Source organism: Hyperolius riggenbachi, chromosome 8 (assembly GCF_040937935.1).
Source record: "Hyperolius riggenbachi isolate aHypRig1 chromosome 8, aHypRig1.pri, whole genome shotgun sequence".
Classification (NCBI taxonomy): domain Eukaryota; kingdom Metazoa; phylum Chordata; class Amphibia; order Anura; family Hyperoliidae; genus Hyperolius; species Hyperolius riggenbachi.
In genome coordinates this window covers 68,270,668-68,331,615 of record NC_090653.1, presented here as the reverse complement: position 1 = coordinate 68,331,615, position 60,948 = coordinate 68,270,668, and the positions used below count along the sequence as shown (strand labels likewise).

General features: G+C 45.5%; 3 protein-coding genes across 4 annotated transcripts in view; 2 read left to right on the top strand and 1 right to left on the bottom strand.

The window, feature by feature from the left end:
- The first annotated feature begins 893 nt into the window (after positions 1 to 893).
- LOC137528887 (galectin-4-like) lies at positions 894 to 30,899 on the top strand. Its single transcript, XM_068250614.1, has 10 exons — positions 894 to 999; positions 7,098 to 7,186; positions 10,855 to 11,062; positions 13,069 to 13,188; positions 18,632 to 18,664; positions 18,754 to 18,777; positions 19,406 to 19,432; positions 23,506 to 23,594; positions 28,316 to 28,481; positions 30,614 to 30,899. Exons 1-10 carry the CDS (start codon positions 955 to 957, stop codon positions 30,758 to 30,760), a joined length of 948 nt encoding a protein of 315 aa, XP_068106715.1. The 5' UTR covers positions 894 to 954; the 3' UTR covers positions 30,761 to 30,899.
- A 12,894-nt stretch (positions 30,900 to 43,793) lies between these two features.
- On the top strand, positions 43,794 to 51,677 carry SYCN (syncollin). 2 transcript variants are annotated; one of them, XM_068249452.1, is made up of 2 exons: positions 43,794 to 44,316; positions 51,151 to 51,677. In XM_068249452.1, the coding sequence occupies exon 2, from the start codon at positions 51,153 to 51,155 to the stop codon at positions 51,546 to 51,548; it is 396 nt and encodes a 131-aa protein (XP_068105553.1). In that variant the 5' UTR covers positions 43,794 to 44,316; positions 51,151 to 51,152; the 3' UTR covers positions 51,549 to 51,677. The 2 variants fall into 2 exon arrangements, with proteins under 2 accessions (XP_068105553.1, XP_068105552.1); XM_068249451.1 differs by lacking the exon at positions 43,794 to 44,316 and adding an exon at positions 50,695 to 50,859.
- Positions 51,678 to 60,900: 9,223 nt separating this feature from the next.
- LOC137528886 (involucrin-like) overlaps positions 60,901 to 60,948 on the bottom strand; it is a 25,196-nt gene continuing 25,148 nt past the window's right edge. Inside the window, exon 6 of the mRNA XM_068250613.1 lies at positions 60,901 to 60,948. This exon is cut by the window's right edge and continues 684 nt beyond it. The gene's annotated coding sequence lies outside the window, so the exon portion shown is untranslated.

The following is a 60,948-nucleotide window of genomic DNA, read 5'->3' as shown; positions in this document are numbered from 1 at the left end:
TTTCAACCCAGCTCAGTGTTCATTTTCTCTTCCTACTGCCACATCTTACTGTCCATCCCACAGAAAATATCACCAAGACTACAGGCTTATATCACTGCGTAAACTCTTGAAAGGGAGGGGAATTTAATTACCTTCTGGTCATGGTGTCCTTACATTATCCGAAATAGGAAGCTACCTGTTATTTGCATGCTAAGATAAGCTTGTTACTCTAGCTAAAAAAAAAATAATAAAAAAAAATAAATAAATAAATAAATGGGGGCTAGATAGGGACCTATTTTTAGAAAAAAAGGGTTTCATATATATCAAACTATTTTTTTTTTCAGGGCGTATGGCTAAAGGTATTAGAGGCAGGTGATCAGCAGGACAGCCAGGCAACTAGTATTGTTGAAAAGGAAATAAATATGGCAGCCTCCATATCCCTCTCGGTTCAGATGTACTTTAACTCCAAACCATCCAATGTTGCCATGGTTCCCAGCAAACTTCCCAAAAAGTCATAAAAACTAGAAAAATATTTTTGGGTGACATTCCGTTCAAGATATTTATTAGAAGATTTTTGTACTAAAGTGGAGAAACCCGATTAGCTCTGTATCCACTATGTATTTAAACATATAATTTGTCTCATCGGCATATCCCAGGTTAGCTAAATATATAGAAGTGTTCCCTATCTTTACTTTTCATTTGCCCGGCTGTGATAGGAGCGCATGGTCCATCCCCATTATAGATATTCAGGGCTTTATATTAAAGTCTAGTCAGAGAAAAAACACATAGTCTTTATATGACATGGACAAAGGTTCTGTAATTGCAGAGATGGAGTAAGTAGGGTACAAAGGTTGCAATATCTCAGTACACCTGACACTCCCATAGCTACGTATGTGTATATAAGTGCCCTGCACTGTGTATCGCGGTCTGTTTCATAGGTGACTTTACCAGGTGGACAAAGACAACTGACCAGCCATGGCGTTTGTTCCAGCAGTCGGATACCAGCCCATGTACAACCCAGTAAGTGGCATAAGTACCATCTCCTTCATCCACTTTGTCTAACAGTTTATATTAAGCTTTGTGCAACTGCAGTGATGATATTGATAATCACGTTTCATGATTTCATTCATTTAGAGCAGCTGAGTCAATGACAGGTGATTGCTGGTTGCTACCTGTGGGTCACCACTGGGTGCATATTCTCACAGACTACAGCATGTTATACTAGCCAATCAGCTGTTACATTTTAAGAGTACACCAGAGACTGTGGAGATTTAGCTGAGCTTCAAATCTGACTTTTTATGCAAATTTCCAGTGGCTTGAAACTTAAAGGGACCTTTAAATTGAGATGAATATGGAGCCTGCCATCTTCATTCCCTTTTTTAAAAAAATGCCAGTTGCCCAGCTGTCAGCTGAGTGAGCTGTCATGCTAAGCTTTTGGTTTTAGTTGTTTTTGAGCAGTGGCGTAGCAATAGGTGATGCAAAGGTTGTGAAAGCACCAGGGCACGTGGACCAGAGGGGCCGTCATTCATCCATCTTATTAGCTTTGCATTGGTGCTATGTTGGTAATGAACACCTTTATATGTGCATTGCATGGTGGCAATATTTAGCAAACTGTTGCCTTACTCTAAATACATCTCTCTGACACTGCAGCTGTCCTTGATAGGAATTGGGGCTCCATATCAATAGAGTGCTTGGGGCCTCATGCAAAATTCGCACCAAGGTCCTTAGTTATGCCACTGTTTTTTAGTCACACACCTGCAACGAGCATGCAGCCAGAAAAGTCAGGCCAGAGTTAGTTAGAGCATCTGATCAGCATTCTCAGGTATTGGTATTGTTAGAGAATGAAGCCTTTAAAGTGGACCTGAGCTTTTGTGTGCGCTGGACAGAAGGAAAACATAGAGAAATGTACCCTGTATGTATTTAGAGAGTTTAGCCTGTCTAATTCCCCCTCATCTGTGACTAACCACAACTGCAATTTGATCTCTCCCGTGTCAGCTGATTGCCACGGCAGATAAGCTCATTTGAAAGCACAGGATGTTAATATATCTGCTACCATGAAAGCACGAAGTAGACACACTGCAGATCTACTGCAGGATTTAGAGGGTGTGGTACCAATGGAGTCCGAGTACCTTCCAAAGGAGACAAAAAAACGAGACAGGGACACCAGCAGCCCCTGACAGTGTAGCACGTCGAGGGTATGGGACACTCAACACTGGTATGTGCAGAATACTCACAAGAATAGGTTGCAAGACCGGCAACCATAGTGTAACGGCTGGTGAGGAAAGCCCCTCCTCACTCGGGTTCTTTAGTCTTAGACAATGTAGGTCGCTTTACAGGAAAAAGAAAAAGGGGTGTAAGGGTTTCAAGGAACCAACATACATGGCCAGCACCCCGAGCTGAGGGGGTTGGTGTGGGATATTACTGGGAGGGAGGAGGTGCCCCAAAATGTGATGTGTGGGATGCATAATGTAAGCTGGATAAAACATACATAAATAGGCTTACCTCTAAAAGAAGAGGGTAGCCCAAAAAAAGTAATAACATTTTTAATAGAAACCAGACACTTGAATTGTAATGCGTTTCGCGGATCGCAGTCCGCTTCCTCAGATCAAATAACAAAATACTGAGGAGAGCCAATGTTTTTTATTGTTTCAGACACAAGATGCAGGGGCGTTATTATAAGTAAGCAGCCCCTGCAATTACAGGGGGGTCCAGACCAGTGAGGGGCCCCCCAATACTAACATTCCCTCCCTCCGATAAAGAGGTCCAAGAGATACACTTGTTATGGGTGTGAAGATCATGATGGCCACACTTGTTTTATGACACTTCCAACATGGGGCCCCCGGCGGTGAGTGTCACTGAGGGGAGGTGAGGGAAGGGTTGTGAAAGCTAAGATGGTTTTGTTAGGTCTCTTTTCCACGGACTGTTGATAGGCAGTGAAATGCCTCTCAAACGCTGACAACTGCTCACTGCTGCCTGGTAACTGCTTGTTGCTGCCTGGTAACTGCTCACTGCTGCCTGGTAACTGCTTGTTGCTGCCTGGTAACTGCTCACTGCTGCCTGGTAACTGCTTGCTGAGGACACAGCTCAACAGTCCGTAGAAAAGAGTCCTTACTGTTATCTAATGCAGTTGTTGCAGTGTAGAAATTGTCAATGACATGCTAATAATTCCACCTTGAATACAAATTGTAAGCAGCTTAGCATGGGGTTAATCAACCGCACATTTGGACATTTTTGCCCCAATTCCAAGCTATATACAATTTAGATAAAATTTGCACACACGTTAGAATTATTTGCATGCCATTGAGTATGGTCCCTTTTCCATGAGCAATTGATAGGCAGTGAAAAGCCTCTCAAACTCTCACAACTGCTCACTGCTGCCTGGCAACTGCTCACTGCTGCTTGGTAACTGCTCACTGCTGCCTGGTAACTGCTCACTGCTGCCTGGTAACTGCTTGATGAGCATACAGTTCAACTGCCTGTAGAAATGAGCCCTATCTCTGTTGTTGTAGTATGCCATAGCTGTTAGCAGCTGCATTGGGTAACATTCATCATTTCACCAGTTTCCTCTGAGGGCCCTTTTCCACAAGCAGTTGATAGGAAGTGAGAAGACTGTCGTCCTCCCACAACTGCTTGCTGCTGCCTGGTAACTGCTTGCTGTTGCTTGGTAACTGCTCACTGAGCGCACAGTTCTGCCGCCTGTGGAAAAGAGCTCTTAGAAAAGATTGCCTTTTTCCTCAAAAGAGGTGGTGTTTCTCTGTACAACTAATGTGCTGCAAAGAGAGAGAGCTCATGAGATTTTGGTTGTGTGGCTGAGGAATTATAAGTCACTTATTTAGCCCAAGCTTTATACTGGGGTAACACAAGCAACTGGATGCTGCTACAGACCACCAGATCACTATTCTTGTTGCCTGCAGGGTTCAGGGTCCGGGTCAAGTGTTGTACAGGCTGGAAAAGCATCTGTTGCTATGGAGGGGGGATGATGGTGAAGCATATGACAGTGTAGTATCCAGCGGGCGGAGTGAGGAGGGGAACAATGTGTGGCCGGGCGTGGTGGATCTTTAGGCGACTTTTGGGACACCTGTACATGTGCTAGATTCCTGACTGAGACGTTCTGAACAGCTGCCTGTCATCTAGTCTGTACATTGCTTAAAGTGTATGTGAGACATTTAATCAAGCAGCATTTATACTTACCTGGGGCTCCCTCCAGCCCCATGCAGGCCATAGCTCCATCTCCTTCTTCCTGGGCTCCTCCGTTCCTCCCATAATATATTTTTCGGACATGGCCAGTTGTGCTTCACCGCATATGTGGACCGCCCACGTGTCCCTGTTGCACTCCCGTGGGTGGGAGCGTTCTGCGCCTGCAAGGCACGGCACGGCTCATGGGAGCGATGCAGAGCAGACTAGCCGCGACTGGAAATGTAACGGGGAAGACATAAGAGGAATGGAGGGACCCAGGAGTATGGCGAAGAGCCCATGGCCTGCATGGGGTGGGAGGAAGTCCTAGGTAAGTATTAAAGCTGCTTCATTAAATGTCTCTGGTTTCCTTTAAAGTGGACCTGAACTCTTGTACAGGACAGAAGGAAAACATAGAGAAATGCACCCTGCATGTATTTAAAGGGAACCAGAGAGGAATGGCAAGCCAAAATAGAAAAAGATTTTATACATACCTGGGGCTTCTTCCAGCCCCATAAGCCTGGATCGCTCCCACGCCGCCGTCCTCAGCTTCCTGGATCCGCCGGTACCGGGCCCGTCACTTCCAGCGGACGCGGCCAATTGTCCGCATCACAGGGGCTCCCTCCATACCCGCAAGCATGCGGCTGCGCAGTAGGCAGCCACATGCGTATCTGTATGGATAGAGCACCCTGTGATGCGGAGAATTGGCCGCGGCTTCCGGCCGACTGGCCGACTCGCGGCAATGACGGGATCCGGTGGCGGCGGATCCAGGAAGCGGAGGATGGCGGCGTGGGAGCGATCCGTGCGTATGGGGCTGGAGGAAGCCCCAGGTATGTATATTTCATCGTCTCTGGTTCCCTTTAAAGAGTTTAGCCTGTCTAATTCCCCCCTCATCTGTGACTAATCACAAGTTGTAATTTGATCTCATTCCTGTGTCAGCTGACTGCCACAGCAGATAAGCTCATTTGAAAGCACAGTATATTAACAATGTGTCTGCTTCCATGAAAGCAGGAAGTAGACTCACTGCAGATTTATTGCAGGATTTGTATCAGCTGTTTCATATCATTTAGAGCAGAGAGGAAGTTCTGCTTTAAGTGATTTTCTGCAGTACATGCTTTTCTACAGGGAACAATGGCCACATGTATATCTCTGGCAATAACCTTTTGAAGCTCATTGATCTGATGACTGTTGCTCCCAAGAGGAAACGTTTTACAGCATAAAATTGCTATTAGCATTCTGACGTTTGCGTAATGTGGAACTTAAGCAGGCCATACAAGCATCCATTTTTCTCAGAAGGTTTGATCACTCTGATCGAATCTGCCAGAAATCTATAGCACGATGAGCCACATTGATCGGAAGTTCGACTGATTTGTGGCAAAAATCTATTGAAATTACGAGACACCTTTATGGAAAATTTTGATCGATCGAACGCAATGGGGAAGTGGCAGAAGACCACCTGCACATAGTTCTGCACTGTATCGAACAGTGCAATGCTGGGGTTTGATAGATTTTCAATAGATTTCATGGTGAAATGTATTGAAAATCTGTGTGCAGTGTATATTGGGGGGAATTCAATCGCTCTGATCAGATTCACATCAGAGGGGGATTGACCTGTTTGTCACATTGGTTGGCAAAGTATGGACACCATAAGTCTCCAAGGGGTGTATCCATGAGTGAGCTGACAGTCTAATCCTTACCACAGTTATGTATCCAGTATATATACCTAGGGCCAATTTTAGGGGGAAGTCCGTGAACTTATTTGTATGTTTGGGGGATATGGGAAGAAACCGGAGTGCCTGGAGGAAACACACATTGACAGGGAGAGAACATACAAAATCTGTGCTGAGAGGCCCTGGCTGGGATTTGAACCGGGGACCCAGCGCTGCAAGGCAAGAGTGATATCCACTATGCCACCGTGCTGAATAACATTGCTGTTTTTTTTTTTTTTTTACAACATGAATTTATAGATTATTTAGTCAGTGTTTGCCCAACTTTACTGCTGACAGGTGATCTCTGCAAAATGTTAATTTACTGAGCGTTCTAGAGCCAGTACAAAATTTACCGGGGGGATTCTGCATATTTAATCAGCTTATATATCTAAAGCCCCATCTACACTATACATTTTTTTGTTGTGATTCGATTTATCGATTTAATCCGACATGTCCAATTGTTTTGCAATAGCAAATTGAATTGAATCGAATCCTGATTGGATATGTCAGATTGAATCGAATCAATGAATCGAATCGAATAAAAAATTGTATGTTGTAGATGGGACTTAATACAGCAATATATATATATTTATATTGCATACTTAGGGAGTGTTTCTGAAACCAGGACAATTACCATAAAAGTCGGCATCTTGAATAATGTTCCGCATTCTACTATATGTCACTACAGTGCCTCTTTTTAATTTTACACAGGCATTATGGAGACACTAAATTGCGATAAGCAGAATAACATGCGTAAAGGCATTTGCATAATGAGTAGTGTGTAATGTATTGTACAACGCTCTACTAATTATGGTGTAAGACTTTACATATGTTTTTCTGTTTACCACAGTTTAGTGAATATGCCCCTTGGTAAGAGCTGGTGCTAGGGTACCCTTTTTCCTCATTCTGTAGGTCAGTAATAGAAAGGCATAACTCGCTGGTTTGTTCACGGTAATGCATGTTTATGTACTGAGGTGATAACCCCTGGTGCCTGCTTATCTCATGGGAACAATGGCGATCTGTAAAATCAATCGTTTTTCCTGGAGACAAGTCAACCAGTGAATGTCTATATGTAGGAAACTGTGCCCCGTAATTCATCTGTAACCAGCAGGATCAGATGATGATCAGCTTGATTCTATAGGTGCCTGTCACTTCCTGCAACTGCCGATTGTTTTTTATTGACACAACCATGAATCTGGTTCACTGACCTCTCTCTTATCATCCATTTACCTCCAGACTACCCCCTTCAGAAACCCAATCTATGGCGGCTTACGTCCCGGGATGTCTGTCTGGATCCAAGGCACAGTTCCCCATCACGTGAGCAAGTAAGTCATATGTTTGTATGAAAAGTTTCACTACAGGAAGCTACCAGAAAGGACTTACGCTTTTTAGCAGGAGTGAGTGCTGAATTTAGAGTATTGTAGGCCAAATCAGTAATGTACCACATGCAGGTAGATGTTGAAGGCCATTGGCAGTCATGTGCAGGTACAACAATGGCGATACCCATAGAGAAAGACTGTAAAGCAATCTTGTGGAGGACTGCAGCAGCAAACTCAGGATTTTCAAAGGGGGATTCCTGAAAGGTCTCTTTAGCCAAGCCACACACTAGTGTGCATTCGCTGGTGCAGACACGCCGACACGTTACCGGTGAGTCACATGTGAGGGGTGCTGGCTGGAGAGAGAGAGGAGCACAGCGGCTGACAGAGATGAAATGAAGATTCACCCTCCAGCCTACAGTGGTGGAAGCAGGAGATTTGGGCGCATGAGACAAGTGGACAAAAAGGGCGCCCCATTCACTCCCATTATAAATATCGTTTAATGGGCGCCGGAGATATTTATCCTATTTAATTAAAACATTATTTAACATTTTAACCCTTACTGTTTGTAAAACGTTATTATTCACAAAATAAAGCGATCAGTACGTAACGTAAATTGCAATATATTTTTTACAATCACTATTTGTAAAACATTTCTAAAACATTATTATCCACCCAAAAAAATTATTCAAATTTTTTTATTTAAATTTTTTATTTATTAATGTTTGTAAAACATTATTATCCATAGGGGGTCTTAGGTTTAGGCACCACCAGGGCGGTCTTAAGTTTAGGCACCACCAGGGGGTCTAGGGGTTAGGGATAGCTACAGGGAGGGCTTTGGGGTGGATAGTTTTAGGCACCCCCAGGGGGGTCTTAGGTTTAGGCACCACCAGGGGGGTCTTAGGTTTAGGCACCACCAGGGGGGGTCTTAGGTTTAGGCACCACCAGGGGGGTCTTAGGTTTAGGCACCACCAGGGGGGTCTTAGGTTTAGGCACCACCAGGGGGGTCTTAGGTTTAGGCACCACCAGGGGGGTCTTAGGTTTAGGCACCACCAGGGGGGTCTTAGGTTTAGGGATAGGTACAGGGAGGGTTCTGTGTGAGAGTAGGGTTAGGTATAGTTTTAATAATACTAATCAACAGTTATTATGAATGTAATTATATTAATATCATTGTTCTAAACAATATTTTCACATTTTATTATAATAATAAACGATAAATCAAGATTATTCATAACAATATATAATTATAATGTTTAAACAAATATTACTGTTTTTTTAACAAACGTAATTATAGGTTTCAGTTTAGAAACAGGGAAGATTAACGTTTTAAGAATTGCCGATTTCATACACGTTATTTAATGATCTATAAATTTTTAAAACACTATTTGTAAACGAAATTGTACACAATATTTTTATATACGATAATACTGCTTATCGCTTACACCACGCGCCCTTTTTTCCCGACGCCCTTTTTTGATGTTCGCGGAACCCATTCTAAAAAAACGACGCCCTTTTTTGATGTACGCGGAACCCATTCTAAAAAAAATGCCCTTAGCCTTACTGTTATGATGATATTTGAGGCTTTATTTCTATACTAGATCATATAGGCCGTGCCATAAACTCTTCATAAAGGGGGAGGTTAAACAATGAATAAGGCTACAATTCCACTATAGCGTGACATTTTCGCCTGCAAAAAATCTTAAAAGATTTTTCTGATTGGTGATAATTCGCATGTAAATTTGTATGTGTTTTTATGTCAATTTTCGTACGCGAAAATTCGCAATAGTTAAATAGGGCCCATTTCCACTATCGTGAATTCGCATGCGTTTGCCGCATGCAAATTCTCATAGCCAATACAAGTGGATGGGACTATTTCCACTTGTCAGGATTTCTGAGCGTTTTCATCCGCGTCAAAAATTTGCATGGCAGAGCCACCAGAATTCGCATACCGCTATGCGGGTGTATGCGAATTTTCATGCGAATTCGCAAGCGTTTTGCGATTGCTGTTAATCGCTAATCGGCGCCAGTCACAACAGTGAGATCACTGCCATGGGGTTAGAATAGCACTAGCGCTTTGGCGATTAGCGGGAATCACCGTAGTGAGAACGGGCCCTAAACCTCTGCACTTCACCAAACACTTAAGAGGAGTAGGGGCTACTGATGAGTCATCCTGGTTTTATTGTTTTAATGAAAACAATAACAGGGACATGCCAGTATTTTAAAGCACAGCTAAAATTACAAATATTTTGCATTATTGATAAGAGCCTCATTTGCAACAACCTTTTGTGATCCTTTCAGCCATTAGTGTGCTGGCAGCCCATCCCTGTCTTGCATTCTGGGCTCAGCTGAGCTGCATGTGCAGCGCTATGGGAATAGTGAGGAGAAGCGGCATTCAGGCACAAAGCAATCTGCTGAAAAATCCACCGCTGTCAGTTGCTAGTCGCCATAATACTGATGGATGCAGTAGACTAAAGGTGCCCATTAATGAAACAATTTTGATTGTACAATCTTACTACATTTATGTACTATGAGAGACTACTTAAAGTACCCACTCAAAGTACAGTATATTCACTAAGTTTACTCACTCAGTTTACCCTTTAACTACATAGATTTGATAAGATTGTACATTCAAGATTGTATCATTAATAGGCACCTTAGTGTGGACTTGAGCTCTTGCACAGGGCAGAAGGAAAACCTAGAGAAATGCACCCTGTATTTATTTAGAGAGTTTAGCCTGTTTAAAGGGGAACTTCAGCCTAAACAAACATACTGTCATCAAGTTACATTAGTTATGTTAATTAGAATAGATAGGTAATATAATCTCTTACCCACCCTGTTTTAAAAGAACAGGCAAATGTTTGTGATTCATGGGGGCTGCCATCTTTGTCATGAGGGCAGCCATCTTTTTGGTTGAAAGGAGGTGACAGGGAGCAGGAGACACAGTTCCAACTGTCCTGTGTCCTGATTACCCCTCCCAGCTCCACACGCCAGGCTTCAAATGTCAAATTCAAAATGTAAAAAAAAAAAAATTGCACCAAAACAGCAGAACAAGAACAACAACATCAGAAATCCCATCATGCTTTGCACAGCATCAGGGGAAAAAAGCCCAGGCAGTTTTCTTCTGTGCAGCTAAAAATGAGGCTTGTATAAGAGAAACAAAGTTCTGATGCTGTGAAACTGTTAGAGAAACACCAAGCCTTTTCAGTGCTGCTGAGTCGATTTTTAGTCCGGAGGTTCACTTTAATTCCCCCTCATCTGTGACTAATCACGACTGTAATTTAATCTCTCAAGTGTCAGCCAGCTGGCTCAATAGATCAGCTAATTTGTAAACACAGAATGTAAACCCTATGGCTGCTTCCATGAAAGCAGGAAGTAGACACACTGCCGATTTATTGCAGGATTTGTATCAGCTGTAACAAATGTTTTTTCTTTAAAGGTTATTATGCTGTTGCTTATCTTTTAGAGCAAAGTGGAAGTTCTGAGTTCAGGTCCGCTTTAAGGATGAATGTAGAGAACTCGAGAGACATCAGAATGCCAACTGAAATTATTTCAAATGATCATTTGGTCCATGAAATGTCTTGTCCAGGGTACATTAGGAGCAGTAGCAGCCCTGATGCTTCAGGCACTGAAATGTGTGTTGCTCATGTTTTTGTGTTTATTTTGCTTCTGCGGAATAGGTTTGCTGTCAATCTTTCATGCGGACAGTTTGATGGATGCGACATCGCCTTCCATTTCAATCCCCGGTTTGATGGGAAGAACAAGGTTGTCTGCAACACTTTTCAGGGTGGCTCCTGGGGAAGTGAGGAGAGGAGGAAAGATAACTTCCCTTTCCACAAAGGAACTCATTTCGATATGGTCATCATGGTCAACCCTGGAAGCTATCAGGTGAGGAAGTCACAGAGCATTTTATCTGCTAAAGGTGGCCACCAACGGTCCAATTTCTAGCAAAAAATCGTTCGAGCGATCAGAAATTCTGATCGGATGAAAAATCGTTCAATACACCATCAACTAACCAATCATTGCTTCCTATCTATCTCGACCAACAAGAAAATCCAAATTTTGGTTCGATGAAAATTCAATCGGACGATTGTTTTTATAATCGTTCATTATCGATTGTGCCCATCAACTGAGATTTACAACCAATCCGATCAGAATTTATGATCGCTCGAATGAATTTTCGCTAGAAATTGGACCGTTAGTGGCCAGCTTAAGTCTACGGAACGTGGTCTCCAACTATTTCCTTTCAAGCAACTTGCAAATTATACCGAGTGATTGCAACTAATCATTTGAAGAACAACTGGATAATCAGGGGATGCCTGTCTGAAGCTAGGCATATAGTGTTAAGCCTCCTCGTACTCACGCATGACTAAAGTCAGCTGAGGTTGCCAATAATGACCATCTCAGCCAATAGTCAGGCATGTGTACAGAGGCTCACGACCACCAACTTGCAAGTGATATGGCAGGCGGATCCACTTGGCTGAGCAACGGCCATCTCCGTTGTGCCTGCTTTTCCCCCACCAGCCGCGTGATGTCTCTCTGCCCCTGCGTAGCAACAAAACGCGGTCAGCTATACAGCTGACTCTGTCTATCCCAGCGATGTCGCTCGAGGGGATCGGGTACCGATCCCTGACGGGTGACATCAGTCAAAGATGTGTACGCACCTTTAGACATGGTCAATGACAATCTCTACCTTTTATTAATTGTTTACCAGCAGATATCAATTGCTCCACTGCTGCACCCCCACTGTCAGAAATGGCACCTTCTATAATTCTTGCATTTCTATCTGTCACCATAGGAGTATGGAGGTTCCTATTGCATACCTTATTCTGAAAAGTTAGTTGTCTGGCCACTATGCCAATCCTCCCAGTATAAAAGTTTCTGAATCACTCCTCCGGAACACGTGTACAGCAATCAGGTGTTCTGATTTTCTTAATCTGTCAAGTAAATGGTTTGGAAAGCATTTTTTTTTTCCAGAGGACAAACTTTACACTGAGTTTCAAAATGTTTGGCTTGTGATGGCAGTCTGCATACTTCTTAAAATGGATCCGAGATGAACTTTTACTCATTGCATAATTGTGTTCCTTTCCTATTGTTTATAGGGCATTCCTCAAGCCAAATACTTTTTTGTTTTTGTTTTAATACGAATTAATCTAATTCCCTATAAACTAAACAAGCCACGCCCACAGGTTTTCAGAGAGCCAAGGCACTTTCAGACAGTAGCAAGGGCTTATGTGAGCTCAGTCTGGGCAGGAGGAGGGGGAGGTATTACTAGCCAGAGATTTCAGAGGCAGAGGGGAGGAGGGGAGGGGGGATTAGGTTTTTTTGCTCAAGATACAGATAAGCCTGCCTCTGTGTAATGTTTACAAACAACATGGCTGCTGTCATTGTATCACAGGAAGAAATAATCATATTCTATTAAAGCTGTTTGCAGCTAGATTTGCTGTGTAAACTATCTAAACTTTAGATAAGATGTATAGACAAGTTACTTGTTATAGTTAGTTTTTCATCTTGGATCCGCTTTAAATATAAATGAACTTCTTTTAGATGATAGCAGCAGCCTTGCATAGGCAGTGTGAAGTGACTAGTAGCCACAGACCACTCAATGAAGTGTAGATTATGATGACAACAAGCACCCAGCCCTGGCAATTCTGTGCCTAGATAAACAGCCACCCAGCTGTCCAGGCCCAGTTTCTGTATACTAAACAAGAAAGGGACCGTGTACAGTTAGGGACACCATATCCCTCATCAAGAATTCATTTTGAGCATTTGTATGACCTTGAGTAAAAATGTTGGCCGATTTTGTAGGCTAGTTTGCAGATTCTGTAAAATTAACCAAACCCACTCAACATCTCTTGAATGATAAAAATGGGTTCTTCTGTCTGTGTGCCCAGGTCAATGTCAATGGAATGCCATTCTACGAATACCGCCACAGGGTGCCCATGGAGCGGGTGCAGTGTGTGCATGTGGAGGGAGATGTGACCATCCAGAACGTCACCGTTGTTGGAGGAGGGGTGAGTTATATTATCTAGAATTACTATAATTCTACCAAGCTGGTAGAAGAATCGGCATGGCAGAAATTCAGATAGCTTGACAGATATTTTTTTTAATATATTGTGGTACTTGAGAGAATCTTTGCATCAAATACATTTGACAATCTACATATTCATTTGTGTGCATGCCCTTCAGCAATTTAAAGAGTAAGGCCCAGTGCACACCAAAAACCTCTAGCAGTTCTGCAAAACGCTAGAGGTTTTTGAAGAAAATTTCAGAGCAATTCTAGGCATAGCGTTTTTGGAGCGTTTTTGTGTAGCACATTTCAAATATTGTTACAGTACAGCTGTTACTGAACATCTTCTGTAACAAAGACGCCTTGAAAACCGCTCTAATCTAGCGTTTGTCAGAGCGGTTTTCCTCTTTCCTATACTTTAACAGTGAGGCGGAAACGCCTCAGAAATCTAAAAAATGCTGCAGCCCCCGAGTTTGCGTTCATGGAAAAATCGACCTGCTCTGGTGTGCACCATCCCATTCCCATTCACGATCATTAGCCAAGCGGTTTTCCCCCTGCAAGCGTTTTAGAAAACGCTCCAGAACTGCTCTGGTGTGCACCAGTCCTAAAATAAGAACGGTTAAGGACATAAGGCTTGATTCATGAAGCCGTGCTGCTATAGCGTGAGCTCCGTGACAGCAGCACAACCTAAATTCAAGGCTGCACGCTATGCTTGGTCCTGCAGCATAGCGTGCCTTCCTTAGTTATGCACGCTGCTTACACAGCAACACGTGCTCCTTTAAATGCCGGCTGCTGCTGTGAAATATCGTGACCGCGATACTTCACTAGCGTGGCAGCTACTATGTTAATTAATATAGTTACTATGTTTTAACTATGTTAATTAACCTAATAGTGGCACAGCAGTACCCGGCATTTAAAGGAACACTAATGTAAGCAGCATGCGTTACTAAGGAAGATGCGCTACGCTGCAGGACTGAGCGTATCATGAATCAAACCCATAGACTCTAGAAGAGCCAAGAGGCCCAGCTGCTACCTTCTCTGACCTCTCACCCATCCCACCTCAGCATAAGAAAAAGACTATGAATAGGAGCCAAAATTATATCAATGGGCCCCTTTTTGTCTCAGTCCTTCTCTGGACTCCGCCGGTTTTACCTCGCCATCAATGTTTGCCGACGTGTGTGTTTGCGTCATCTCAAAATACTTGAGAGATTGTTAAAAGTAGAGCTATCTCAGGCAACTCAACTATGCAGATCCAGAATATGGCCCTCCTTAGAAAATGTGAGGAATGTTAGGGCTCATGAAACTCATATTTGTACAGTAATTATATTGGATTATCATTAATAGATTTTTGTGTGGTCATAATTGGTAACTAATGAGAAAGGTGTAAGTGATTCAGAGAGTCAATAGATGATGGCGACTTACCATGATGACTTAGGGAGGAGAGGACGCAAAGTGTGGAGCTGCATGAAGAGATGGAGTGGAGATAAGGGAGCCATAAAACAATGATTCATATTTGGGCCAGAGGCACCTGTCTAGGTTGCCTGGTGGATAATAATCCTGCTCTGATAAGGGGGGATACTTATTGAAAGAAATTAGGAAAACATCCTTGATTTCTAAATAAATCTTTCCTGATTTTTGCATACATTCAATAATAATTCAAGCAGCTTGATGTGCAGATAATGTAGTTACAAGAAAGATAATATACAAGTCTGGAACTACTTTATCTGCACACCGAGCTGCTTGGACTATTATTGGACATTTTTCTAAATATATCTTTCATGATAGCCATCAAGGTCATTTTCCTTATTTCTTTCAGTACTCCCTTGTATAGAGTCCATTCATTATCAGCGCGGGCCATTTCAGCACAGGGTGAGGACGAAAAACTGCTCACCCAGCTCCTGCACAAACTCTGGGCCCACACTCATTATTAGTCCCCCCTCCAAGATGTAGCAACTTGGGGGATGCGTAATTCGGGCACCGGGTATTGCCTTGCCGACTGCCAATTACCCTTTTTTTTAAAAAAACAACAAATTAGTGCAGCACCCAGCTAAAACTCCGGGCGCCCAAATCGGGCATGCAGTGCTGTGCCCAGATCAGCTGCCTCACCCTGTATATATACTAAGGACTGAGTGGGGGTGTGGGGATCACCTCCAGGCAAGAACTCATTGCCTCCACGTTCATTATTAGGCAAATAGACCCACAGCAGTCAGAAAATCTGGGAAAATCCATCACATAATGTGGAAGCAGATGCATCACTTTGGATGTGCAGCATGCAGTGCCTTTGACAACCTGAATGCACTGCATAAGGGCTATGGCCCACTCAGTATACCGCGGCAACACCTAGTATGCATTGCCCACCCTATTCCCAGTCTTCAGGCACTCCCACCCAGCTCTGCAATAGAAAGTGCATTGTCTCAGCATGTGAAATATTGGCCAATCAGAGAGGAACAGAGGTATGGTAGGGGAAAACAGGAGGGAAAGAGGCTTTGGCCAATCAGGCTGCATTAGTTAAGTCTGAGGGGGAAGCAGAGAAGCAAAAAAAAAAAAAAATACAACCCAGCATGCCCTGCAACTTCCTTTGTGCAGCAATGTACCAAATAAGAGTCAGGTAAACTGGGGAATGATCATTTATCAACAAGAAAAGTAATAGTGATTTTTAACTTTTGAATTGCCTGGTTAGCATCCTTATTACTGGTTTACCAGATAAAAATAAAGAATTGATTTTTGATTTTATGCCCGACAGTACAATGACATGTCCGCAATGAAAATGGCTATATGCCGCTATAGCCATTTTTATTGCAGACATGCCATTTTAATGACTTTAATATAGAATAAAGAGCTTATATTCAACTGAAGGTGGTGCCAGCTTCATTGGACTTGCGCTGCTTAGTCACTGGTACAGTGACTGAAAGCTGTGGCACGCATTTGTTCGTTTTGCATGGGTGCTCCCCCACATGTTATTCACACCCATCTAGGAAGAGCCATCCCAGGTGTTGCAGTGGCTGTGAGCAGAGGAAATGCCTGCAGTGGAATGTAAATGAGGTATTGGGAGATTTTCTGGGTTGGTTCTCTCTGCAGGTCAGTGTTGGCACCATGCTAAGGGTTCTGCAGGCCCCTAATCTAATGTACTCCATGAAGGCACCTGCAGACATTCACCGCAGCCACTGCTGCAAACCGAATGAGAGGCAGCCAAAGTCTAATATAACCAGTTGGTGCAAAGTGCAACAATGCCTTTATAGGCTGAATACATTTTATTGCTGTCTGATCAGATAAAAAAGATAAATTCTGAATGCTTGCCTGTCGTTGTGCATGGTCATTGTACTCTGTACTTCTCCATTTTACACAATCTGATTCATGCTTCATGCAAACTATAAAGCTTTTGTCATGGAAGTCATTACTAAACTACGTGGATGCAGGAACAGAAGACAGACCACTACAAGAGTCTCCCTTCACATGCCGGTGGTGCTGGGCAATCCCTCCACTGGGCAGCAGCACAGAAACAAATGCCCGCAACACACCAGATGTCAAAATCCAGATAACTTGGTACATCCAAAAGAAAGGCTTGTAGCTGACTCGTTTCAGACACCCAGGTTCTTAGTCATAACTTACCAGAAACAAGACAGGAAGTGATATATACACCTGGAGGGTGATAAGCTAAAACCAGCTCCTTGAGCATTACAAAAAACTGGACCGGCGTAAAAGTACACAATTTAAAAACAGTTGCAAATTCAGTATAAAAGATTTATATCCCATTCTAGAACAATTCAAACCATCGGGTATTCTAGTACCAAGCTGAAAGATCCATTTTACTTCACATACAAGCAGTCTGTGATAATAATCACCTCCTCTGACTGGGCATAAAACCTTTTCAATTCCTTTAAAATGAAAGGATTTCACATCACCTCCATGTATCTATGTGAAATGCCTGGTTACATTGGAAATATTACCAGTGGTACGATAGGGGCCACAGTAATGCTCCTCAATTTGTATATATCTAACTTCCTGTCTTGTATCTGGCAAGCTATGACTATGGACCTGTATCTGAAACACGTCAGCTATGAGCCTGTCTGTTGGATGTACCAATAAAGATATCTGGATTTTATCAACATCTGTTGTGTTGTGGGCATTTGTAAATGTTTCTAAACTACGTGGACAGCAGTAGAAATACTGTCCACTTCCTGCTACAATATACAAAGTTTTTGTTTTGCACACACTTAGAGAAACCCCGACCAAGAATTGAACTTTATCCCAATCAGTAGCTGATACCCCCTTTTACGTGAGAAATCTATTCCTTTTCACAAACTGATCATCAGGGGGCGCTGTATGGCTGATATTGTGGTGAAACCCCTCCCACAAGAAAATGAGGACCGTGGTTCTCCTGGCAGTTTCCTGTCTGTGAACCCTGTTGCATTGTGGGAAATAGCTGTTTACAGCTGTTTCCAACGGCCAAAAAAAGCATGCAGCAGCTACATCACCTGCCAACAGCAAAAATGTCACCATGTGATAAATGTCAGAATGTAAATCAAGGATTTAAAAGATTTTACAATGGGCAAACACTGACTAAATCATTTATACATAATTATTGTAAAAATGAAGCACTTTTTTTTATTACATTATTTTCACTGGAGTTACTCTTTAAGGATTCCACTTAAGTTTATACAGGGAGTGCTGAAGATGAAGAAAGGGGATGACGCCCCTCATTGAACATATGCATATAGAGAAGCTTGCACATCCCAGAATTATCTTATTGTTATTGTTGCAAATAAACCAATGTTTTGGGGCCACACAGGCGGCTACAGCGCTGTAGCCATCTGCTGGATGCACATCACATTTGTGAGTGCGAAGAGGAGCAGAGACTCCCCATTTAACATTCTACTTCTAGGTTTACCCTGATGCGGCAGACAGATTGTTGCCTAGAGCGGCATGTGCCTTGATAAAGGGGCCCTGTGTGGCTCTGAAACGTTTGCTTATTTGCAAGAAAACAATAAAGATAATTCTTGGATGTGTTCACTTCTTTATATACACTTCCTGCTACAAATTGGCATTGTTAGAGGTTGCAACCCTCTCACTGAGATTGGGTCTGTACCCCTCCCCCTCATTGTTATCGCAACAGATGGCTGTACTGATCATCTTCACAGAATCACTAACCATCATTTTTTTGGATAACTGCAAAAAAGCCCTTGTGCCGAGTTAAAGATTTGGTCTTTTCACAACAAATAGGGGTTTCCATTTATGCTGCAAGTTAATTGTAAAACATTAGTGCCACAGGGAGTAAGAGGTAAAATACTAACTGGATAAAAAATTAACAGATCAGGTTTTGTTTCATATAAGGAATTAGGAGTGAGAGCAAACAATGTGCATGAGGATCTTGTAGGGAATGATTGACAAAATAGAGTGAGAAGTAAGTCATTTGATCACTTGTCTTATATTGCACGTTTTCTTTCCAGGCTCCGATGGGTGGTCCTGCCTACCCTGGAGTGGTAAGTTTCCCAAGAGTATTTAGATGAAGTGGGTATGATATGGCTTTGGATTTACAGACACACTGACTTTATTTGTTTTTCTTACCCAGCCTACTCCACTGCCTAACCTGCCTGTGAGTATTTCACTCTATCATTTTTTTATTTACGGACTAAATTAATCACTACTTATATTATGGGGCACAAAATGTATACACAAGGGCGTAAAAATCTACACACATAGGCCTACAAACCTGGCTGCCCACTTTGCTCCTCTAACAACCTCCTCCTAACCACCCCACGCATCTCGCACTCCGATGCGCAAGTACAGAGCTGCCCCCATCCATCCTATGGAAGTCTCTCTCACTGCCCATCAGCCTTGCCCCCTTCTTTAACACCTTCAGATAAGCCCTCAAAATTCACCTCTTCAAGGAGGCCTACTTCACCTCACCGCTGCCCTATCTCTCTTTGCCGAGAACCTCTTGATGAAGCCTTTCGTGTAACCCCCCCAGATTGACAGCCTTTGCCAACAATATTGTATGTACAGAGGTCCTATGACATCAAGTAGTGTTCCTTTGAAGGATAACTGGCCCAAGTTTTGTAAGGGTTTTTCGCCTTACTCTGCATCAATTGGAATATGTACGCGATCAGGATCGTAATGTACCAATTTTTGTATTTTTTTTTCTGCCTCAACTTGATGGACAGATTTTTTTTTTCCCAACCAATCTATGTAACTGTGTCTTATACCTATCTTTCTCTTTACAGGTCATGGGAGGACCTGTTTACAGCCCGGTTAGTATATCTCATTATTGAATGTGTATCTCATCCTATGCAGTAATAGAGGGCCAAGGAGTAAAATGACAATGCTTGTCTGAGCAGCTCCTGATAGGACATAGCTGCAGTTTCTAAAGCTAGCAGTTTTCTTGTTTGTATGAGAAGAGACATGCATGTAAATCAGACGCATTAGTGGTAAGACTACACTTGGTGCAGATCGGTTTATGGCACCAAGCTACAGTAAAGGGGTTCTGGACCTGGAATGGGGGTAGAGCTGAGCCATTGAGCTAATAAGGGATGTGTAGACCCTCCATTATGAGGAAAGGCTAGCTGAACTACATTTATTTAACCTTGAGAAGGGGAGGTTTTGGGGGATATTATCTTTGCATAGAACCGATCTATCCACAAAATGTGTTTGTCGTAGTAATAACCATAAAATCTTGAGGGCATCTGTTGAGGCTAGTGGAAAAGATGTGGAATTTGCAGATGTGGGAAGGGTTCCTCTCTGTGAGAGCTGTGAAAATGTGGAATACCATCAGCACTGGTTCCAGCAGATACAGAGGAGATCAATGACTTATCTGATGCTTTCTTAAAAGTTCAATATTGTTTCAAGTAATGAATACTACAGTATCGATCCAGGAATGTCCTCTGCTTATTATGGGATCATCCGGGAATATTTTTTTTCTTTAAAGTGTACCCGAGGTGACATGATGAGATAAACGTGTGTGGTAGAGTACAAAACAAGACAATAACCAGGCGGTTTTACTTGCTTTATTTTGCTGCCTGAGTTATTTTTTAGACAGCTTTTGTCTTGTCAATACTTTGTGGGGAATATAAGTAAACATCACCGCTAAGCAAATTACAGCCATAAAGTTTTCCTGGCAGAATACAACTTCTGAGTGCAGAGGGAGATAGAAAAAGGTCAATAGTTTGTGTATTTTCATTTAGGGACACTTTAATAGGCTGCCACTGAGCAGAGAAAACAAAACATTCAATCTATTTTGTACATGTTTAAATATAAAATAAAACCGTGGGATATCTTAAAAAAATAATAATAATCATTTTTAAGAGTAGGAGGTTAAATACAATCATTATCTCATCAGTTTATTTTCACCTTGGGTTCACTTTAACTACTTTTGGACCGCGGTGATTGAAATCTATGCCCCGTTTTGGTGGGCTCCTGGCTGGCAGGGCGTAGATTTCAATCACCGTCCGCAGCGCGCATTCACCGTTTCTGTCGCTCCTTGCCGATCGCGCCGCTCAAACCCGATGTTTCTCGCCGCAGCTCACAGGCTCTGCCTGTCTCTATTACGGCAGAGTCATGTGAGCCGGTCAGGAGCCGATTTCATTGGCTCCTGGCCGTGTCTATCAATGTAAGCCGCTCCCATTGGCTTACATTGATAGACACGGTCGGGGAGCCAATGAAACCGACTCCTGACTGGCTCACATGACTCTGCCGTCATAGAGAGGGCAGAGTCTATGTCCTGAGGATCCCGGTGTACGGCGATGACGGGAGGTATGCGCGGCGATTCGCCAGGATTCCGTCGTTCTTGTACCAGCAGGCTCTGGTCCTTGAGGGGGCAGAGACTGCTGGTACTTAAGTGGTTAAAGTGATGTGGCCCAACTTTCAAGAGATTTTTTTTTTTTTGCCTACTTGAGTAAATAATGGGTGCAGGATAGCTTGTATTATAGCTTGTATTAGTTTTACCTTTTGTACACTGGTACAGTTTGATGGACATATTGGTATCTCGTTTCCAAACTAAAGGTGCCCATACACTCATCAATTTTCCCATTTGATCCTGTGCAGATTCGATTCATCTGCTGGGAATCCATTCCCCAAATGTCAGATTGATCAATCATGTCTAAAAATGAATAAAAATAATATCGATTGGACAGGGTGGAACATTTAAAACAATTGGGGATGGGGCAAGAGCATTGGCAATGGCAAATCAATGGCCTATAGCTTTGCACTGCATTGAACAGTGCAACTCCGCAGTTCGATCAATTTTCAATAGATTCCCTGCTGGAATCTATTGGAAATTGATGTGTTAATGTATGGTAGGAATCAAGTTGAACTTACCTGGGGCTTCTAATGGTCCCCCGCAGACGTCCTGTGCCAGCGCAGTCACTCACAGATGCTCCGGCCCCGCCTCCGGTTCACTTCTGGAATTTCCGACTTTAAAGTCCTAAAAACGACTGCGCCTGCATGGCTGTGTCCTCCCTCCTGCTGATGTTACCAGGAGTGTACTGCACAGCCGCAGACCGTACTGGGCCTGCGCAATACACTCCTGGTGATATCAGCGGGAGAGAGGGCGTGGCTATGCATGCGCACTGGTTTTACGACTTTCGGAAGTGAACCGGAGGCGGGGACTGGAGCATCGGTGAGTGGCTGCACGGTCACAGGATGTCTGCGGGGGACCTTTAGAAGCCCCAGATGAGTTCAACTCTTTTCCCCTTACAGTACTCCTTTAACTTAATAGCAAAAGATGTAAGTGCCCATGTATCCTAGAGATATCACTGCCTTAACATCATACTTCATACTGGAGTGTTTACAAAATACTGTAGAAGTATAAACTTTCCTCTCTGAAGTGTGGTGACCATGAACTACAGTACTTCATATGTCACCAATATTCTTGGGCTCTAACCAAAATGTGTTCTTATTGAAGTGTTTCCCCCTTAATTTCAGTCCCAGCAACTAGAACAGGAAGTAAAGAAAATCTCTCTAGTCGAGAAAATGGCAGCTATAAAATATACTTTAGCAGCACTTTCATTATTTTCATTGCTGCTGCTGTCAGTGGCGTACCTAGAGCATTTGACACCCAGTGCTGGGTATTGTAAGACACCCCCCCCCCCCAAAAAAAAGGAGCGAGGGCGGCAAACTACGCGTGCCACGGCAGGTAATGCCAGGTATAGGTGCCCCCAGTATAGGTAATATAGTTGTCCCAGTAGAAGTAATAAAGTTGCCCCAAGTATAGATAGCTAGTATAGCTGCCCCAGCTATTATAGTTGCCCCCACCCCACTATAGGTAGTATACAGTAGTTGTCCATAGTATAGTTGCCCCAGTATAGGTAGCTATTATAGTTGCTCCCAGTATAGGTAATATAGTTGCCCTAGTACAGTTGCCCCAGTATAGGTAGCTATTATAGTTGCCCCCAGTATAGGTAATATAGTTGCCTCCAGTGTAGCTAGTATAGTTGCCCCCAGTATAGCTTCCCCCAGTGTAGCCAGCATAGTTGCCCCCATTAGCATAGTGTAGCCAGCATAGTTGCCCCCATTTGCATAGTGTAGACAGCATAGTTGCCCCCAGTGTAGACAGCATAGTTGCCCCCATTAGCATAGTGTAGCCAGCATAGTTGCCCCCTGTGTATCCAGCATCCATTAGCATAGTTGCCCCCAGTTTAGCTAGCATAGTTGGCCCCTTTTGTAGCCAGCATAGTTACCGCAGGACTCCAGGAGGAGAAGAAGCACTAGGAGGGGGGCAGTGGGTACAGCGGCGTTGAGGGGGCCAGAACCCCTTTCTCTCTGCTCTCTCCCCCTCCAGAATAGCGGCGGCAAGGAGGCACGACGGTTGGGCGGAGGATTACTCGCCTAACTTCTGCGTTCCAATCGCTGGAGCGCAGTGTCCCCTCGTCACAGGTCTAGGACAGGATTAGCGGAAGCACGGTGGGCGGCATTGAAGGCGGAGACCTGTGACAAGGGGACTCTGTGCTCCAGCGCTTGGAATGTGGACGTTAGACGGTGAGTAATCTTCCTTGCCGCCGCTATTCTGGAGGGGGAGAGAGCAGAAGGAGGGATTCTGGTCCCCCTCCCCGCCACTGCCCCTCCTACCTGCTCTGCTGCTGTAGGGGCCGGGGGAGGGGCACTTGGCGACACCCCCTTGCCTGTCAATCACCTGGCGTGCCACGCCCCGCTGCGCCTAATGATAGGAACGCCACTGGTTTCTGTCCCTGCGGGGAGTGAAGTGGTGTCCCCTATGACAATAAGGGAAGGGAAACACCCCATTTGGGATCATTTAACAGCAATAAATGCCAATCAGGCATTGCAACCTCCTCACTTTCTCATAATACTTTCTCTCTCTTTCCCATCATAGCCAGTTCCTTATTATGGAAACATACCTGAAGGAGTGTCACCCAAGAGGACCTTCATCGTGAGAGGATATATTCCACCAGGTGGACAGAAGTGAGTGATGTTTACTGATACCATTCAGTAATGACTGTGACACTTGCTGTACAGCACAATGGCTACTGTTACGCGCGTTAATTACTGCAACTTTAATAATTGCTCCGAGCACACTATGCGCGCTAGTGGCAGCGTAGCGTGCGTTACCTAGCAACGGCCGATGCCTTTACTTCGCTACCGTGATACTTCACTACTATGCGGAAAGTAAAGGCATCGGCTGTTGCAAGGGAAACATGCTATGCTGCCACTAGCACGCATAGTGTGCCCGGAGCAATCATCAAGTCGCTGTGATTTGTTAGTGTGCGTAACAATAGCTTACTCGCGCTGTTGCACTGTGCTATCAGTAGTGAATCAACCCCTAAGTCAGAAGCGTAGCCAGGGGTGGGAGGCTGGAGAAGCTGCCCAGGGTGCAGGTACTGTTGTGAGGTGAGGGGTAATCTGGCTTAGACCTAATTATCTGGCATGGAATTTCATCCATCATATTATATCAGCATTGCTGCTGGTTTGGGTTGTGCAGCTGCTGAAAGTGGTTATGGTGTGAAAATGGTTGTTGCTTGGCTAAAATGGAAAAGGCCGTAAGCGTATGGACACATTTCAAAAGTTGTTCTATTTCAGCTTCCCTTCCATTCATATCATATAAATAAAACACATCTAAGATTTAAAAAATGTAAATAGTGTTCCACTCCCCCCCTTACCCCAACTCCCCTTCCCCCATAAGAAAACCCAGAGGGCTTATCAAATGCACATGAGAAGACAGTGGTTTGAACGAGAGAGAGAGAGAATAATCAGAGGTAGTGTAAATGGTGAAATGCATTGCTCTATTTTTCCATTGTTTTATGAGCCTTGTAAGATGGGCTCCCAGGCTGGGAGGGTCACCAGGAGGCAAGGGAAAGGGTGTGAACATTGGGGGCCCCATCAAAGTTTTGCTAGGGGGGGGGGGGGGGGGCATGATTTGTAGTAATGTGTGACACTATGATGTTGTGGGGTACAGAAGGGTGGGATTGTAATAAGAAGTAGTGTTGGTATTAGAATTCAGGATCCTTCATTCAGAAACTCATACTAAACACCACATTTCACTACCCAAGATAGTGGGCGGGGTCACGTCGCATTTCACCTGACTCCAAGCAGTAAGGAGGAAGTATCGGAGTCACGTGAAACTTAATGACCTCCCCATGACCTTGTCCACTAGCTTTGGTGGTGAACTGTGTGAATGACCTCCCCATGACCCTGTACACTAGCTTTGGTGGTGAACTGTGTGAGTGACCTCCCCATGACCCTGTCCACTAGCTTTGGTGGTGAAGTGTGTGAGTGACCTCCCCATGACCCTGTCCACTAGCTTTGGTGGTGAAGTGCGTAAGTGATATCCCACCCTGTCCACTAGCTTAAAGAGGAACTTCAGCCTAAACAAACATACTGTTATTAAGTTACATTAGTTATGTTAATTAGAATATATAGGTAATATAATCTTTTACCCACCCTGTTTTAAAAGAACAGGTAAATGTTTGTGATTCATGGGGGCTGCCATCTTTGTCATGGGGCAGCCATCTTTTTGGTTGAAAGGAGGTGACAAGGCGCAGGAGACACAGTTCCAACTGTCCTGTGTCCTGATAACCCCTCCCAGCTGCACACACTAAGCTCAGAGGCGTAGCTAGGGTTTTCAGCGCCCGGGGACAAAGACTATTAATGCGCCCCCTAAGGTGAAGGGTCGTGACCAAATGTGGGCGTGGTTATGGGTGCTCCACATTTGGTCACGCCCCTTCAAATGTACATGGAGGTTAGCAGGCTCACGCTCACCCACCCTCCCTCAGTATGTACCTTCCAGCATGTTCCAAGACAAATTCAGCAATCATGAGCCCCCCCCATCAAGACAAATTCCGCAATCATGAGTAAACATGAGGCCCCCAACATGACCAACTCAGCAATCATGAGGCCCCCAACAAGACAAATTTAGCAATCCTGAGGCCCCCAACAAGACAAATTCAGCAATCATGAGGCCCCTAACAAGACAAATTCAGCAATCATGAGGCCCCTAACAAGACAAATTCAGCGATCTTGAGGCCCCCAACAAATCATAAGGCCCCCAACAAGACAAATTCAGTAACCATGAGGCCCCCAACAAGACAAATTCAGCAGTCATGAGGCACATAAATAGACAGCATTTCACATAAATAGGCAGAATGCCCCCTTAATATGGTAGACACCTCTCACCTGGCAGCAGTTCCCCAAAATACACTCAATCTGACAGCAGTGCTTCCCCAAAAATAGGTAGCCCCAGGTCTATAGGTGTCCCCAGAATAGGTGGCCAGCAGTATAGATGTCCCCAGAACAGGTAGCCAGGGGTAGAGATGTCCACAGAACAGGTAGCCAGGGGTATATGTGCCCAGTATATGTAGGCAGGGGTATGTGTCCCCAGTATATGTAGCCAGAGGTATATATGCCCAGTATATGTAGCCAGGGGTATATATGCCCAGTATATGTAGCCAGGGGTATATGTACCCAGTATATGTAGTTAGGGGTATATGTGCCCAGTATATGTAGGCAGGGGTATATGTGCCCAGAGTAGGTAGCCAGGGGTATATGCCCAGTATATGTAGGCAGGGGTATATGTGCCCAGAGTAGGTAGCCAGGGGTATGTGCCCAGAGTAGGTAGCCAGGGGAATATGTGCCGAGAGTAGGTAGCCAGGGGTATATGTGCCCTGAGTAGGTAGCCAGGGGTATATGTGCCCAGAGTAGGTAGCCAGGGGTATATGTGCCCAGAGTAGGTAGCCAGGGGTATATGCCCAGTATATGTAGGCAGGGGTATATGTGCCCAGAGTAGGTAGCCAGGGGTATATATGCCCAGAGTAGGTAGCCAGGGGTATATGTGCCCAGAGTAGGTAGCCAGGGGTATATGTGCCCAGAGTAGGTAGCCAGGGGTATATGTGCCCAGAGTAGGTAGCCAGGGGTATATGTGCCCAGAGTAGGTAGCCAGGGGTATATGTGCCCAGAGTAGGTAGCCAGGGGTATATGTGCCCAGAGTAGGTAGCCAGGGGTATATGTGCCCAGAGTAGGTAGCCAGGGGTATATGTGCCCAGAGTAGGTAGCCAGGGATATATGTCCAGTATATGTAGGCAGGGGTATATGTGCCCAGAGTAGGTAGCCAGGTCAGGTGTTCCCCTCCCCAGCAGGAGGGGAGCAGCGCAGAGAAGAGCTGCTCTCCCTTCCTCGCTGTCCCCTCCAATGTCCGGGTGGCTGGCAGCGGCGGGCGGAACTTACCTCCGTCTCGTCGCAGCGCCGGATGGATCTGCCACTACTCTGGTCTGGTCCAGACCAGAGCAGCGGCTGCGCACCCGAACTTCCGCCCGGCGCTGGAGCGAGACGGAGGTGAGTTCCGCCCGCCGCTGCCAGCCAAGAGCCACCCAGACATTGGAGGGGACAGCGAGGGAGGGAGAGAGCACCTAAGGTGAGGGAAGGAGGGGGGATATGGCCCCCCTTCCCCACCGTCCGCACAGCTCTCCCTCTTCTCTGCGCTGCTCCCCTCACCCGCCAAAAAAAAAAAACAAATTAAGAAAAACCCCGCAGCTCAGCCAGGCGGAGGGCGCCCTTGGGGACCATGCGCCCCGGGGCACTTGTCCTACCCCGACCCCCCTAGCTCTGCGCCTGACTAAGCTTCAAATGTCAAAATCAAAATGTAAAAAAAAAAAAAAAAAAAATGCACCAAAACAGCAGAAGGAGAACAACAACATCAGAAATCCCATCATGCTTTGCACAGCATAAGGGGTAAACTGCCCAGGCAGTTTTCTTCTGTGCAGCTAAAAATGAGGCTTGTATAAGAGAAACAAAGTTCTGATGCTGTGAAACTGTTAAAGAAACACCAGGCCTTTTCAGTGCTGCTGAGTCGATTTTTAGTCTGTAGGTTCACTTTAAGTGCTGAAGTCCGGTGTTAATTTGGGTTTAATGTTGGATCCTAAATTTGAACACCAACACGAAGTAATACTTCCTAGGTACACTTCAGCATCTTATTTTATGTTATCCCCAATAGCATATCCTATTACAACCTGTATTAGCTATAATATGTAAAACCTGAAAGTGTGGCCTTTATTCTTATTTATCTAATGGTACTGATTCTCAGCTCTTTGTTCTTTGGCCACCACCAACATCCTTAAAGAGAATCTGTACTCAAATTCTTACAATAAAAAGCATACCATTCTATTCATTATGTTCTCCTGGGCCCATCTGTGCTGTTTCTGCCACTGCCTGCTGCAATCCTGGCTTGGAATTGCCAGTTTTAGGCAGTGTTTACAAACAGGACATGACTTCTAACCAGCTTGTGATAGGCTCAGATAAGCTCAGTCTGTGACTCATACAGGGCCTGGAGAGGGTGTGTATAGCTTCTATCCTATCACAGCAGAGTAGCAGATTCCTGCCTCAGCCGACAAAGGAAAGAAGATTAGATAACAGAGATATTACAGCGACTGTGCAAGTAGGAAAGGCTGCAGTAAGACAGACCACATTAGAACAGGTATAGGAACTTATAGGATAGAAGAAATAAGGCTTAAAATGTTGACACACCGACACACACACACACACCGACACACACACACCGACACACGCACGCACGCACGCACGCACGCACACACACACACACACACACACACACACACACACACACACACACACACACACACACACAGTGGCTGTAAAGCCACTATACTGATTGTTTCTACATCTTCTTTTTCCAGATTCCACATTAATTTTAAGTCGGCAGCCACTAATGAAATCGCTTTACACTTCAATGTCCGCCTGAATGAGAATGCCGTGGTGAGGAACAGCTTCATCAGAGGAAGTTGGGGCAATGAAGAGCGGGCCATGGCGTTCAACCCCTTCATACCTGGCCAGTATTTCGACGTGAGTATCTTTGTAGTCCTTAAAGGGAACACCCCTAAAAGAGGAACCACAGTTAAAATAGAAGTTGAAATAAACATTTTATAAAAGCATATATATTTTGTTTTCATGCTCTCTGGGAATATCCCCTGATGACGGTGGAAGGCCAAAACCTGGCTAGGATTTGGAGACGTGGGCAATTATATACTACCAATTACTGTATAGATTTGCACTTTGTGTGCACCATGGTAGAAGGCTTATTTATGCACCAAGGTCCTGTTTTCAAGGACCAACGAAGTGAGTACTCGTTTCTGGAACGGGTTTTAAATAAATTGGATTTTATTTTGTGGGTCAGAGATCTGAACCTTTGTATTTCATTTATGTGGTGACGGCCACCTGTCTGTATATTGTACACAAATGTAAGTAGAAGTAGTATTTATCTACTTACATAACAGATGTATTATGCTATCCATGTAATGATTCCTGTGAATTTTACAAAGGAAAAGCAGAAAATCCTATTCTAGGCAATGGCCATCTTGCCACGCTAATGCTGACATCATATCCTCCCTGACTCTTGTTTCCTCTTGTTTCCCCCCCTCCTTTCTCATTGTGTATTCATTATCTGCCCTCTTCCCAGAGTCTTTTTTTTTATTTACACATCCAATCACTGAGTCACCTCAGCCTTGCTTGTAAACACAAGTGATCAGCTAGGCAGGGAAATAAATGGAAGAGGAGGAATATATTATAGATAAAAAAAACTCCCAGCATTCAACTCTTTGGCACTGTTTGGCACTAGGGCCAGTGCTCCTAAAGTATGTGATAACTCCAAACCATGACAGCAGAAAAAGTTTTGCAAGTTTTGAATGCATGATTAGCATCTTCATCACTTAATACACTCAGACCAGTTGCTGGTGAAATTTGATTTTTATGGTGACAATACCGCTTTAAACAGCTTTTTGGATAAAGGAACCGCTGGCAGCTTCACTTAAGCTAGCCATACATCTAGCATTGAGTGGCAGATTCAACCAAGAGACAGATCTCTCTGAATGAATCTGATCGGAGAGAGATCAGTCAGCTGCTCATACACCACAGGCAGATTCCCAATCAATTTCAGCATTAAATCTCTTGGGAATCGGCCGAGCCTGCCGCGTCATCCGTCTTGCCACTGTGTGTGTGATGTATAAATGTGCTGTAATATGCATTTATACATTACCTGTCCTGTGCCGTGGTGGCCTTCCATCTTCCGCCTCTCTTCAAGTATCCGTATAAATAAGAAAGACGGCCACTGTGACACAGGACAGGTAGTGTATATTTTTTTATTCTACTAAGTGTGAAGTGCTTGTACATTTCTACCTCTTTTACACTCTCTGGGATGTGTTAATAAAACATTACAGAGATCTGTACATAGTACAGCAGCAACACTTAGCATTTCAATTTCATTACTCTTCAAGCCAGACCTGAAAAGTGTGCATTCTAATTGGTTGCTGGTGGTTACAGCACTTTTCATATTCAGCTTAAAAATGGACAACTTCCCCCAGCCCCCTAGTATGTAGCCAGCACCTTCAGGAGTCAGCTGTGATAGAGAGACCACCATTCAAAGTAGAGCCTGAAGGTCACTGATAGTCATTTATAAATTCAGCAATGAGCACACCTTAACTCCCGAAGCTCCCACAAGCAAAAATCACAGAGGTATGTGTTCAACATCCAACAGGAGGCCATAACTCTGTGAGATGCTAATTATTCGTATTCCTGATCACTTGACTTGACTGCAACCACCTATAAAATAAGGGATCCTGGCTGCGCAGGAGATTTGGGCACAGCCGGCGCCACCATAAGCTGTAATAGGAATTACGGTTATAGCAGCGCTTAGTGAGTGATTTGGGTGCCCTCAAAAGACAGAGCAAAAATGACTATAAAAACACTAATTCGGCAATAGCTGGAAGCCGAATTACATCTTTCTTCACTATCCATGGCGGCCTGAAGGGGAAGAGTAATTACCGCCACCGGGACTTTTGCAGGAGCGGGGTGAGACGTTTCTTGGCATTACCCTGCACCCAAATCTCCTGGTGGCTGAATCATATGAATCAATGCTAGTGGCTGGTAATATTATTTCTTTCTGCATCCCTATAGACATGTATTGTGTTCTCTCCTCCCAGATCTCCATCCGCATAGGCAACGGGCGGTACAAGGTGTTTGTGAATGGACAGCAGTTCTGCGAATACTTCCACCGTATGACAAACCTGCCAATGGTTAATACACTGGAAATCGGAGGAGATATTGTCTTGTCACTGGTTCAGTTCTAAGCAAAATTGAATTCTTTATCGCAAAATGGTGGAAAACGGAGGGCGCCTGGTGAAGCTCTCAGTGAAAACATTCTGAAATGGCATACACAGGTCAAAAGTTATCCAATGATGCTAATAAAATACTTTTCTCAAAAAAAAAGTTGCATTTTCTTATAGCAAATACCAAAAGAAATATACAGAGCACCCAGATAGTTCTCGGTAAATACCTTCTGTTTTAAAGTGTACTTGAAGTGACATGATGAGATAAACACATACACATATAGTACGAACCCTTCTAGAAAATTATCTGAAGTCCCTATTTGTTTTCCAGTACATGTAAGCAAAAGAGCTTGTCAAACCGCTTCTTTAAATCAGTCTGGTTTCCTGAAAAGTAAATAGAAGCCAAAGGGTGATATCTGTCAGGGAAAAGGAGGATATGTCAGATTACGTGTAGTTTGAAATGATCACCTCTCCAGTACATGCAGAGCAGTGCTGTACATAAAAAGTTAAGAAAAATGATTGTATTTTTTTGCCAAATATAGTTTTGCCTTAGTTTTTTCACAATATTTTATTAAATTTAATGTCAAACCAGACATAATATCATAACAGTGCAAACAAATCTGGGGTATGAGAAACTACACAATAGAAATATATTCTCTTGACAATAAAATGCAGACTTTATGAAGATTATCCTGAGAAAACAAAGAATCCCCCCTCCCCCCATAAATAGAGCCTGGCATCATTCAGGGTAGGGCAATTACAAGGAAAGTAGGATGATTAGAATTACCATATTTTTTGGGGACAAAAATCAGGGAACAAAAACTAAACCTGGTACATTCGTGGAGCAGGGTTGTCTTGTGGACCTTATTCCCCTAAGCTGTCTCTAAACTACTCTATCTGAGCTATACTGCCCAGCTACACTACACTTATCCCTGTTGCCCCACCAGCTGAGCTGCACTGCAGTACATACTACACTAACCCCCTGCTGTCCCATCAGCTAAGCTATATTGCAGTACACTACAACTTCAGTGTAAGCTCTCACCTGTTCCAGCCGCATCACTCCTCTCCCCCTCGCTCCAGTCCTGATGCGTTACACGCCCTCCTCTTCGCCGTCTGCAGCTGCTGCTATATACTGCAGCCACTTGCCGCTATACAGTTCTTCCCAGTGCTATATTTCCTAATTAGTGGTTCCCTGTCACTTTCTGACCCCGTCAAACGTCTTGGTAAGAGAGAACCACTAACAGGAAGTACGGAGCCCACCAGGAAGTAAGCGGACAAGAGTGCGTATAGCTGCAGGCTGTCGCACTGTATATCAGCAGTTGTAGATGGAGGAGAAGAGTAGCGCAGGTACAGCAGCAGGATGATATTGAAGGGGAGGCTGGGTGCGGTAAGTACTTCCCTTCACACTGTGCACCACTTTTTACCTTATATTCAGATTGTAAGTCCAGTTTTGGGTAAGAAAAAGTGCAACTTATAGTCCAACAAATACAGTGTAGATCTGTTTAAACACTGGCCCTTCATCATTTTGTGTTAGCCATCTTTTTACAATCCCACTATATATGGAATCAAGTGCCAACAGCACTTTCACATCTCCAACACGAATCTGAGACATTTGAAAAACGTTTAATGTAATATTGTTGGGCATGTACTCCAGTATACCAGTTTGAAAAGACGTTATAATTCCGCTCTTGTATAGGACTTGAAAGGGATAGCTTATGATTAAAAATGAAAGCTCAACTTTAATCTATGTCTTCACTACAGCCCACTAGTAGCGCTTTTAATGTGCGTGTCAATAGTTGCCAATCGGCAAAGCACCGCACCAATTTAACCATATGGGTATGGTTCCACAGCTGTGTTGTGATTGCAAAAGTGCTGCTTGCAGCAATTTTGCGATATACCATGTGTAATCATTATACAAGAAAATGAGGGCTTTTTTTTCATCGGTACGGCAATCACAGAAAAAAATTGCAGTACTTTGGAAATCAAAAGTAATTTCCGAATCGCTCTAGTGGGCGCCTGGTCTCATGCAGATTCTTTTTTTTCTTGAGGTTCTCTTCCAAGAGGCTCAAAAAGGTGGATTTGTATTTAAAAAAACACCCTCTATGCACCATATATTTGGCAAACTACATGTTCAGATTTGACTGGGGCAGCTGCATGGTCATATACTTCCTGCCCAGCCACTAGCCGGGGGGTGGCATTGTGCATGTCACTGGTATTCCCGTCAATCTGCACGATTGCCACGTCGTACTAGGCTCCCGTGGTGCGCACCTGCTGCGGCGCCCATTGACTTGCGTTACTGCATCATGCGATTTTTATTATTTTTCACATCAAACTGCGTGAACTGTGCAAGTCTCCATAGACTTGTTTGACTCTTGTGACGGGGAAGAGTAACGTGGGGCGACACAGCGTGCAGGAGTGCAGGGAGTCTCAAAGTCTGCAAGTTTTCTTTTTCTGGATGAACGGTTTTTCTCCTGAATATGTAGGATTGTTGGCTAAAGGAGCTCCTGACAATGTAATGTCTCACTTAGGGCCAGCTGGATTTGGTTAAAGGAGCACTGTAACTCCCTTAAAAATTGATATTGAATTCAATACAGGTTATTGTATTGAATTCAATAAAAAAAAAAGTGTTTGCTTTTTGTTGATGATGCTGTGTGACCCTGGTGTCATCAACGCCGGTCGACGGGGGACATGTGATCGCCGAGGGAGGAGCAAAATCCGCCAAGGGACATGGAAGAAGGCACTGGGGAAGCTATCAGAGGTACGAGACAAGGGATCAGCACACCAATGGTGAGTATAGGACCCAGATGTATAGCCAGATGTATTAGCCAGGTATAGGTAGCCAGATGTTTTGCTAGACATATAGGGAGCCAGATGTTTTGCTAGGCATATAGTGAGCCAGATGTTTTGCTAGGCATATAGTGAGCCAGATGTTTTGCTAGGCATATAGTGAGCCAGATGTTTTGCTAGGCATATAGTGAGCCAGATGTTTTGCTAGGCATATAGTGAGCCAGATGGTTTGCTAGGCATATAGTGAGGCAGATGTTTTGCTAGGCATATAGTGAGGCAGATGTTTTGCTAGGTAAATAGTGAGCCAGGTGTTGCCAGATGTAAATAGTGAGCCAGGTGTTGCCAGATGTATAGGGGAGCCAGATGTTTGCCAGGTATATAGGAGCCAGATGTCTGCCAGGTCTAGGGAGTCAGATGTATGGGGAGCCAGGTTTGTGGGTGTCTCTACCCCCCCCCCGCCCCCTTTACTCCCCTTCTATGCAGGCAGACTCCCCCTTCTGTGTGGTGGGGTGTCCCCGCAGGCCACCACCGGCCCGCATAGATGGGGAACACCCCCCCCCCCACAGAAGGGACACCCAGCCACCCGCTCACACAGAAAGAGGAATCCCGCACACAGCCAGCACATTCTCTGCCCCACTGGCTGCACAGGGATTCCCCAGGGTGGCTGGATGCTCCCCACAGCGTGCTGACAGACATCCAGCCATCCTGGGGAATCCCTCTGATCAGTAAAAAGTGCAGCAGGAGGTGCAGAGAAACAGGAAATCTCCCTGTCGGCATGGACGAGCTCAGCTCGTCATTACCGCTTTTTGCATGTTTTTCTTGGACAAACTCAGCTCGTCCATACTGCCAGGGTGGTTAAGAAGTGTGCAGAGGTGCTGAGATAGTTGTGCTGGGAGGTAAGGGGTTACACTGATCAGGTGACTTTTCAGGACATGAGCTGTGATGGGTTACTGTTAGTTGCTGGAATTGCTGCTCAGTACAATGCTATGCTGCTTGAGATCTGCTGCTGCTGCTGCTCTCACACTACTGAGAAGCCCTTATGCATTCTCATTATCCTGTCCGACTTGCTATCAGGCCTAGTATCTCTGACATGACCACATATTATGTTGTGTGGGAAATGTTCTGGAGGTAAAGCAAACCTCGTCATACATGAGAGATCTCACACTACTGAGAAGCCTTTACCTCCAAAACATTTTCCACACAGCACATACTAGGGCCTCTCAGTAGTGTGTGATCACTCATGTATGACAAGGTTTGCTTTACCTCCAAAGCATTTCCCACACTCAGCACATAAAGCAAACCTTGTCATATATGATAGAACATAAAAGGGCTTTCAAATTGTGAGATCTCTCGTGTGACGAGGTTTGCTTTATGTGCTGAGTGTGGGAAATGTTTTGGAGGTGAAGTAAATCTTGTCATACCATACATGAGAGATGCTGCCAAGTGTGGGAAATATTCTAGCTTTAAGCACAACTTAATATATATGAGAGATACCTTGCTGGTGACAAGCCTTATACCTGTGCTGAGTGTGGGAAATGTTTTGGGCTTAAATCTCCGCTTTTCAGACATTTTGCATTTTATCACACATAACAGTCTTCACATTGAAAAGAAGCCATACTCGGAGTGTGGGAAATGTTTCCGAGGTAAAGCAACCCTTGACATACATGAGTGATCTAACCCTACTGAGAGGCCCTGTTTATGTTCTGAGTGTTGGAAATGGTTCAGGGGTAAAGCAAACCTTGTCATGCATAAAAGATCTCACACAACTGAGAAGCCTGGTGTATGTGCTGAGTGTGGGAAATGTTTCAGAGGTAAAGCAAACCTCATGCTTGAGAGATCTCACACAACTGAGAAGCCCTATCAGCGTACTGAGTGTGGGAAAAGTGTCATCATAAAAAAACAAACCTTATTAGTGATTTTAAAGTGGATCCGAGATGAAAAACTATGACAAGTAATATATATATATATATATATATATATATATATATATATTCTAAAGTTTACAAAGTTTACACAGCAAATCTGGCTGCAAACAGCTTCAACAGTTTCATGTTTTTTATTCCTGTGATACAATGACAGCGGCCATGTTTTGTTTGTCACATTACACACAGGCAAGCTGCAACTGCATCTCCAGCCCTCAGCTCACTCCCCTTTCCTCCTCTCCTCTGCCTCTGAAATCTCTGGCTAGTAACCTCCTCCTCCTCCTGCCCAGACTGAGCTCCCATAAGCCCTTGCTACATGGAGTGCCAAGGCACTTTGAGCTGTGGGCGAGGCTTGTTTAGTTTATAGGGAATTAGAGTATTAAAACAAAAAAACAAACAAAAAAAGTATTTGGCTTGAGGAATATAAACTATATGTAAGGAACGCAAATATGCAATGAGCAAAAGTTTATCTCAGATCCACTGTAACCTATTGAAAACCTTTTATGTGATGTTGAAGCTTACAATACCAGTTACCTGGCTAGCCGGCTGATTTTCTGCCTCTAATACTTTTAATCATAGATTAAAACTAGTCCTTGGTAAGAGTACTTGTAGAAGACGGGAACAAAGAACATCAATCAGGCCCTAGGCAATATACCTGCGGGTACATGTAAGAGTGATGTGCAGGTACTCTGCAGGGGAATAAGGAGATTCTTCCTCTATTACACATTCTTCATGTACAATCTGAACCAGGTTTATGGGTGATAGACAACACCTCTGTGTTCAATGTGCACAACATTCTCAGTGGATTCCCTGCAGCTCTGTGGGGAGTGCATATGTAGAGTATAGTACTACTGTGTAACAAAGTAAATCTGAGAGATGAAATTAAAGTTTTATACATACATGGAGACAGATGAAAAGAAAAGTTTTATACATACATGGGGCTTCCTCCAGCCCCCTTCACGCTAATCAGTGCCTCGCTGTCTTCCTCCGCTACCTAGATTTTCTGCTGTGGGTCCAGGTATTTAAGCCAGTAGCAGTGGCGTAGCTAAGGAGCTGTGGGCCCCGATGCGAGTTTTACAATGGGGCCCCCAGGCACTCTATACATAACAATTGATACGGCGCACCAAAACCTGCCAATGGCAACTACAGTGTCAGAGGTGCAAGAAGGGGATGGGGAAGAGCTTGTTAATGTTTACCACTACTCAATGTATATATAGAAGTGATTATTATGAGCACAGGACCAATAGAGAACTAATACTGTAGTGGAGGGAGGGCCCTTCGGGGCCCCTCTGGCCCAAGGGCCCTGATGCGGTCGCTACCGCTGCACCCCCTATTGCTACGCCCCTGCCAGTAGGGCATAGTGGGCATGCACACACTCCGCCACTAAGAGCGTACTACACCTGCGCAGCACTAATACGTAGGTGTAGAATGCTCCTGGTTGTGGGAAGCAGCACGTGGTCGGACTGCGCTGACTGGCTGAATTACCGGGACTCATAGCAGAAGAACCGGGTGGCGGAGGAGGACAGCGAGGGACTGATTAGCCTGAAGGGGGCTGGAGGAAGCCCCAGGTATGTATAAAACTTTTCTTTTCATCCGTCTCAGGTACCCTTTAATTCGTAGTCACCAAACCAAATTTTAACATATCACATTATTTTGATCTCATGAGCAAAGGTAGAGCATAAATCAGCATCAACACAGAATTATTTCCATCTCCATGACCATCTCTATTAGTGACACAGCAACACATCAGGCTTTATTCCTACAGCATAGATGTTTAGTATATATAAGAGATTCCTGTGTACACATCATATATACTGTCACAGATATGTATCTGACTTTAAAAATACGAGGACTGCTTTATTAAAGCAGCACAATTAACTATTTTTTGATTGGTTTATTTCATTTTTGTGGACTAAGCACGGCTATTACTGTATATATAAATGATGACTTATCTGAGAAATAGAAAATATGATAAAATGTTCTATGTTACCGTAATTACAGTTTAAATTCATTAGGAGTCTGTGCATTTTTTCCCGATTCCGACTCCAGGTACCCAAAAATTGCTCCTCCTTCCACAGCCCTGGTATTTTTCGTACCATAAGACGCACCTCGGTAAAGAGGACAAAAATCGGGGTAAAAAAAAAAAATTATACACCATTGGTACAGGGGCGTCCTATGGGTGTACAAATGAAATTGCCGCCAGGAGACTTGGGTGCAGGATACAGCCGATATGCAGCTTACCCTGCTCCTGCACAAGTTCCGGCAGTGTTAATTACTATTCTCCCTCCAGGTCCACGTGGATGGTGGGGAATGATGTAATTCGCCTTCCAGCTATTGCTGGCGGCCGAATTACAGTGTTTTAAAAGTAACTCCAGCACCGTCCTGTGACGGCGTCAAAGTTACTCAATGTTCACCGCTATAGCCGTAATTCCTATTACGGTCTATGGTGGTGCCGGCTGCACCCAAATCTCCTGCGCTGTAATCCACGTATTTGGCCTATGGTGCTTCCCCCAAGCTGTCTATCTCCTAAGTTACACTAACTCCCACTGCCCCCACCAGCTACACTAACCCCCTTACAATAATCCCCTACACTAACTCTACACTAACCCCACACACTAACCAGCTACAATCACTGTTTGAATAATAGAAATCATCTGCACAACCCAGTTTCAGTATTGTGCACACTGTATCATCCCCTATGATAATCCCCTACACTAACCAGCTGCATTAACATACAGTCACTGTTTGATTAATAGAATGCATCTGCACAACACAGACTCAGTATAGTGCACACCAATTTCGAGGCACAGTTAGCACTCACCCTCTTGTTGTCCCCACCTCTCCCTCCAGCCTGACTGCAGTTCCGCCATTTTCCTGATCCAAATGCCCTTCCAGCCTAATGAAACAAAGTGCCAGCAGACAGTGCAGTGTAGCACAAACACATTCCGAGTCAGTCTCCTCTTAGCCCCCTCTCACTGTCTCTACACTTTCCCGGCAATTTCTCCCCCTGGATTGGTTGCCGGCCCTGCTTTGCCTAACGATTAGCTCAGACGGGACTCCTAGGTCCCACCCGGGCAGCTATCGGACCCAGTAGTAATGTTTAACAATAGGCCTAGGAGCATACCTCCCAACTTTTTGAAATAAGAAAGTGGGACACTTAAGCCACACCCATACCACACCCTGACCACGCCCCCATCACAACCCTAGTCATGCATACCATAAAGATTTCATAAGAAAAATATGTTGTTTTATCATTCAAACCACACTGGTCCTTTATATCCTGGTTCATTTTCCTTCATATTAACATTTTTAAATTAGTAATATATCAATTCAAAGGATGAGAATAACGTTTAGAGTCAATTTAACACATTTTTTAGTAGAGAAATATATATATTTACATAGAAAGAGGGCCAATGTCCTGAAAGAGGGACAAATGAGGAGGAAAAAGGGACAGAGGGACAGGGCTCCCAAAGAGGGACTGTCCCTTCTGAAAGAGGGACAGTTGGGAGCTATGCCTAGGAGTCCCATCTGAGCCAGTCATAAGGCAATGCAGGGCCAGCATCCAATCCAGGACGGGATGATTACGGAAAGTGTAGGGGCGGTGAGAGGGGGCTAAGAGGAGATGGACTCGGAGTGTTTGTTTCATCAGGCTGGAAAGGTATGTGAATAAGGAGAATGGCAGAATCGCAAGCAGCCAGGGCCGGGCCGAGGCATAGGCTGGAGAGGCTCCAGCCTCAGGGCGCAGTGTAAGAGGGGGCGCAGAATTCATTCAGCTGTCATTCCTAATTGTGTTTGAAGCAGAAAGAAATAAGAAAAGGGGATACATGGCAGTGACTGCAAGCCAGATAACTACATATTAAGGTGTTGGGGAGGTTGTGGGCCCTGTGGCGCCTCTTAGTCTAATAGCAATTAGTGTGTGACGGCTGGGGTGGCAGGGATGGAGGGGCGCACTTTGGTGTCTCAGCCTTGGGTGCTGGAGGACCTTGTCCCGGCTCTGCAAGCAGCCGAACCACTGTACCAGCGGGGAGATGCAACCACTGTACCAGTGGGGAGAGATATGTATAAAGCTGCGCTCTGCACTTGGCATCACTAGCAAAGAGGTTTGGGTGCGGGTAGTGGGCTGTGGGTCGATCGGGTTCAAGTCTGAAAAATTAGGCCCATGCAGGCCTCTACACTGACGTACAAATGGACAAATTGTTTTGTTTCAAAGGTTATATATTTGGTAAGCATAAATCAAGATTACGGAAGTGTTGCAAGTACAATGAGATTCCTGGAGCGATCGAAATTTGGCTACTGTTGCCACTGATGCGATTGCTCACAAAATGCTGCAAGCCGCGTTTTGCAATCACTCTGCTATCGCAACACTGCTTGTGGTATACAGGGCCGGCCCTAGACTTTTTGCCGCCTGAGGCAAATTTTTAAAAAATTGCCACCGCCGCCCCTCCCCCCCCCCCTCGGGGGGGGGGGGGAGGGGGCACGCTCTGGGGGGCCGCCGAGCTGGAGGGGTAGCTGGCAGGACGGGGGTATTGGGCCAGCGGCGGGGAGGGGGGTCGGACCCCCCCCTCCCTCGCCTGGGTCCCCCGTCCTCCGCTCCCCTCCAGCCTAAATAGACGCAGCCGTATGTGTAAGAGGCACGGGCGGGGAGGACACTCACCTCTTGCCAGCATGCGCTCCACTGACATCACTTCCTGCAGCGTTGCAGGAAGTGATGTCAGTGGAGCGCACGCTGGAGCGAGGAAGAGGTGAGTGTCCTCCCCGCCCGTGTCTCTTACACATACGGCTGCGTCTATTTAGGCTGGAGGGGAGCGGAGGTCGGGGGACCCAGGCGAGGGAGGGGGGGGGTCCGACCCCCCTCCCCGCCGCTGGCCCAATACCCCCGTCCTGCCAGCTACCCCTCCAGCTCGGCGGGCCGGCTCCCCGCACCCACGGACGGGCGGGTGCCGACCCTGGAAATTTGCCGCCTGAGGCAAAAGTTTCACCCCGCCTCATGAGCGGGCCGGCCCTGGTGGTATAACCCCCATAGGGATTCACTGGGATAGCGCTTTGTTGATTGCTGGCGATTAGCAGTCAGAAGTGGGTCCCAGCCCTTAACTAGAATGGGCGGTGTTTAGAAGAACAGACTGCAAAAGCAGGTAAAATGCAGGTGTACACCTATCCAATTCCATTCCAAAATAAAGCTCCGCTAACCTACGCTCGGGCTAGCTGCCAGAGAGGATCACATGGCCCCGGGAGGATCGTTTTTAATAAAATGTGACTTAAATGCTTAAGCTAGCACTTGGCTAGCTATCTATGCCCCCCAAGTCCCTCCGCTCTCCCCCGATCGCCGACATAATACGAACCCCCCAGGGATCCCGCGATGGCGTAGCCTCCCAATCAGCTCCCGGCTTCGCTATGGGGAGGATCGGAACTGCGCATGACGTCAATGATCTGACGTCATGTCCGATCGTCGCCATAGCGACGAGTGAAGCTGAATGGAGAAGCTGCTTCTCTCGCGGGATTGCGGAGAGGTAAATATTGCCGGTGGCCGAGCTCGGAGAGGGGGGCGGGGGGTTGAGAGAGGTGCGGCGGGGCTTGGAGCACATGGTTAGCTAGCGCAGTGCTAGATAAAGAATATAAATTACATTTTATTCAAAAAACTCCTCCTGTGGACGCAGCCTCTGAAACTGCGTACCACCAGGGAGGTTAAGATCAATCCACTACTCGTGTAGTAGAGGACATGAGGTCATGTCAGTTTCCCATCTTTTCATTGCCTAGCATCCTGGTAACGCGTGTGGTGCTAATAGAGCAATGAGCGGTGTTTCCCTGGTGTCAGAACTGGTAAAATTTTTATGTACCATTATTTTGCAACTTTGAGCTAATACAAACAATAGTTCCACCTGCCACCTCCTTACTTTGTACCTGTAGAGCAGGGATGTCAAATACAAAGTGGGCCAAAATTGAACACTGGGACTAAGTTACGGGCCAACCTCAATGTCTAGTGGCCAACCCCTCCCTTATAAAGTTCCCTGGTGTCTAATACTCCCCTCCCCCAATACAGTTCCCTGGTGTCTAATGCCCCCTCTCCCTCCCCTATAGTTTCCTGGTATTTAGTGGCTTCCTCCCTTATACAGTTCACTGATCTCTACTGAACCTTCCTCCCTTAGGCCTGGTGCACACCAGAGGAGTTTTTCTGAGCGTTTTGACTTTTTAAATCTGCTGCTAATGTTATCCTATGTGTCTCTGCACACTGGAGCAATGAGGTTTTGTAAAAAACCCCGTAGCATTACATTGGGAAGAGCTTTTAGAGGTTTAGGTTTCAAAAGCTCTTCCCAATGTAATGCTATGGGTTTTTTTTTACAAAACCTCATTGCTCCAGTAACTCAAAACGCTCAGAAAAACTCCTTAAACAGTTTCCTAGTGTCTAGTGGTTTTCCCTCCCCTCTATGGTGTTTAGTGGTCCTCCCTCCCCCATACAATTTCCAGGTGTCTAGTAGCCCCCTCCCAACCCTATACCACTTGTGGGCCAAATTTGACATGTATGCTGTAGAGTAAAGCCATTAGTGTTTTTACCTCTATGGTCAATGCATCTGTAGAGCTGTGCAGAGTGGTAGCTGCCCATGCAAGTCAGCCAGGAGTGGATGGTGGAAGTGGTCTGTGCTTTGAGGAGATGTCACTTCATACAAACAATGGACCAACAAGATGCTGAAAAAAAAAATGAAACAGATGCAAGTTTGAGAAGGTATAATGGAGTCTCCGAAATGCAATTCTTCTGCTATGGCTAAGGCCCCATCTCCACTCACAATCGCAATGCGGATTTTCACATTAACACTGAAACCAATGAGATTAAATTAACTGGTTTCCAGTCACAGTCTTCCGCGCATGCCCGGCTCGGCCGTTCACCTCTCGTCACGCTCCTGCCCCCTGGAGCATTCTGCGCCTGCGCAGTAGTACTGGGTAGACGCAGAATGCTCCAGGGGACGGGAGTGCGCATGCGGCCAAGCAGCACATGTGCAGAAGCCCACAACTGGTGGCAACTGACCAGATTAGCGCCAGAATGGAGGGGCTGAAGAGGACGGCGAGGCAAGCCACGGTGCTCATGAGGCTGGAGGAAGCCCCAGGTAAGTATAAATCAACACCAGTGTACCATGGGCAAATTTGTCCATGACACAAATTTCTCTGACCGAATTGGGTTAGAGAGAGATCTGTCCGCTGCCTATACACCGCAGGCCAATTCCTGATGGATTTTAGCATTAAATCTCTCTGGAATCAGGAAAGTCTGCTGCACACACGGCCATCGGGAGCGGGGCACATTTACATTATGGGGACAGGCTGTCCCCATAATGTAAATGTGCCCCCCTCCCGATGCCTGGTGCTGCTGTATACTTTCCCTGTCTGTGTCCACCACTGGCTTCGGGCTCCGTTAGCAATCCGCATACACGTGCCCCACATGGTTGCCGGCGTACAAGTGAGCGCGTGTGACGTCAACCATGTGGAGCGCATGTATGCAGATTGCAGAAGGACTTGGAGCTAGCAGCCCATAAAAATCAAAATTTAAAACACAAGACGCAGTAAGTGGGTAACAGGAAATGCAGAAAATATATACAAATCTAATGATCAATAAGTGACAACCACTGGGATACAAGGCTATAGAGTTCAGTAATAAATCAAATCCACAATCACACAACAGTCCAGAGAGTGCTGCAGCACGGCTGCTGTGTAGAGTAAACATAAGCGCTAATGACCTCTAATCATAAAGCACAAAGAAGCCACTCCCCCAGGGATGTAGCCAATCGCACACCGTGACCCGACCTCCGCGCCTAAGCTCACACGTATTGGACACTGACCTTTTTTAGAGATAGCTAGTGGCAACTAATGATGTCCATAAAAAAGCCCAGAGGACACCGCCCAGTTCCGGTGGGTGTGGCCACACCCCCTGCAAGGCCCTGCAATGCGTTATGACACAGGACAGCGCATATCCGTAGGCCACTCCAATTCTAGGATAAACAAATACAATTTTTTTTATTTATTTATTTTTTTTATTTGAGAGATAATAAACACTCAAAAAATTACAACACAGTTTCCCAGAAAATAAGACTGTCATGCCTGACAAGATATCAGCTCACATCTCAGCTCCTATGCCCCAATCTAACACCACTTTCTTCACCTTATGTGGTGTATCCCCGCTTGAACGGGAGGTAGGGAAACACCTGCCTGACTTCGGTTAGGCCCAGGCCTTATAGGTGCAAGGTATAGGAGCTGAACGTAGCGTGAACTAGATAACTCACCAGAGCCAAACAAGAGACAAAGAGCAAGTCCAGTAACAGAGTTCATACACGTAAGATCAGAGATATCAAGGTACACAGGGAGCAGGCAATATCAGAGTCAGGCAATCCAAGGTCAGTCCAGGCAGAGTACAAAGAGTAGTCAAGTTCCAGACAAAGGGTCGGTACAGGCGGCAATCAGAGAGAATAGTCGGTTTCCAGGCAAGGGTCGATACACAGATAATCCAACAATAACGCACCCAACAATAAGCACACAGCCAAAGCCATCACTGGCAACATCAAAGTGTCACAGCAGGCTTTAAATACAGGCATGCAACCAGTGGCCACCACACATCACAGCAACCAATCATACACAGAGCAGCCCTGCCTGAGTGTCAGCTGACACAAGTTTACAAACCTGCCTAAGTGTCAGCTGACTAGACATGTCTACGGCGTCTGAGAGCATAAAGCAGATGCTTGCCGGAATGTGCCCGCCCTGCAATACTGCCGGAAGATGTGTGCGCTTTCTGGTTGCTATGGACGCGCACACACTAACTTACCATTGGGGCGGAAGAGGAAGCAGCCACTCGGGTCTCCGTGGCGATAGACGCATCACGGGATCCCAGAGGTAAGTTGGTTAGAAAGACAGTGTCTTATATTAGATTTTGCAGCAACAGATGTGCTAGAGCTTGTTTTCAGGGGATTTCTTGTATGTCTATGAACACACAAGTTCCTGTGCTGTGTATCCTCCTGCCTTCCCCACTGTGCCACCTCTTCCTCTTCCTTGCTGGATCCACCTCTTGTGTGCCCCTGTGTACCTTTAGTGTCCTCCTGGTGTCCCTCTCTGTCCCCCTCTATCCAGGGGCAAACACAAGATTTTAAGGGGGGTGATTCCTGAAAGGTCCAGAAGTACTTATGTCCCCGAGTGCTTCTGAATACAGGTGGCTCCATACTACCCATGCACAAAAGTGCGCTGGCATATTACGGAGCTGCCCATCTTTGGAAGTACTCAAGGACACAAGTGTTTCTGAGGGCTTCTGGTAGCAGCAAATTTGAATGGGGGACAGCACTGCAACAACTCCCGAGAGAAGAACGGGAAATAGACTTAGTTTGGACAATTCACATAGCGCAAGCGATAGCCATATGATGCAGGGATATATGCATATGCGGAAGATGGCGGCGCTATCTAAATACTAAATAATAATAATTTTCCTCACCAGGATTGCACTTTTATTTAGCTTTCCTGTATGACAAGAAGACACAGCCATGCACTAGAGGAAGAGGGAAACAAAGGTGAATAAAGGAGGGCTGGAGCACACCAAGAGGGCTTTTGAGCGTTTTTCAAATCGACAGTGATTTGAAAAGCGGTTGGCTGATGTTACCCTATGAGGGTGTTCTCACAGCTGCGTTGTGATTTTTTCAAAATCACAAGTATACTACATGTAGCATTTTTTTGAGCGATTCATTCAGAAATCGCTCTAAAAATTGCTTCAGAAAAATCGCACTCACTAATTGCTAGCGATTGCTATTGTCATTTTGGTGTGCACTAGCCCAGAGAGAGGAGTGGAGAAATTGAGAATAGCCTGAGATGAAGCAGAGCTCTTATCTCTATTGCAGTCCCACATCACACAGAGGCTACTTGCCTGTAATAGGACTCATGTTCCTGCTGGTCTCTCACACAAGTCAGAAAGCAGCCCTCCTGGAGTGTAGGGACTGTCAAAAACTTTTCACCTTGTTTAACACCTTATCCACACATGCAGTCATTATTACTTAGGGGAGAGACCAGACAGATTTTTGCCCATGGACCCTCCAGGCAAGCTCTGCATCATGCTGTGTAAATTTACCAGCTTGCCTGCCCTCTAATTGCACTTTTATCAGCTAGCCTAGTGTTTTACATTGCCTTACATCAACAAACCTGAATACACCAGACACAGCACCAGCCCTAAATCACTGAATGAAAGGGGGGGGGGGGGGGGGGATTGCCCCCATTCCAGCCAGCACTAGGGGAAGGGGGGAAACAATGGTGAATGCTGAGAGAGGAGTGGAGAGACTGAGATGAAGCAGAGAGCGTATCTGTATTGCAGTCCCACATCACACAGGCTACTTGCCTGTAATGTGTCTCCTGTCCCTGACAGCCAAATCCAAAATAGCTTTATTGGCAGGACCAAATACATTGCCAAAGCAAAAACAAAACATTAACAACATGGTGGGGGGGATTGTTGGAATAGGGGGAAGGATACAGGTATACCGTCCATAGGGGTGTGGAGGATGTAAGGGATGGTCAGCCTCTCACACAAGCTGCAGGCAGCTCTCCTGGAGTTTAGGGACTGTCAAAAAATTTTCAACCTATGAAATACCTTATGAAGCTGTCTACATGCAGTCTGTACAATAGGGAAGAGCTAACTTTTCCCACAGACCCTGCAAGAGGCAAGCCTTTGTATATTTACCAGCTTGCCCGCTTCAGCGATTTCAGGGAATTTATTTTGAAAGGTACAGGAGTCTCAGGGGGGATTCCATACACCCGTAACCCCCGTCTGAATACGCCAGTGCTATCCCCTGTCCTCCTTTGACTTCTGCTGTTCCCCTTACCTTCCTAGTGTCCCCCGTGTCCTTTGATATCCCCGCATTATTTTCTTTCTCCCAGCTCCATGCCACTCAGGGCCGGGCCGAGGCATAGGCTGGAGAGGCTCCAGCCTCAGGGCGCAGTGTAGAAGGGGGCGCACAATTCATTCAGCTGTCATTCCTAATTGTGTTTGAAGCAGAAAGAAATAAGAAAAGGGGATACATGGCAGTGACTGCAAGCCAGATAACTAGATATTACGGTGTTAGGGAGATTGTGGGCCCTGTGGCACTTCTTAGTCTAATAGCAATCAGTGTGTGACGGCTGGGGTGGCAGGGATGGAGGGGCGCACTTTGGTGTCTCAGCCTTGGGTGCAGGAGGACCTTGTCCCAGCTCTGATGCCACTGCCCCCCCCCCTCGAACTTAGCCTATGGGGAGGAAGTACAGCAACGTGTGCCTCTGGGCTTCAGTAATAACACAAGATTCCCATACTTTTTTCTCTTACTGTCATTAGGGCTTACTTTCATGGTAGGGCTTTTATTTCAAGCATGCTCGAAATTCTTGCTAGGGTTTACTTTCGGGGGATGTCTTAAAGAGAACCTGTAACAAAAAAAGTTCCCCTGGGGGTACACACCTCGGGAGGGGGAAGCCTCAGAGTCCCAATGAGGCTTCCCCCACTCCTGTAGCTGCAGGCAGTCCAGCGCTGGCTCCCCCAAAGAGTCCCGGAATCCTACCTCGACAAGCGCTGATTTACCTTTCCTGGTTCCATCGGGGACGCTGTTCTGGCTCTCCGCACGGAGATAAGTGAAAATAGCCGATCTCCGTCAGGTCCGCTCTACTGCGCAGGCGCAGTACACTTACGCCTGTGCAGTAGAGCGGCCCGACGTAGATCGGCTATTTTCGCCTATCTCCGTGCGGAGAGCCTAGACTGCCTGCGCTGGAGCTGGGGAGGGAAATATTTACATCCCCGCAGTTCTGGGAGGATTTTCGCCGCCGCCGTGGGACCGAGGATGACGGGGGAAGCCTCAATAGGATCCGGAGGCTTCCCCCACCCGAGGAGAGTACCCCCCAGGGAAGGTTTATTCGTTACAGGTTTTGTTTAATTTCGGGGAAAGCGTACATATTACTGAAACTGAGAGAAATGGCATATGGAGTAGAAAGAAAAAAAAAAACAATAGTGAATGAGATAACATGAGCTATACCATCTTGTGGCCAATAAGTATATTGCTCATAGAATTGAATAGGCTTAAAAGCCAAAGAGAGACACTGTGTGTAACGATGACATCTAGTGGGTATAAAACATATTACACTACATAATAAATCTATAAACCCAAACTACAGAAATTATCCATATCGATTCAAGACTACAATGTACATAACTTAACTCCTATGTCCACTGCCCACCAGCATGAATCTCTATGCCCATAAATATATAACAATCAAATATTATAAATACAAAAAATGTATATAATATAAACAAAATAATATAGATGAATATAGGACAAAGTCATACATGGTCAATACAAATGCGCCAAGGTATTCTCAATACAGTATAACTTTTTTTTTTATATGATGATAACTGATGTAATAAATGTATGGGATATGTTCCTTAATAAAGATATTGGATTATACTTTATGGAGTGACATCTCGCAGCAGGTCCAATCCATACATGTGACCAATTTCTGCCTGAAATTGTTTGCATCGTTGATCAGTCACGCTCTTGGTGGCTCCGATTTTCATTTGATTCTATAATAATTATCGAATCTGCTGCCGAATTGAGAGATGTATGGCCAGATTTAGGCCTGGGACCCACTTACAGCGCTCTGCCTATTCCAAAAGTGCTGGGCTAATGTTAGCCAATGCAGGTGGTTCCACTGCCGCAATTCTGATTTCCTGAAATCACAATAACGGCTCCCACAGCATTTTAGCAATTTTCCCAGAGCGAGCCCATAGCTGCCAATTACTGGGAAATCGCTATATAAAACGAGGTGCTCCGCCCTTTCACAAATCGTTGTGATTTCTCAAAGAAATACACTGCACAAAACAGATTCACACCCCGCCCCCAAAAATCAAAACATAAGTGTCCCTTAAAGCGGATCTGAACTCAGAACTCCTCTCTGCTCTTAAAGATACGCAACAGCATAATAACCTTTAAACAAAAAACATTTCTTTGTTACAGCTGATACAAATCCTAAAATAAATCTGCACTGTTTCTACTTCCTGAGTCATGGAAGCAGACATATTGTTTACAGCCTGTGCTTTCAAATGGGCTTATCTGCCATAGGCAGTCATGTGACACAGGGGGGAGATCAAATTACAAACTAGTGATTAGACACAAATGAGGGGAAATTACACAGGCTAAACTCTTAAAGGGAACCAGAGATGAAGCACCCTCATGTATTTTACGATATATATCAGTGGGAACATTAGAGAAAACACCTACCCTGCTCTCTGTTTCATTCTTCACTGTTCAGCTTGCTTCTTATCAGCTCTGATAAAATCCCTGACTGAGCATTCAGTCTGGCTTTGCTCAGGAATCATTATAGCTGAGTCTGTCTTCTCTGATGTCTTTTCAAGCCCAAGCCTGCCCCATTCTGGCTCTGCTACTGCTATAATGACTCAGCTATAATGATTCCTGAGCAAAGTCAGACTGAATGCTCGGTCGGGGATTTTATCATAGCTGATAAGAAGCAGGCTGAGCAGTAAAGAATGAAAGAGAGCAGGGTAGGTGTTTTCTCTAATGTCCCTACTGATATATATGGTAAAGTACATGAGGGTGCTTCGTCTCTGGGTCACTTTAAGTACATACAGGATGCATTTCTGTTGTGTTTTTCTTGTGTCCTGTGCAAGAGTTCAGGTCCACTTTAACCAAATGCGGAACGACACAGTACGAATCTACGTCCAGCAGGTGGTGCTGCCGATCTGACTGGACGTAGATTCAACGTGAACGAAACGTCCCGCCGCGTTTGTGCGCACTCGAGAGGGGAGATTAAGCTGTCACATGACAACTGACATCTCCTCTCAGTGGTCAGGAGCCATCACAATTGGCTCCTGATCACTGGCCGATCGTAGTGATCACAATTAGCAGGTGGGGAAGAAGAGGATCCACTCACCTCCTTGACGCTCCGACGATCGTTGCTCCCCTCCTCTCTGGCCGGCATCCCTGCTCGTTCTGACTCTCATGTCGGGTCCCGGCTTGGTGGCATCATCAAACCGTGACACAGAACTTAGAGTCAGTGTCTAGGTTAGCCGGCCAGAGCGGAGAGGGCTAGAGCTGCTCATCGCAGGACCCAGGGAGGTGAGTAAAGGCTGCTGCCTGTACTGGGGACACATGGCTATACTGGGGACACAAATGCCTAGCTATCTAAACTGGGGATCTGGCTGCCTCCCCCCCCGTAAATGCCCCCCCCCACCCCTGCACGTAAAATGCCCTGGTCCTTAAGGGGGGGGGGGGGGGGTCAGGAACAGCTACTTTGCACCCGAAAGGTGCGACCTTTCGCGTGCAGTGGTGCAACGTTATCGGCGCACCGCTAAACTTTGCGTGCAAATTGGATCCATTCACATCAGTTCCGTTTGTACAGTATACGTTCTGGTTACGTTCCGGGGAAAAACGACGATGTGAACCGGGCCTTCTTCAGGCATGTTTCAGAGCTGGATCAGAATTATTTGTATGGTTCTGATCTAGCTCTGAAACATGCCTGAAGAAGAAACTTACAGTTTCGAAAGCTTGCAAAGGAATCTTGTACAGTTAGTCATTAAATGTATCACCTAAACAACTTTTGTTGTTATGTCCTCGAAATCTTGTGCTGCATCTTGTTTTTCTCTGTGCCTCTTTGCTGCAGCTTAACTTACATTTCATTGGCTGCCGTAACAATGGATAGGCTGCAGCTGGGAGATCACACAGATTGTGTTGCCATCTGTCCGTATACATAAACTTAAAAACGTCCCGTGGGGGGTACTTACCTCGGGACTCGGGAGGGGAAGCCTCCGGATCCTAACGAGGCCTCCCTGTTCTCCTCCGTCCTACAGTGGCTGTGACGCAGGCGCTCTTGCAATATTTACCTTACCCGACTCCAGGGCAGGCGCGGTAGCGGCTTTCCGATGGGCTCAGGTGGAAATGGCCGAGATCGATCGGGTCTGCTCTGCTGCGCAGGCCACTCCTGCCTCTGTGCAGTAGAGCAGAGCTGATCGGGCTCTGCTATTTCCGAGTGAGCCCAAAGGGGGTGCCACTACTGCGCCTACGCTGGAGCCAGGGAAAGTAAATATTTACATGGCTGCCGTTTGGAAGCTTTTGATGAGTCAGTAATCTAAGGAAACGCGTAGGGAGGAACTGCATCCCACGTGATCGGCTGTCAGGAAGTGTGCGCAGGAGGCTGGGATCCGAGGCGGCATGCGTGTGAGCTATGCCCCTTGTGCACACTGTCCATTCCCATAAGCTTTTACTGTTTCCATGGCATCCGCAACTTCTGCAGAGTCAGGAAAAGCTGTGCAGGAGATGAGCTTGTGAGCTGTTTCCACTGTGTTTAACAGACCCATTTAAAAGAGAAGCCTAAACCAGGGAGATGAGGGCCACAAGTTTAAAAGTAGCCTGATGGAAAAAAAAGACTGTGGTGAGGTTGTTTTTAATAGATACCTGATCACTTGTGTCAATCATTTCTTGTCTTCAGGGAAGTGGAGGTAGTCTTTGAACATTAGCTGTGTATACAGTGTGATCATGGTGTTCTTCATCTTCTGCCAAATGACCAGGAACAGGTGATATGATTCCTGAACTTACCTTCACCACACCTGTTACTCTCTATGGGTGAATAGCAGCCGGAGCACTTTGTGGTGCCAAGATCTACCCATAGTAACCTTGCCACTGCTTATAAAATCTCCTTCTTGCCCTTTCTCTCAACATTCAGCCATGAATCTCCTGAGTGTCTGCATCCTGTCCCTGCTGGTGTCTTTGTCCCTGGCGGGATGTCCTCTACCTGCTGATGTCAAAGACGACAATGGCAACAAGCTGTGTGCCCGCATGTACGCCGACAGCAGTGTCTACTATGAGGATTGCTGTGCTGGGGATTATCTTGATGTTAAGCCTGGAGAGGATGTCCCCTACATCGCCCTGAGATTTAACAACCGCATCTCTTCCCTAGTGGTGGCCACCCGATGCGAGCTGACAGTCTGGTCCAAGAAGCCCAAAGACGGCACTACTAAAAAGTTCAGCAGTGGGTCATATCCACGACTGGCAGAAGTTAAGAAAGGGCTGCTCGGCAATTGGGATGACTCCATCTCTTCCTACTACTGCAAGTGTAGCTGAGTGGACAGAAAGACCCTAAAGAGCCTACAATGACAAGAAGAGACTCTAAGAAGATGGGAGTAACCACCAACATGACACTGAGTTACAATTGATATTCTCTGAATCTGCTATTAAACCTTCTGAAATATAGAGTTGTGTCTCTAGCCTTAAGAAAATGAAGGGATTGTGAGAGAGTGAGTGGATGATGGAAACACTGGCGGATGTGAAAGGGTGTGAATGGAGTTCACATTTCCAAAGAATACAATTATCCTGTTATATTGTGATTTAGGAAATGGTCAACAAAGAGAGTGCGTATCTCATGCTTCCATTTTCAATTTCATTTGTTGAGAGGAAGTGGCAAATCGGTGTAATAAGCCTGGTGCACATATCCAATTTTGAACTAATTCCCGCAGGGCGATTGTTTTGCGGTTTTTGGTTTTGACCCTGCATATTTAGGCATGCGAAAGCAAATGCTTATTTGCATGAGCAATGTCTCGTGATTAGCCAATAGGCCAAATTTGCAAAGCCAGATTTGTCAGGTTCACTTGGTTGATGCACACATGCTTTTTCTCTGATTATAGTTAGCATTGCATTTCTTTCTTCTGAGGGCAGGTAGTGAGTGGCTTGTTTTAGGAGGTGAGAGCCCTGGAGCAGGCTATTTGCGCCTGTCCGCCCCTTATGTGTCGCGCCCAGGTTATGCGCATATAGCAGAACGCAATGGATGTTGAGGTAAGTGCCTGTTTTTAATCCTGGGAGGTGTGTGCGGGCGGCTCTTCCCGGCGCTGGCCACGCTGGGGAGATCGCCTGCACCCCCTGGCCTCCACCTCCGGGGTGCCGCTGTGTGGGTTCCAGGCGGTGAGAGTGCCTGGGACCCCCGCGGCCCCCCGGTTGTATGGGGGCAATGGGAAGCCTCCTCGTGGCGCCCCTGGATAGTGCTATATAGCATGAACTAATTCCCGCAGGGCGATTGTTTTGCGGTTTTTGGTTTTGACCCTGCATATTTAGGCATGCGAAAGCAAATGCTTATTTGCATGAGCAATGTCTCGTGATTAGCCAATAGGCCAAATTTGCAAAGCCAGATTTGTCAGGTTCACTTGGTTGATGCACACATGCTTTTTCTCTGATTATAGTTGTCAATTTTGGATGTGGTCCAACAGATTTTGAATACAATGAACAGAAAGGGTAGGTAGGCTCTCGTATTACATGGCCACTGATTTGCCAATCAAAATTGGATGTGTGTACCAGGCTTTAGGCTAGGGTTGAGAAGCACAATTTGGAATCTCTGTCATGCACCAAGCCTATATATAGATAGATAGATAGATAGATAGATAGATAGATAGATAATTATAATCAACTACAGAAAACCTAAGAATATTTCTGGCAAAGGTTAAAAGTTTACCTACTCATCAGCTTCTTCGTTGACTGAACAATAGACTGTTTCAATGACTGCAAGGAAGCAAAGTTTGGCAGTTATAGAAAACCACAGCTGGCTTCAGACTGAAAATTACAAACTATTTGTATACTTAGATTTTTTTTATTTTTGTTTGTGATAGAATTCTTGAGCTCCTTAACTGGAAATGGTTAGTAGATATTAGGAATAGACTCCAATAAAGCTGTAGACATTGATGCAGTAAAAGTATGTCTTTATCTTCAGGCTATGCAAAGAGCAGCTGCTGTAAGAATGTGTTGACCTCTATGGAGAAGTACTCCTGCATGCTCTGTTGCCTTAGGGCAGTTTTTCCCAGTGCAGAGGAAGAGACATTCTCTACCACCTGCTTTTCTATGTGCTGGGAAAGCTACCTGACAAAGTCCATCTTGCAGAAGTACTCCTTTATAGAGTACCCCAGTAGCAGCTTGTGGGGGTCTCTCCTGGCTCCAGTTGAAGCTGAAGGAATAGGAATGCTGTATCAGCTACCATGTATATACATGTAGTCACCAGTTAACAAGCAAGATAGGAACTATAGGTTTGTTCTTAAAGGACCATTATCACCAGAAATTGTAAAATGTAAAATACATGAAAACACATAAATAAAAAGTAAATTTCCCCCAGAGTAAAATGCAACTTAAATTACCTTTTTTTCTATGTCACTGTCACTTACTAGTAGGCACTAAAAATTTGTTAGGTTTGAATCAGCCCATCTCCTCATGGGGGATTCTCAGGTATTTATTTTCAAAAGCACTCAGTCAATGGCAGATGGTCAGTCTAGCTGCCAGAATAGCGTATAAAAAGATGGTAGTGTGGGGGAGGAGGGGGGTTGCATCATTTTATAGATCCTTTCCATGGAGTGCTTTTATTAAAAAATAAATGAAGTACCGGTACTGAGAATCCCCCATGAACTAGTCAAAAGCCTGTCAGTTCCGTCAGATTTCTACTAACTACTGTAAGTGACAGCAACGTAGGAGAAAAGTAATTTATGGCTCATTTTACTCTTGAAGAAACATACTTCTTATTTGTATGTGTTTACATATATTTTAAATTCTACAGTCAGTGGTCCTTTAACCTGAATCCATTCTTAAGTCGGGACACTGTGCCATCCCCCTGTGCTTCCTCTATACCTCCAGTGCCTTCAGTGTCCACCTCTGCCCTCTCTCCCAATGTGTCACCTCTGTCCCCCTCTGTGCCACCTCTGTCCCTCCCATCTGTTACCTCTCTGTCTGTAGTTCTCCTGCAGAATAGGTGCTGGCTTACTGAACAGGCAGAGCCGAGATTTAAACCCAGGTCTCCTGTGTCAGAGGAAAAGCCCTTAACCATTACACTATCCAGCTAGCCACAATCATTTCAAGTTCAAAGGTGAAACAGATCTTTTGATTCAATAAAACAAAACTGAACTGACAAGTTAAAGGGACATTAGGGTGGATCCATTGATATGAATCTACTACAATATCGTGAAAGATGAGTCTTCACTAAAGGTCCTGTTGCTATATCCACAATTTCAGGCAAAATGAAAATCGGCATGTGTGAGGCCAGTACTGGGCACTAATATAGAGCAAGACTATACCTGTGCTTCTCACCCGGCTCTGGGGGTCACTGGTGGGCTGCAGGGATGGATGCAGAAGGTCCCCAGTCTGTGACCTCTGTCTCTACTCATATCCAATAGGGATAATCAATGAGATGCAAAATTATGTAAATTTGCAAGCAAATATATGCAGCTTGAAAATGGACCAATCAGTTTAAACCTGGGTGGGACTTGATTGGTCCATTTTCAAGAGGCATATATTTGCACAAAAATGTACATAATCCTGCATGAAATATTTGCATCTAATTGATCATCTCTGTTATCCACAGTACTATAGCAAACCTGCTGGAGTCTCCATGCAGCTTTCCTGCATCTTCCACCTCATTGCTGTGGGACGTCTGAGCCAGGTCTCCGGTCAGTAGTACATTTTCCTGAACTGCTTTGCACTAGTGATGGGTCGTTCGCGAACGAGCCGGCTCTAAGAGCCGGCTCTTTTCTGTGAACGACAAGAGCCGGCTCTCAGTTTTGAAAGAGCCGATGCCTTAGCCGCCCCACACAGCTCTGATTTGCTGTGTAATAAAGGGTGCTGAGGCATGCTGGGAGATGTAGTCCTCCTCGTGCAGCTTATAGGAGTGAATGGGGCAGAGCAGAGCAAAAGCAGGAGAGATTGCCCGAGCGAGAGAAGCAGTCTGGAGTTGTCATGGAGACGGGGGCGGGGCTTTTACTCTGATTCTGAGTGGTGTCTAGTGATATTTAATGAAGAGCCGATTGAGAGCCGTAAGAGCCGGCTCTTTAATGGGAGCCGATTCAGAAGAGCCGATTCTCCAAGAAGAGCCGGAATTCCCATCACTACTTTGCACACTGAAATTTTTATACACAATAGGTTTTGGCTGATAGGAGTAAAATGCCCTTTTTTCCAATTCAATAGGGGTCATTTTGGGCAGGAGCGTGCCTAGCAACAAGCACCATACAATATTTGGCTCCTGGCTGAGAAGCATGTACTGCTCTATGGGGAGGGGAGGGGCAGCACCCTGTAATGGAAACTTCCTATAAATTGCCTGCATGAGCAATAGGCATCGGGCGAGGCAATGCGTCCTCTTGCACACTCTTAGGGCGCGATTCCACTTGAGCGGCGCGCGCCGGGTCTGCGGAGAAAGCAGACAAATCCCATCAGCCGTGCTGTGCACGGCTATGGGATCCGCAGCCTCCCGCGCCGATTCGGATGGAAAAGCCGGCCGAATCGCTTAGCTGTAGCGATTCGGCCGGCGTTACCATTGCACCCTGTGGTGATATATTGAGGTGCTGATGATATTAGGGAGTACAGGAACATATCTATGTCATTTTTCTGTCTGCTATATCTCACATGTATATTCTGCTTTGAAGTGATGGTCATCTGGCTGTACTACATTTGCATCTAAAGGGACTTCAGTGAATAAGCTGGGGTAATCAGACAATGGCAGAAGTGAAGTGTGGAAGTCATTGACACTTGAAACATTTACACTTCTGTTGAGGAAGAGCCTCCTGTGTGTTAAACACTATTTCGTTGTGAGAAAATTAAATTATTGGTGGAGGTGCAAACTATATCCTTATCTTTGATCAGCTAGGAAATACTGTCAACATTGGGGTTGTCACCTGTAACGTGGACTAGGGAAGTCTTTTCATGTATGTGGATGTTAGATCTCTGGAAATCCAATTATGACTGAGGATGTAATTAAATCTAGTAGTTCTTTCCCCCCCCCCCCCATCCACGCAGGCTTACAGCCGCGAGGCGAATATTTCATTATAAAAACCAGGGGACAGATACCTCAAATCAGTCCCCTCCTGACGGTAGCTGCAGCTGGTCCCCTGGCCCAAGCTAGTGGACTCCTGGTCTAACCAGAATTGTGTCCGTCCACAAAAGTCCAAGGTTCTTCTATCTGGATCCCTGTATTTTGGCAAGCAAATTGCTTGGTGTGTATTTTTGTAACTTTTACTTTTGTAACTTTTTTTATTTAGTTTTTTGTAATCTTTTGTATATATTAAGTTCTGCATTGTTCCAAGTTTTTATGGAATATTAAATCGTTATTTAATAAGCCTGACTTCTGCTGTACTAAACTAACACTCATAGCCTAGAAGAGACTGAAGTGTAACCGTGTATAAGTTTCATGCCTAATTGTACGCTTGAGCAACACTACCGTATGAGATTATAATTGCATTGTGTGTATGAGGCACTTCTGCGCTCGACAGCCGAGTGGGAAGTCTAACAGTATCGTTCGGAACAACTGTTAGTGGTTTTGCTGCATGACAGTGTAACTTGCATTACAAATCAGTGCCTGATTGTGCTGTGTTACTGTACAACTGTACTGTGTGTGTGGGTGCGTGGCGTTCCCGTATTCGGCCTAAGCACAAAGCTGACCCGAATACGAAAACGCAGAGTGCGCGTTAAGCCCTCGACAGCTGAGTGGACGTGTCTAGCAACGGCTAGTGGTGGCAGTGGGAAGTGTTTGAGGGGTCCCAGCCTGGTTTGTAGCTTATTAAGGCTGTTCCCCGCTTAATCTGGTCAAACCCGCAGTCGGGAACCGTATACGCAGGCGTGCCGCGGGATGGTTCCTGACACACCCTATGGCAGAGTTTCCCCGCACTATTCACCTGCGGGGAAACTGCGGATTTGCGGCGGTTTCCGCTCAAGTGGAAACGCGCCCTTAAGATTTCTGACCAAAATGATCAAGAACAGGTGTTTCACAGAGGATAGCTTTTGTGCAGTGATTTTGTACTAAGTTGGTCATGATCAACCATCGTCAAGGTGTTTCTCCCTTATCTGTTCCTACACTACCCCAGTTCCATGTTACACTGCAAGCAAACACTATGCTTTAAACCTCACTGGTACAATGCAGCCAAGCCTCTCAGCACGAGAGAGAGCTGTATAAACTGTCATACATCCCAACTTTTTAAGACAAGAAAGAGGGACACTTAAAGAGAAACTACAACCAAGAATTGAACTTTATCCTTTTCAGAAACAGACCGTCAGGGTTGCTGTATGGCTGATATTGTGGTGAAACCCCTCCAACAAGAAACAAGAAAAGTACATACTCTTGGCAGTTTCCTGTCTGTGAACCTTGCTGCATTGTGGGAAATAGCTGTTTACAGCTGTTTCCAACTGCCAAAACAGCAAGCAGCAGCTACATCACCTGCCAACAGTAAAAAATGTCACTGTGTAATAAATGTCAGAATGTAAATCAGGGATTTAAAAGATTTTACAATGGACAAACACTGACTAAATCATTTATACATAATTATTGTAAAAGTGAAGCGCTTTTTTTTTTTTTATTACATTATTTTCACTGGAGTTCCTCTTTAAGCCACACCCCTAATCCCACCCCTAGTCATGCATACCACACTGGTCCTTTCCAGGGCAGTCATCGGGGGTACAAGAGGGACAGTATGGGGCCCAGGAAGGGCCTGGGGCCCAAATAGTGGTAGTGCCACTCGAGCCTCTGCTGGCAATTATTCTACCGTGGCATAACAGGAGTTGTGTGGTCGTCTCCCTCTTCCCTGCTGCATGATTGGTGAACATCCATCAATGCAGGGGGAGGGTGTTATGGGCCCCAGGCAAGTTGCTTTGACTCTACCCCACATACCTACCTATCAGATTGTTATTTGGCGTGACGGGGAGGGGGGGGGGGGGGGGGCTGTAGGTTTGCTAAGTGCGGGGCCTGTAAAATTCTGATGCCGGGCCTGGTCCTTTCTATCGAGGTTTATTTCCCTGGACCAGCATGGAAATACATGAAGAATCTAGCATGGGTCAGGTGACTATACTGAACAGTATAGCGACAAGAGTCACACAGAGATCAGCGTAAGCCTGCCTACAGACTGTGCAATATCACTGTACAATCTTTATAAAATCTTACCAAATTCTACTCTATTAGAACTGGTTTTCGATGAGCTCAAAACTAGGGGCCAATCAAATCGCGCCTAGTAACCTAAACACTGATTAACATGTCACAGTGATTATGATACACTAAAAATGGCATTTGCTCTCTCCTCCCAGCGTTAGGTCAGAAGGAGAGTGTTAGGGCCCTTTTCCACTAGAGCGATTGCGATTGCTGAATCGCAAAATCGCAAATCGCTAGGGTTGTTACTTTATCTTAGAAATCACAAGAAGTATTTTCCACTACAGTGATTCGATTTGGAAATCGCAATCGCTTTCTGGAGCGATTTTTACAATGATAATGCAATGCAAATGAAAATTGCAATGGCATAACAGAATTAATGAAAAATCGCAATCGCATTCGCTGGCGTTTGTGATTTGTGATTGCTAGTGGAAAAGGGCCCTGACAGTGTCACAGTTACACCAAAATCATTGCATGTTGCTGCCTTAAACTCTCTTTCCCCCATTTTAGCCCCCACTGCTCAATATACCCCACCACCCTTTATTATTACTTTATGAGTCCCCATTATCCGGAACTAAGGCAACTGGAAGTCTTAATTGAGCGGCATGCCTAGGGGTTAAGGAGACTGTTTGCAGTTGCTGGGCATTAAATACTTACAGAGTCCAATGCCATCTTCTAACCTTCCTGTAGTTCCTAACGGCTTTCTAGCATCCGAGCACAGCTCCCAGCATGTCATGTGACCTGACACGAGTCAGGTGACACATCTGGAGCCATGCACGGAGGATGCTGGAAAGCCGCTAGGAAATACAGGATGGTTAGAAGACAGCGCTGGACTCTCAGTAAGTATTTAATGCTACACAGGGTTGGTTTGTCCTTTTTGAACCGGTTACTCAAGCAACCGGCAAGCACATGTATCCAACACAGGCGATCACCGCCGGTGCCAGGTACTGGAGACTGTGCTGTATTTGCTAATATCATGCTGATGTTTTCTTTGCAGTGCTAGAGAAGGTACGTTAACCTTTTGGGGACCAACGCAGGTTGAATCTACGTCTAGCAGGTGGTGCTGCCTCCCTGACTGGACGTTGATTCAACGTCCGCACTAAAGAACCGTCCCTACGCGGTCGTGTGCCCCGGAGAGGGGAGATCTGACATCTCCCCTCAGTGATCAGGAACCATCGCGTATGGCTGCTGATCACATGATTACTATGATCGTCGGCAGATCATAGTGATCACTTACAGAGCTGCGGCGGTAGGGGGAGGGGGGGAAAGGAAGAGGATCCACTCACCTTCCTGCCGTTCCCCTGACGATCGGCGATCCCCTCCGCTCTGGCCCGCATCCCTGCTGTATTGACGCTAAGTGCAGAGTCCCGGCTTGATGACGTCATCAAGCTGTGACACGGGACTTAGCGTCAGTACGAGCCGGGAAGCCAGCGAGAGCGGAGGGGTCCACAGCAGCTCATCGCTGGAGCCTGGGAGGTGAGTAAAGGCTGCCATCAATACGGGGGCCACCTGGCCACACAGGGGGGAACCATACCTACGTGCCCACAGTAGGGATCCGGCTGCCTGACCCCCCCCCCCCCCCCCCAAAAAAAAAAATTCCTGGTCCTTAAGGGGGGTAGGCAGCCAGTCCTGAAGGGGTTAAAGAAGTCATGCCACTAACTGGCCCTCAAAGAATCGCACAATTTCGAGTCCCTACCCCTCAGACATACTCTAATGTCCCTAATTTATCTAAGGCCCAGGGGTTTTTTTTTTTTGCTATTTTGGGGGGGGGGGGGGTGAAAGGGGGAACCAACCACCATAAAAGTTTTACAAAGTGGGGAAAAACTGGGGTAAAAAAACCTCATTCAGATATCCGTATAATATACAAACTCTGCCCTGGCCGAGATTCCAACCCCGGTGCTGCAAGGTGATAGTGTGAGCTACATATATTTTAATTTTTTTTTTTTTTTGTGCACAGTGGGGTTGAGGCCGGCTTCACACTGTAGATTGGCGGTAGTGGTAGCCGCACCGCACTACCAAAAACAGGCCTTCAGTTCAGAGATTATTGCATTAGTACACGATAATCCCCACCTGGCATCCTGCCGAACAGGAAGTGATGCTCACTTCCTGTTCGGCAATCCGATGACGTGCGCGGGAACCTTATTTCTAAAATACGCTTCCGCGCACGCGCGATCCAAATAACTGCGGCGGGTGCATTACCATAGACTTTAATGACTTCCAGGCCCGACGCAGATCATCGCAGGACGCAGCAGGACCTGCACACTAACGTAGGTATTGAAGCGCGTTGGGGCACTTCCGGGGCAGGGCACCATAAGGTGGGGAGTGTGAACTTCCCCATAGATTAGTATTAGGCTGCGGTGTGGTGCGGTAAATTTACTGCACTGCCTCAGTGTAAAAGGGCCCTCTGGGTTGCGGCCCATTTTTATTATAGTACACAAGAGTTACACTGCTGAGGTATCATATAGACTCTATGCTTGTTAAAAAAAACAAAAACATTTTTTGTTTGTTTAAAAAAAAAACCAACTTCCATACTTTATCTGTATTTGCACATTTTTTTTTAATTTCAGGGCCGTGCATAAAGGCTGCACGGTGCAA

What these genes read in the sequence shown, in the direction of transcription:
- LOC137528887 (XM_068250614.1), top strand. Translation starts at nt 955, where the DNA reads ATGGCGTTTGTTCCAGCAGTCGGATACCAGCCCATGTACAACCCA. An exon ending in GTTCCCCATCACGTGAGCAA is followed by an intron (nt 7,187 to 10,854) that starts GTAAGTCATATG and finishes TCTGCGGAATAG; the next exon opens with GTTTGCTGTCAATCTTTCAT. An exon ending in TCAACCCTGGAAGCTATCAG is followed by an intron (nt 11,063 to 13,068) that starts GTGAGGAAGTCA and finishes CTGTGTGCCCAG; the next exon opens with GTCAATGTCAATGGAATGCC.